We start from the raw sequence: 72,089 nt of genomic DNA, 5'->3' as shown, positions 1-72,089 counted from the left end.
TGTAATAGCTAGCATTAGAAAATGTAGGGTAAAACGAACAAAAACCAGCGGAACCACATGCTAGTTTGCTGATGTGTAATTAAGCATAGAGAACATGAAGCAGTCTGATGGAACCAACAGGTAGCATCAGAACAACACCATTATCATAAATATAGCATGCAAGAAGTAAAATAGTAGGCAGTGATATCTAGGAAGTATAGTAATACTTAGGATAAAACTAAAGCATATTAACTATATGTGCACTGGTATGTAATTTAGCACATGTAACATGTTCACTACCAGAAGTATGGCCCTACTGGTGCAAGCAGAATAACGCGTCTCATGAAAAACTGAATGATGCCGTGAAGAAATTCAAAGGTGCGGTGCTTATGCTAAGAAAGTGAACGTAGGCGCCGGCCATTGGATAATAGTACCTGACTCTCGGCGGCGTATGGGTATCGTTGGCATACTTGATAGCTAAGGATCATCGATGGTGCTCGTGTTGCGGTTGAGTTTGGGCCGGCTGTCGCTGTCGCTGAAGCGGCTCCGGTGCTATGGTTGCGGCGCCTGTCGACATACAAGAAAGCTCATCTGTGGTAAGTGAATAGTTGCACGATAAAGAGAAAAACCGAAGCAGTACAGATCAAAATAACCTGATGAGGCTGCGGCGTCGAAGCAGGGCCGGTGGAGTTGAATATGGCGTCCGTGGAGCGGGTCCAGTGCAGTGGTGAAGGCTTCGGCGGGCGCGTTGTACAGTGCTTTCAGTGAGGCGGATCTGTTGCGGCTGACGAGGGCTTGTATGAAGGGCCATCGAAGGGATGGACGAGGGAGTTAGTGAAGGGACTACACTGTGGTGGACGAGGGTGCCGGTTAAGTAGATCCGGTGCGGTGGACCATGATGGCGGTCAAGGAGATCTGAAGCGGTGGACAAGCCAGTCGCTGAAGCGGCTCCGGTGAAGTGGTGAGTTGGCAGTTGGGGGTTCCAAGGTGCGGAAGGTAGATCTGTCGAGGTGTGAGGTCCACCGCTGCAGCGGAGAACTAGATTCGGCAGTTTGCCATGGTTGGCGGGGGTCGGGGAGGGGCTCTGGGGAAGAATGTTGGGGGCAAAGAGGGGAAAACAATGGAGTTACCAAAGCAGCCCTTTTCCGGTCATGTGGCAAGGGTACAACAGGAATATCGCAGGGCTAAACTTTCGGGCATGATATATTTCGATGTGAGCAGGAAGATTGAAAGCTTTTGGCGCCTGAAATTATATTCTGATCTTGTACGGCCGACTATGATATCATGGCCGAGAATTTGTTTGTTTTGCACGCAAAAAAAAGTGCAAGTTTTGAAAATCAATGTCTCCAACTTGAAACTTAGATTGTTTCAAATATGGATCATTGAGCTACTACAAGCAAATACCATCACACGGTCCAATTCAAATGAAATTCCAAATGTGTTTATCCTAAATATGATGACAAAAGCAAAAATGTGTATGTGTATGAATAAAGTGGATGATTATAAAGTTTGAAGATGCTCGTATGTGTATATCTCTAGGTCTGATATATGAATTTGAAATCACGAAATCCCAGCTTAAAAAATGTACCTCCGTTTAAATGAATTACAAAAGCTAATGATGGAGTCGAATTCCAAAATTCCAATCTGAGGTTTGTAATTCTGGTACATCAAGGTATTACAAGCATGTTCAAAAGTATCGTTATCTCATAGTCCAAACTGTGAAACAAATTGATCAACCATGAGTGCACACACTATTGACCATGTATATCTCAATTACGCTGAAGTCCCTCAAATATAGACACCTCACTCTTTATCTGAAGCCAACCCCCCCCCCCCCTCGTTGCCCACCCCCCACCCCTCGTCGCCCCCCCGCCCCCACACACACACAGAGAGAAGTCGTTCTCTCCCCCAAACACCAACACATGAGCACATTGACACCCCTCTCTCTTTTGAAGTCCGGACCCCAATATAGGTCTCTATCACTTTGTCTCTTGGGCATGCACACATCTCTTCCCCCACTCTCTAGCTAGGTCTCCCGGCATCTCTCTTTCCCAAGCACACGCACTATGTAGAGTGTATCTTTCCCATACACACAAAACATCGCCCCCAAACGTCTATCTCCCTAGTTATGTGGTTCTCGCACACTCACCTCACACACCACCCCCACTTCAAAACAAGCACACTTTGTCTCCTTGTGCACCACTCTCCTCTTTCTATCTCTCCCACATGCGGACCTGCCCCAGCTCCTCCCTGTATACATATATGTCGTGACTCTTTCCATAGCTCCCTAATGTATCATCGTTCTCGATCTCGCACATTTTTCCCTACACCATCTATTCTAGATCTCTCATGAAGTCCCTATCACACACATGATGACTCGCTTCCCTTGTGTCTCCGTACATAGGCCCATTTCAAATAACATCAACATTGTCTCCCTATCTCTACGCCATTTATGGACACAAACGCCCCCTCTCTCGCCCCCTCTCTTCCTCTCTCTCTCTCTCTCTCTCTCCGTCGCTAGCTCTCTCTCTCTCTTGCTCTCACACCCCTCTCCACACACACTCGATGTCTTTTCCAAATAGTCTGCTCCCCCCGCCCGCACCCATGCTATCCCGCTACTACACATGTCACACCATTCGCCCTTCCCTTATACTAGGTTTACATCATTAGTGGTCTCTCTACTCCACATACACACACTCCCTCTCACACACAAACGCGCGCACAAACACACACAGACACGCACAAACACCCATTAATCTGGATCCTCATCTCTCCCCATGTCCGCATGTGTATCTCGCACACTCACTCTCTAATTATGTATAAGTGTCTCCACGTTACACAGCACAAAGCCCCATGTACATGTCTCTCTCTATCCTCCACACACATAGACACAAAGAATCTGTTATCATTGCCTCAGTCTCTAGACATATGACACACGCACACTGTCTCTCTCTCTCGCAAACACGTTCAACAAGGGTTTCCCCATGAATAACTTGCCGTATATTCATCAACGGTCGTGGCAGTACGGCGAACACGAGACATGAAAAAGAATAAATCTACATGTTCTTAGACCACCTAGTATGACTACTAGGACTAGAGCAAGCCGAAAAGCGTGCCACCGCCACCCCCTCCTTATCGGCGACGGGAAAACCTTTGTTGTACACAGTCGAGAAGTCATTGTGCTAAGGCCTCACATGTTGAGGCGTTGAATAGAATGTAGATGCTAGTTTACGGAAACAAGTATCGATAATACGTTTGTATCTCCATACTTATATTTCTTCTCTTATAAAAAACCGAGTTGGTGATGATGGTACACGTGCCATCTTGCAATATAGAATGTCTGATCTATATCTGACTGATGGAAATTAAACTAAAAGATACCCGCACCCCTCTCCACATTTGCAGACAAGGCCTTCTCTCGTTCATCCTTATCTCCAACAACCTCATTGTTGGGCAATTAAGAAAGGAAGCCTCTGTAACAAACTGGCCTGGTGGCCGCTGCCAGCGTCATCAATCCCCATGCCTCCGCTCAGTCTGACCACCAATCACCACCACGCCCCACTCATCTTCACCTTATCTCCTATTTCTCGAGATATCATTAGTTTTTACACATGGGATTACTCCCGTATGGGTCAATCACAATGAGTGTTTTTATAAAAAAATGCATCTTGATGTTCCGTGCAATGCACGGATCTTGCTAGTACTCCTATAGAAGACTAAGTTAGTGATGATGGTGTGTCTGCCATCCGTCGTTTGTGACCATTAGATCTACATCTAACGACTGTGAGGTAAGTTGTTGCGTTTTCTCACCAACATCCCACTTGTCTACCAATTTGCAGAAAAACCCAGAATTAGTATCTTAAAACCAAACACATCCCTCCCTGACCTCACCAAAACAGCCCAATGAATATATTCTAGTTGAAACATAATATATCTCTAGTGATATATGTATATCAAAATTAGAGTGTTTTGTATCAAGTTTGTTAATAAGTATTATTCTAATTATGATTCGTTGCAACGCACATGAACATTGCTAGTATTTCCAACCATGCAATTTTTTCCCTGGTATTCCATAGTTTCGAGTTTTCCATCAAGATATTAGTCACTGATGGTTGATATTTACTTTCAATCATGTACACATATGCACTATGTAACTAGCCTTGCTTATTGGGTTCCAAAGCTTAACTTTCACTCCTACTTACAATATGTAGAGTATTTAACAAAAAACTACCACTTTTAACAAGCCCTAGGAAGAATCTATTGTACAAAAAATAGCAAAAACATACCCAAAATTTCTTAATCCACGCCAAAAACTACTACCTACCGATTAGGTTAGTTTAAACCAATTTATGACAGGGTTGGCCGACATGTCCGTGCTGACGAGGCAGCTTAAACCAACACATTTTGTTTGACCGTTGACACGAGGGACCCACATCTGACCTTCTATCCTATTATTCCCCCTCAAATCATTATTTTTCCTGAACATTACTTCAAACAGTACTGATGTGTGTTCGTCAGTGGCGCCGGTGATGAGCGAATTGGCCGTCGCTCCGCACGGGTTGGCAGGCTGGCCCGAGCGTGACTCACGAGCGAGCAAGCCGCCGTGCTGGCCTTCGCTCAAGCCAGATGGCTGGCCTTAGCGCGGCGCGCGCGAGCAAGTTGCCACGCCGCTGTGCCAATCTAGCTAGCAAACCTTGCAGACAAGCAGCTGGACGGAGCTATCTTGGCTAGCTAGCGGCCACGAGCGTCGGACGGAGCTGGCATCCGGGCTGCCGCAAGATGGGCTCTGCACCACCGGCGGTTTTGACCTCGCCTTCTGCCGGCGGCGGTAGCCGCATCCCATGGCTGACGATGACTAGGTGGACGGGCCGGAGGTAGGAGGTCACTCGGGGATTTTTGTGCAGACTGACATGTAGGTCCCACAAGTCATAACGCCCAGTCGAACAGAAGGCGTTGACTTAATGGGCGACATGGGCCCTGTTTGGATACTCTAAGTCAGAGGTTAGATTCTAACCCTGAATTAACTCTAACCAAAGTGGTGTTTGGATGGCAGGGTTAGATTGACAAAAAATGTATCCAAACAGGGCCATGGGTTGAAACGTGCCTACACTTTGTAGCGTAGTCGTTTCTTGGTAGGGCTGGTTGGTAAGAGCATGTACAATGGTTGATAAGGTAGTCTTATCTTAAGTCTGCCACGTATGCAAGTGGTAGTAGTTTCTTGGCATTATTAGTGGTTTCTTGCATTATTAGGGATTTCTTGTAAGGAACAATGTACTACTAGCGACAAAAGGTGATTCTAGTTTGCGTTGTACTCCAACGAGTACTACTCGTGGTCGCGGGAGTGTATACCTCGTTTTGTGGGTTTGATCCCGGCCGAACGCACGGAGGCCTTTTTTTAAATAGTAACTTTGCTGCGGCCCAATATTTTACACGGGTAGTTTGAGTTTTGAAGTCAAACGGACGTGCGGCACCACAATCTGGGTGCACTGGATAGCCTAGCCACGTGAACGGGTTTTCCTTCCCAGCATCTCGTGGCTCGCGTGCTCGCCCTAGCCGCACCTCGCTTGCAGCTTCCTCATCAGCTAGTAGCATATTTAAACTAGCGCCTCCCAATTAAGCTCGAGGAGCCGGAAAAGCCTGGCGGGGCATTGGGAACTGTGCAATATGGCTCTGTACGTAAAGTGCTCTACTACTACTCTGTAGCTTGTGGCGTTGCACGCATGGACTTCACTCCATTATCGGCTCTACTATAAAAGAAATTCCTCTTGGCGTGTTTTTTTTGAAACGGAGGCAAAAGCTTTGCTTCATCTCATTCATAAAGAAGGAACTACTAACAAAGTTCGACGAGATCCACAAATGGAAGCGAAAAGCCTAGTCTCGTTGTATCAAATAACTCAAATGTTCTGCCCCCGCAGTAACCGTCGCTGATAAACAGGCTGCTAGTGTGTGCGTGAGAGGAGCGGCTGAGTAGGCCAGCTACGTGAGAGGAGTGGCTGAATATAGCACCGAGAGTACCCACTAGGTCACTACGTAGGTGTAATTTCCCTGCATTGATAGTACAGCGGTGGTTCTAGAGAACATTAGTACCCTCCACTTCCAACTGTAGCTCCTTGGCCCTGAGATTTAAGAGTTCAAAACTGGTGCACTATTCTAGAAGTATAGTAGATCGCACTACTAGTTGAGAAAGTAGTACTAGTACTGCTAAAGTACGAGTACGTACTCCTCCGTCACATAATGTAAGACGTTTTTTGACACTAGTTGGCGTGTAGAAAAAATAGCAAAAACATACCAAAAATTTCTTAATCCACGCCAAAAACTACTAGCTAGTGCCAAAAATTTCTTACTAGTGCTATTATTTAAAGTATAATGCAATCCCATAACGTCCCATAATGCTAGTACTAGTAGTAAATAATAGCCTCACCCCTTCGCTAAGGAACGATCTACAGTTGACAGGGACAAGGCCCTGCGGTTACTACGCTCTTATCTCCTCCTCGCCAGTTCCCCTCCCCCCCGAAGAGAAGGCAGTTCGTCGCTGCTCCCACGGATTCGCCAGGCGGTTCTCCTCCTCGTAGGGGCTGGGAGACCTTGGATGACGATCCTCTGGGATAAATCGCACGCCGCTCCGACGTCCTCACCGCCGCAAGACTCGGTGCTTCCTGCACCAAAATTTTCAAGACGGTGCTTAAAATGGCTTGGGAAAAGGCCATGCTTGTTGGTCTTCCATGTGTCCTCAAGGAGAAGGTTCTTCTATGGGACAATCCTTCGAACAGTCCACCACTCCCTGGCCATGGTTGCACGTTGACTCCGCTAGAGTTGCCGACGTTGAGAGGTTGTCGGATTTTGTCCGATGAGCAGGTCGGTAATGGAGTTTGATCATGTAGTACTTAGTTATTCCATTTCCATCCCGTAATTTCTCCGCTGCCCACTGTATTATATATAGGTCTGAGTCAGTGCCAACGAAGATTGGCTTGCATACCTCCGGCCGGATACCACCATCATTTTGCACAACATCCACAGCAGTGCGGCCGTTCTGGTTGACCCCTTCTCCACCATTGGGATCGGCCTTCCGGACTGGCTGGGCTTGAATACGTATGATGATGCCTACATGAGATTGAAGAAGATAGCAATTGCGGACCCGCCGACAAAGCGATGCGGCTACAACGATTACTATCTCATCGCGGTGTTCGACATAAGGATTGCCATCAATGCAAGAGGCAGTAACGGCAGAGCCTGGCGCATGTTGGCGGCGGCAGATTTGTACCCCTACACATTCGAAGACGTGGTGCGCCATCTAGGCCGCATCTTCGCGGTGACAAGCCAGGGGACTTTTTTCATCTGGTTGCCATCCTACGGTACGGGAGATTACAAACGGAATGAACAAACAATCATTTGCATCCCTAACGGTACTCCATTATTTTGCAGGGACCAGTCATCCCGCGATCAAAATAAGATCGCCGATCCTGGATGTGCATTTGCATCCGCGATTTGGTCTAACCTGGAACCTTGTAGCTGACTTTGGCATATTGGGATCAACTATCTTAGCAGTCGTTACCCATGGTACTACTGATGTGCAACATGGTCACATAATCTACCACGATCGGACTGTCACCATCTACCCAGGTATTCCATTTTTAACCCTCTCGCCTTCTCTTTCATTGTTGTACTAGTACTCTACTTATGTACTAGTAGGAGTACTTTTTACCATGGAGGACGCGTATAGCTAGCTAGGCCCTTGAAGACTTGAACCCACTAGCTGCCACCATTTTTGTTTTTCCATGTCTTACTATCTCATCCATGTAGCCAAGAGTGGCTATATATAATAAGCCGGTTATTTTACTTCCTCTATACCGGAGTAGTACTATTTGCTGCACAGTATTACTGACCGCCATATTTGAGCACAACATTATTATGCATGGACCTTGACTATGTACATCACCATGTGTCCAGATCTGAGATGCCATGTGTACCAGATGAACGGCGCCGAGTTCGACCCCCGTGATGCTACGTGGGTGCCGAGGAACACTCTTGGAGAGTACTCGCTTTTCATTGGGGGCAGCTACCCCATTGTGAAGCGGATGCAACCTTCCGTGCATGACACAGAAGGCCTGTCGTTGATGAAGCATGGTTGTGTCTTCAGTGCACACCGCTGGATGAACGACATGCTGGGACACGCTATCCCTGATTTATGCCGCTTCAGCTTGGATGAGTCTCCATTGTGTGGAACCGGACTAGAAAGCTGCGACAATGATTCCCGTTGCCCACTGCTATGGATCGTTCCATCCATGAAGAACACCTGGGACTGGAACCTGGAGGAGGACATGTAGCCCATCTATAACGTGTAAGTGGAGTATGGTAAATTGTGAACGGTAGCGTTGTGAATATATGTAGGCTAGTCATGCACAAATTTATCACATGAATTGGAGATGAACTTGTGTGGCATACTGGCATTTGTCCTTTAGAATTTATTACTAGTAAATGTGTTATGTGTACGTGCAACTTGTGTGGTTGTTGCACGGGATCCAACACGCTCTTTGAGAAAAAAAAAAGGTGGCACAACTTTGGATATACGTGACGTGGCGGCATCATACAGTAGCATCGTTCGCTATAGTTGTAGTAGGCTCCTACTAGGACGTCAACTCCTATAAAACCTTACGCTTGGCTCTTTGCCTCTTCGGGAGGTTCAACAGTTCGTACTCGTCTGAACCTTGCACTTGGCTCTTCGCCTCTTCGGAAGGTCCAACAATGATGATACTACAATACATTATGCTTCTGGCAATCTGACACCAATTGAACTGTTGCACGTCCACCGCGAGGGCGAGGGCGAGGGAGAGGGAGAGGGAGAGGGCGTTGTAGTCAAAACCCTCTCCTCATCGTGTGAACCACAGCGCGCGTGGGCGAGGGAGAGGCGTAGTAAGCAAGCTTCTCCTCGTTCGGCAAGTTGACGGGACACATCAAAGCAGTACTAGTACTAGTCCATACTGCGTCCTTTCCGGTTAATATGGCTTAATTTGAAACGAGAAAAATACACTGGCGGTCAACGTATGTAACAATACGCTCTTTACGGTCACTATATATAGTTTTGCGGTGATTATACGATCACTAGCTCATCGTAGAGCACCGTATTGCACCCTACTGACCGGCCACATAGTCGACGTGGCACTTTGTTGACTGGTTAAATTGTCACCTGGTTTCTGGGTCCCACCTGTCAGTTGGCAGAGCAAAGAAATCAGCTAAAAAACAAAGAGTGTAGTACATCTACACTTCCAATGCATTTGGCCTTTAATCTAAATCGATATTGATTGACTAATGCACCAACTTGTGCTCTAGGTATAGGCTACATGTCTATCCTTAATTACAGCATGCAACGACCTTCATTTAATCTTCTTCTCTCAATGGTCGCAGGCACACATAAGTCTGCTACTTTTGGGCGTTAATTATGCCCTAGTCAATGTGTAAATCTCTAAATGTACAGTCTTTCATGGACGTAGGGAGTAGGTTGAGCACTTGAGCATGAGCGTGTGTGTTGCGTCGTGTGCTGTGTGTCGCATGGGTGCGTGAGTGTTGCGTGCGTCCATGTGTACGTGTGAGTGTTGCATGTTGCATGCATGCATGGGGCTTACTCCCTCCCATTGACATGTTCATATTTCAAGCTTCCTCTGTTCCCTCCATATGGTGATACTCCCTCTGTTCCCAAATACAGAGTAAAATCCTCCCTCTGTTCCCAAATACGGAGTAAAATCCTCCCTCTGTTCCCAAATACGAAGTATTTGTCTTTCTAGAGATTTCAACAAGTGACTACGTACGGAGCAAAATGAGTGAAGTGAGCGTAATGGCATAGGGATAATGTAGAAAGGAAGTCTTCGCGATCCATTATTCCCCATCTCGGTCAGAGAGAACTATTCAACTAGTCTTCGCAGTGAAGTGACAATACACGCTGCAGCAGATGGGACACTTAATTAATAAGCTGAACCAGCGTGTTGGTGTTACTAAATCAACCTTACCCAGTACTGCCATCATGTTTGCCAGTAGAGCACGCTTCTGTCCTCCATTAACTGACATATGGGCCCTCTTGTGGTAGACCCACATGTCATCGGTGTAACTATTTACACTCCGAAGGACGGTATATCCTGGTAGTAGTAGTAGAATTGAGATTTAATGCACTTTCTTCCCCGTCTTCCACTCTTCTTCCTCCTCTCTTCTTCTTCCTCCTCTCTTCCCCATCGTCGGCCGCGCACCATTTCCTCCCGCTCACTGCTCGCCAGCCCACGCTATCTTCCTTGGTAGCTCGCGCGTACCATATCCCCCCGCTCACTGCTCGGCCGCATGATGAGAAGCTTCTTCGCTCGCCCGCCGAATCCACTTCCCCTCTGGCTCGCAGGCACCGAAAACCCCAATGGCAGAACTGACTGACACGCAGAGCCGCGATTGGAATTCCCTCCCCAATGTTCTCTTGGAGCAAATCTGTATTCGTATGGACCTACTCAGCACCGTCCGTCTGGCCGCATGCTCGGTGTCTTTGTACCGTCTACTCGTCTGCAACCGGCTGGCTCTTTTCAAGACACCCTTCTTGCTGATGCCCGATCCTCGCATGTGGCCCAAACATCGACTTGACGATCCTACGGAGGTTGCTGTGGTGCCCCTCGACATGCTACCACTACCCATCCACCTGTCCTTCATGCGCGGCCACTACTCGGCGGGCATGAAGGCCAACTGGATCGTCCTTATCCACCAATCCGGTAGTCCATGGCATCTCGTGGATATCTACACCCAGCGAGAGATCACCCTTCCATCTTTGGATCCCGCCGCCATCGAGCCTCGCAGCCCGCCGGACACTCCTGCCTACTATGCACGAGACGCGTCGAGCTTTTGGCTCGACCTCTGTTTGTTGAAGGTTGTAATCTGCGAAGTGCCCACACCATCAGAAAACTACATGGATTACAAGCTCATTGCCGTGTTCAACATGGGATTAGTCTATCTGGAATCCGGTCGCCATACATGGTTATGGCTCATCGTCGATCCTCTTCACCCAACACTTCTGTCTGATGCTATAGTGCACGATGGCATCGTTTATGCGGTCGACGCACAGATTGGCTACCTATACTTGTGGAATCTATCCTCGTGTAATGGGTCTATCTCATCTCATCTTTACCTTAAGAATACGACTGCCTGTTCATTGTTACAAATTTAGAATATATAGTATGTCTATAACCACATCATTTCTATATGTTCCTCTCATTTCCTAGATTTTTATGACCACACATGTTATTGTTAGAGTTGATATGAGAACAATTGGTATCTAATGATTGTTAGAATAGATATTATGAGTATAACCTCATGATTGCTATATGTTACACTCATTTCTATGATTTTTATAACAACGCATGTTATTGCTTAGAGTTGATATGATAACTGTAGTAAGTGCTATGGTAGAATATGAGTAGGCCCTGTCATATCTATTTTCCTCTCATTGTTACATGATGTTTGAACCATGATATATTGCTAGAATATGAAAGCCATTGGCTTATTTTTTTAACTTGGGGTATGATTATGACCACGGCATTGCAATTCTCTGTCTATGATATGTGTCACTTTTATAATAATCTTAATTCCACACATACTCTGAACATGATTGTTTATTTTTGTCCTTTTGGTATCCAATTTGAATTGTTGCAGCAGACGCAAATGCGCTGGCCTTCATGATTCCAGGACCTGGAATCATACCAGCCGATGGGTGGTGGTTTATCGCTCGTTCAGCTAACGGTGGTCATTTGATGCTCATTTGCACGTACCAAATTGACCAAACCATTTCATCAAACCACATGCAGTACAATGCCTAGAGCGTTCGTGACATTCATGGCTATGGTTGCTTCGTGTTCGAGAAAGATCCCAACTCCGTTGGGCCAGGCGTATTCAACTGGAGGCGGGTTTACAGCCTCAGCAACCACTCCATGTTCCTCGGGCTCAATTATCCGATCATCCAACCAATCATCGATCATATCACCGGCGATGATTACCGTGCTATGCAACTTCCATTCGCCAGGGGGGACTGTGTTTACACATCATACCATGGGTTTCATGAATCACCATATCCAGAGATTCGTCGGCACCGCTTGTTGCCAGATAATCTTCCGTGTGTGAAAGGCATCAAGCTTCCATGCGATGGATGGCTTTTGCAAACCCGACATGCGGCGATGTGGTTCATGCCAACAGCAAATATGCACAACTTGATTCGTACTGATATGTAGACTGAGCCATGTATTCTGCTCCTGTAGCACGACCCTCTTTTGTTGGATATTATGTACTCTTGTTAGTTTGAAGCACTCCTCTGGTTTGAAGGATAGATACCTTTCTGGGATCAAGTGCATCCTAACTCACCTGCGCAGGATGTACTGATAATGATGATGGACATGCTGTGAAGTATATATATATATACAGCCGGTCTATTCTACTAATATTAGCAGAATAGTTATTCTGATAACACTTCCGCACTGCACGCTTAATAGAAGCAAACTGCATCGTCTTTACGTTGGGCACTGCAATGCTTCATGGGAGAACTGCTTCATTTTCTGATGTTCCGCCCGCGTTTTCTGTGTGGAATCGGGTGTTGCAGGATGATATAGTTTGTCTCTGCATCTCATTTTACCTTTATTCTTTCTAATTTACAGGAAAATCTACTAGAGTGCTTGCAAATCGAGGGATTTGGCGGACGAGCTTTCTCTGTTCATTCGTGTTCGCTTCAGATGCGATTTTTTTGTGCTCGCATGTTGTTTTTTAGTAGGAATTCTTTGATTGCGTTCGTTTTAATCGGTCTGTTCACTCTATAATTTGTTAATTTTTAGGAGTTTGTTTTCAATTCTTGTTAATGTGATTGTGCGGGCGGGTGAGCTTCGTCCGCTCCTCTGTTCTTAATGATATTTTGGATTTTGCGCGTCCATGCGTGTTTGAATATTGTAATTAGTGTTGCTATAGGTTTGAGTTCATTGTATTGCGGGTATAAATGTAATTTTTTAATTGCATTTTTTAAATGAGAGCTGATGCTATTCGTCCAGTTGCCGTGTCTTCCATGTAATTTTTTGCGGGGGTATTTTTTAATAATTTAGTGGTTGGACAATTTTTAGGCGAGTTATGGAAGTGCGAATGAAATTGACACCTCTGTTAGTCTACCACATGTTTGGAGTTCTACTGTTTTAATTTTATTTGTTGTAGTTGTGGCATACGTTGTAGTGCACTGCATTTTCGTTAGTAGTGTACTTTGTTGTAGCTATATTACAGTGGTTATGGCAGCTTATGAGATTTCTGTTTTCTTAAACTGAATTCTGTGTTCTAGAGGACTGCATAATATGCACTTCTGTACTGCATTAGCAGTGTGGTTAATGTTCTATTGTGCTATTAGAATGGATGGTCCATTATATGCTTGTGTTAGCTGAATAGTTATTATAAGAATTTTTTTGAACTCCATACTATGAGAATTGTTTTTGAACATCATATGTTAACTGCAAAGTTTCGACCATTCGCATTTCCTTGTTACTGTTCAGAGAACTGCTTTTTTTAATTCTTAGTACCACACTATGTGCTTGAGAGAACTGCATTACTGCCAACAGCAACTTGTCTAAAAAGGATGATAAAATGATGCAGTTGAGGTTGAATGCTTTAAATAGGCATCGTTCAAAGTGTCTGATGGACATAATTTTAAAAGCATACAGCATAAGCAAAGCATTAGAAATATTGGTTGCTTCATATTAGACAGCCTAGAGTGCAAATATTGTAAACTTGAGGGAGTCTTCTTCTTTGTAGAAAAACACCATGGCCACTTCTTCGACCTCAAAGCCATTCTGGGAGACAAAATCTTTCCAACCAGTAGTTATGTTGATGCAGTCTTCACAGTCGATGTGGTAGTCAGCTTGCATGTCTGCATACCCATTCTTGTGTTGTGTCTCCAAAGTAACCTTCCCTGAACTCGGAGCAGGAAATTTTATTGTGGATGGCAGTTTCTGCATATTGGAATGGGTGGAAAAAGAATTTTATAAGTAAACAACAAATGTTTTTCTTTATACTTAGGATGATCTGTTTATGTTGACTTAAATACTTACATATATATGACTGCTATTTTCTAAAGTAGTTGCAATGTATGAACAAACTTATATACGGAATTGATCTCTAGTTTTACTAGGATATATATTATACTACAACATGCTTGTACTGCAAGGTCAGTTATAGTGTACTTCACAGCATGTTAACAGAACTGCAACGCTGATCTACTGACCCTTTTTTTGTTCGTGTGTTGGGGTTCTGATCTAACTAGTGTTGATACCTGGTGTGGTACAGAAGAAAAATAGGTGGAAGCATCTAGTCTTAATAGCTAACAAATCTGAACAACAATACAAATTATGTTTTGTATTTTGTTGACACTACTGAACAAATTGATTGAACTATATATTCAGATGTGGATTTGCAGGCTAGATTATTTCCAAAATTGTGAGGGGAAATACCCAACTTTCCTGCAGATCTGCGGTTGTGAGGCGATGAAGAAATGGCGGCCGAAACCCCCTGTTGGGTATCATCAGGCACCCAAGCATGCTGCGCCACTCTGTGTTGGTGAGCTCTAGACCTTCTGCGTACACGCATGTGTCCGCTACCGGTGCCATCCTTGCCAAACACCCGCACTTACAGTCCATGGCGGGTTCACTGGAATTGCAGAGAAGAGCTGGGATGGGATGAACCCTAGATCTACGATTTGAAGAAAAAGAGGAACGGGGGGACAAGTTGTGTTAGTCTGGAGCACGAATGGATACGTTTTTATGCAACCAATTGAGCAACGAAAGTAATAAATGTTTATTTTTGGTGTTAGGTGGTGGATTGGTTATGATTCAGTGTCCGCGAATGCATTTGAGTAGCAAGAGGACTTCTTACTTGAAAATAGCAAACTGCATTGTCATATCAAGATAAACTGCGGAACGCGTGGTTGGGCCTGCGTTTTTGTATGGTATGTGGGATTTTTTTAATTTTCAGTGGCCTCTCTTTTGTGTGTTGGGCCTGGGTTCGTCGAGTGAAGACGCATTGGGCCCAAGTCGACCTGTGAGCACGGCTGGTTCCCGGTGCGTTGTGTGCGGCCTAATGTTTAGTCCCACCTCGCCCGTAGAAGGCGCGCCCGACCTGTTTATAAGCGTTGGCGAGGCAACCGTGTCGAACTCCTTTGGTTACTTATTTGGGCGCTTATACACGGCGCTCGCTGCTCTATGCTCTCTGACCTGTGGGCCCATGTGCGCCCGGCCCCACGCATCGTGGCTCAGAACGACTCGCCTGCTGAGGGCGTAGGTCTACTATGAGACTGGCTGGGGCAGGCTGCACCTGGGTGGTCAATTTTTTTCTTTGTATTTTCTGTCATGTATTTTTTTAATGTAGGGGCGTGCACTGCTTACCAAATCATCTGTGCACTGCATTGATCAGGGTTCTGTACTGCATGTGCACGCATTCCATACTACATGTACAGTTCTCATTTTTGTTTTCATGCTTTTGCTCTTATGTAATCTTTTTTCCAATGTAGGGGATTGCAGTACTTAGTAAACATACGTGTACTGCATTGATTATGTTTCTGTACTACACGTTCATATATTTCCACACTACATATACAGGTCGCATTTTTCTTTTTGTGTTTTTGCTCTTATGTATTCTTTTTTTCAAATTTAGGGGCGTTCACTGCTTTGTTGGGTATGTGTAAACTTCATTCGACAAAGTCTGTACTGCATTGGTACACAATTTGCACTGCATGCGTTCTATTTGCACACTGCATCTTATTTCGTTTTATGCACTGCTCGAATATAATGATACATAAGCAAACAACAGAAAACAAATTATCACAAGCATTCTGTACGACAAGTTCGTCACCAGCAAACTAAGTTCAACAGAAAGCAATCTAACATAATCAAACTTCATCATTAAAAGCAATTCTGCATGGCAAGCAAACTAAGTTCAGCAAAATCAAATGATCACAAGCAAACTAACGATACATAAGGAAACAACATAAAGAAAATTTGATGATAATACTAAAACGACGCTGGCATTGTTGGCTCTTTGGCCGGCACCATCTTCTTCTTCACCAGTTAGCGTCTCCCCATCCCCAGCTGCTCCTGGCGCGTTTCTTGGGGGGGCTCCTCCTTCTCCAGCTTTGCACGGCGAAGCCCGTCCTGGGTGAGGGTGATGCGGTTCCATATCTCGTATGCTGCGTAGGCGTCCTTTGCCGCGTACTCGATGTGCGGACAGAGGCAGGGTGGCCCAGTGCTTGTGCTCGTCGTCGGTGATCTTCTTCTTCATGTTGTTGTAGTAGTCGTCGATGAGCATGCCGGAGACGTCTCCAAGGGAGTCCAACTCCTTGGTTGCCTCGGGCACCCTCCACTCCTTATGGATGTCGACAAAGTTGGCGACCTCCAGATTGACGCGCTCTAGCTTGGTTTTGTCGTCGTCGATGGAGAAGCCTGCAAAGGTGTACCTGGGGTCGGTGAGGAAGTTGTCGAAGACGGTGCATCTTTCAGTGGCGCTCTGTTGGAAGAGCAGCACTAGGTATTTCTTGCCGATGGAGAGTTGGCAGAGGGCGGGTTTCTGTGTCGCTTCCGGCTCGTTGTTGTACTCGAGATCAATGCCGACGATCTTGTGGCGCTGGAGGATGAGGTGGCGCTCGTACTGCGTGTGGGTGATCGCCATCTGCTTTCTTGTCGTTGGTGTGGATGACGTGCAGCTTGGTGTTGCCGTGGGCCTCCATGCCCTTGTACTCGTCGGCGAACGCCATCGCCGGTAGTAGGGCTTGGTGTTTTGCGTGGAGATGGATGTCATGGAGCGATTTGGTGGCAGCGCAATGGATACTTGTGTTGTTGTGGATGAGAAGGCCTATGGCATGGGTCTGAATTTAAGGGGAGGGCGCGGGGTGGGATGGCCGCATCGAATGAACTACACGATCTCGCTGACGATGCGGTTGTGCAGATCGTGGGTTGGTGTTGCGTCTATGATCGTGGTCTTGTGGCGATGCAACCGCTCCGATTGGGTGGTTGTATGCGAACGTGGTGTTTTTTAACGTGGTTTTATTTTATTTTTGATCAGTAAATATTTTTTAACCACCACTTTCTGTGTGAACAGGCATTTGTCACGTTTATATGTATCCTGCATGATAATGAAACTGCATTGGTTAGAGTTCTGCACTGCATCATGTACAATGGAGAACTGCATTTTGTGTACAGGTGCGTACTTCACAGTTTTTTGCGTGTCCTTGCTGCAGCCCCTGAATAAAGTACAATGTATTCCGCAATTTTATGAGTTTTTCGCTGTGTTCTATACCGTGTATTTATTCATGTAGGTAATCCGGCACTGGATTGCTACACCATACTGCTTCGTGTAACGAATTGCATTGCATTTTTCTAGTGCTGCGTACTGCATCTGTTTTTTTCCTGTACTTACTGCAGTCCCTAGTACGGGAGGGGTAGGGGGGTTGGGCCCCCCTTTTTTGGTGTGGCACTTATTTGAAGGTAGACTTTTTCTTTTCGGATGCATTTTCTTAACGCGCGTGTTGTTTTTTATTTTAACTTTTTTTGCGAACTGCATGTATTTTATTTTGTTTTACCGATTGAACTTCATTGTTCTTCAGAGGGAACCGCATCATGTGCGTTTTGATGTAGTCTTTCTTATTTTAGCTGGGCCGTTTTTGGGCCGGCCCATTTTATGTTGCCCTTTGCCACACGCGGGCCTCCTACGTGTCCGTTCTAGGCGATCCCACCGCTCCGCTGACGAAGAGAGACCGAGAACAATCCCCTCTCCTCTCTTGCAGTTTCTCCCGAGGCATCGCTCCCTCGAGCAAAACCGTCGTCGTCCGCAGCAACCGCCGTCGCCCGAGGAACCGCCGTCCTCAAGAGGTTCTTATTCCTGCATTCCGCGTCGTCGTCCGCTCTGCGAGCCCTTGCCGCTGCGCTCCCGCAGCCCTTTCCTGTCCGTTCCCGTCGCCGCACCCTCCCCCCTCCCCACCGTCGGCGTCGCCGCCACCGCCGTCGCCGCACCTTTTTTGTGGTACGTTCCGCTTGTTCTCGGTCTTGATCGTCCCCTCGTCTTGTTTTGTGATTCTCGTAGTTTCTGTTGCTATTTTTGCTTGTGTAATTTTTTCGTAGGCAGCCGATTTTATCTCAATTTGAAGTCGATACTCGTGTGTAGCAAGGGGGATCTAGGGTTTCGTGAGACTTTCGCCGATTTTGTTGCTTATATCTGTCACTTCGTCGTTGTGCTGCAGACAAACGCCATGTCTTCGCCGAGCAGATTGGGAGGAGGAGTTCAGGGTATGTGGAGTGCTTATTTTAGGCTTTTGTTTATTTTGTTTGATGTTTATCTAGTTTCCTAAATGATCCTGCATATTGGTTTATGCTCTGTTAGTTGTCAGCGTTCGTTTGCATTATTTTGTCACGTGATGTTTTGTAATTTTTGTTTCTGGTTCTTTTTGAATCAAGTAGGTGATTGCGGTTCTCATAATGATACACCAATTGGCTCTAGTTGTCCTGGTGGCAAGGATCATGGTGTCGAGGGAGGACATCAATTGAATTCGCCGATTGAATCTTCTCCCATAAGTGTGGCTCCTCCTTCTGGTATGTGATTGATTTGTTTATTTTGTGTATGTTGGTTACTTGATGTTGTACAAATTGGTGTTGCCTTGCTGTATCTAGTCCGGCATTTTGTTGGGAACAAACGTGAAGTTAGTGTATGGAGCATTGCATTTATTTTGTATATGTGAACTCCACTACATGTATGTGTGAACTGCATTGTTGTTTTATTCAAGTTTTTTGTGCAATGAATTATTTTTTATTTTAGCTTATGGTTGGAGCACTGCATTTATATGTCTAAATATACTGTATTTGTTCTTTTGTGCACTGTTTAACGACCATAGTGAAACTTCATTTTGATGCAGTGTCTGTTTTCCATGCTGGGGCGCCTGGGTTTGAGGAGGTTACTCAATTGATTGACCATTATTTTGCAGAGGGTAATGTTGGTGTGAGCTTTGACCAGAGATGTCCCGTCTTGTCTGAAACACAATCGCAGTCTGTTGATGGTACAGAGGAAGTTACATAGGATTGGATGGTCTCGGAACAGCTTCGTGAATACGAGTTGAAGCAAAGCAAGAAGAAGTTGAGGTTTGAAAGTGACTCAAAAGAGTTTGCGGAGAAGGAGAAGCAAAGGAGAGCTGCAGATGGTGCCAAGGGTGCCAAATTTGCCAAGGTGAAGCAGCCTTCTTTGCAGAAGAAGAGGCTGAGTACTGTTGCTGAGGAAGGTGGTACACCTCGGCGGAGTCCACGTGTTGCTGACATGAACAAGAATCTTGGCAAGAGAACTGCTAAAGCTGGTGGAAAGGATGATCCTCAGCGCAAGCGACTACATGTCACTAAAGGTCCCAACTCTGATGATGACGACTTTGTGCTTGCTGATTTTGTGAGGGATGTTCAAAGTGGTAGACGCAAAGACTGTGGTTCATCTAAGAGTCTACCCAAGCGTGCCCGTGATGATGTCGATGAAGATGTTGGTGGTGACTCTGGCGAGGAGGTGGATGTTGTTCCAAAGGTTTGTTGAAGTGGACTGCATTTGTTTCCTTCATTGTTATTCTATCTGTGTTTTCTCTGTCTCTTTTTGTATGGCTAGTCTTCTAATGTGGATTGCATTTCCCTTTACACAGAGGAAGAAGTCTAGTAAGAGCAATGTAGCTGAAGATGATGCTGAGGGAGATGATTCTCGATTTATCAAGACCGTACATTTGTCGCTTCCCACTATTTGCAAGGCTGCTGCTTTGTTGAAAGAGGCACACTGTAGTCGTGTTCGGGATGCTGGATTCGGTATTGTCTTTGAACTGACAGTAAAGAAAAATGTGTCGCGCATTCTTATGTGCTATCTGATGGGAGTGATTGACCCTACCACCATGATAATGGACTTTGGGAATGGCAGGGTTCTTCGAATCAATCGTGATGCAGTTAATCACATTTTTGATTTACCTATGGGATGTCACACTGCACCCATGCCTGCTGCTAGCGGCCATGATGACTCGTTGACTGCCCTCAAGGATGAGCTTGGTTTTGACCATTAGAAAAGTATAGGTGTCAAGGACTTGCTTGAGAAGTTGAAGGTGTTGGTGGAGGAAGATGACCATGTGACTGTTGACCTTGTTGTGAAGGTGTTCTTCCTGATACTTTACCAGAATTTGCTGTGCCCCGGGCCTGCAGTTCATTTGGGTAGAGTTGCTGCAATGGTAGTATAACGCCCCGGATCCGATGCGCCAGGTGTCTGTCAGTTATTCGCTGTCGTTGCCATGTCTTTTGCTTGCGTGTTGCATTTTTCCATGTCATCATCTGCATTTCATATCATGTCATCATGTGCATTGCATTCGCATACGTGTTCGTCTCATGCATCCAAGCTTTTTCCCCGTTGTCCGTTTTGCAATCCGGCACTCCTATCTCCTCCGGCGCACCCCTCTTGTTTCTTTTCGTGAGCGGGTGTTGAACGTTCTCGGAATGGACCGAGGCTTGTCAAGTGGCCTTGGTATACCACCGGTCAAGTTTCGTTCCATTTGGAGGTCGTTTGGTGCTCCAACGGTTAACCGGGCAACCGCAAAGTCCATTTGTGTGTTGCAGCAAAACAGCCCCAAAACCCCCTCTAAGTCCCCGCCATGCTCTCGGTCGTTCAATCACGATCGCGTGGGCGAAAACCGCACCCCATTTGGACTCTCCTAGCTCCCTCTACCTATAAATATGCCTCTCCCCCCGAAATTCCGGGTCCAAACCCTAGTTCTTCCCCTCTCGCCCGCCGGACATGTCCGTCCCGGACCGGACGAGACCCCGCCGCCGCTCCCAGCCTCTCCCGTCGCGCCACCTGTCGCCTCCGCCGCCTCCCTCCACCGTGGCCCGCGGGGCCCGAAGCAGGCCCGCGCGAGCCCGCGCGAGCCGCCGCCGACCCTCGCCTCCACCTCGCGCCGACCGCCGCCCGTCCCGCGCCCCGCCGCCACTCGCCGCCGGCGACCTCCATGCTAGAGCCCGCGCCGCGCGTCTCCCGCGCCGGCCGCGGCCGCCGCGCTTCGCCGACACCGCCTGCGGCCTCCGCCCCGCACCGCACCGCCCCGACCTCCCGTCGCCGGCCCCCTGTCGCGCTTGCCGCCTCGCTCGCCGGCGCGCGCCGCCGCGGGGAGCACCGCCCGCCGCCGCCTTCGCTCCGGCCAGATCCGGGCGGGTGGACGAGATCCACCCGTCCCGTGATCCAAACGCCCCGCCGTCCCGCTCCGCTCCGTCCCGGGATCTCCCCATCCAACTTTCGCGGAGGTGAAATTCCACCAAGTCCTTTTCTGATGTTATTATCATGCCCTGTTCATCATGCCATATTTCCTCATCCGCTGCTCCGTTTTGCGTGCATATTATATCGAAATGTTTGTCTCGTGATGCTCTATATTTTGTTCCATTGCACCATGTTCATTAGAGTCCATCTTGATGCCCAAATCTCTGGTGCAAGAGTGCAAGTTGCTGTTGTCTGCTGTTACTTAGCAGAACTTGAGGATTTGTTATTTTTGTATCATTTAATTTGTGCATCTTATGGGCATGAGCTCTACATGTGTTTTGTTGTATGCCATGCTATCTTTTCAGAGGTGTATGCCATGTATTTTTGTGATCTCTGTGGTGACTAGCACAAGCATGCAAACTAGGCCCCGTAATGTTTCTGATTTCAGGGACAGTGAATTCTCCAAGTCTTTGTCTGCTGTTATTTTGTTGCCATGTAAACTTGATGCTACAGAGAGATCCATGCATATTTTGGTGATATTCAGTGAGGATGTTTTATAGCTATTGTTGTAATTGATCCATCCCTGCCCTATTTTGCAATTATGGAGTGCCATAGCATGACTCAATCTTGCTCTACTTTTGCTATAAAATATTTCTGGCAGATTGTTTACGTGTTATTCAATTTTGCCAAGCTTATTGTAGTTGATCCATACATGCTATGTATTTTCTATTGCCATGGATAGCTTCATAAACTTGCCATCTTGCTGTAGGTATGCTTGTTTTGTCATGAATTGCCTTGTGGTGAGTGCATCAAGCTCACCAAGATGCCTTCATATTATTGTTTCTGCCATGCTCTGTTTTCTGCTAAGTCTGAAACCTGTTAACGAAACTTGCTATGTTTACATGGTTGCCATCATATCTTCTGGTCCTTTTTGGCTTATGGTCATTAAGGGACTTTTGTCATATGTATTTAGTAGAATACTGCCATGCCTTGTTTTGCCATGTTAAGTTCCTGTAGCATGTTGATTTCGTGCTCTGAACATTGCAACCTGATGCTATTTCTGCCATGTCCAGTAATTCTGCCAAGTCTGTGAATCTGTTATTATTTGCAATCTTGCCATGTCCTTTTGAGCATGCTCTAATGGTTTCTGGAGATAGCTCAGTCTGCATGTTTTTTCATGCTTTACCTGTACATCATGTCCATGCCTTTTGTTTTCATGTTGAGTTTCTGCAGCATATAGTTTTGTTGATTTCTATATGCCTAGTTGCTGTTTTGGACAGATTGTTGCTATGACTTGTTTGGAGTGTATGTGTTGCACCGTAGCTCCGTTTTGAGCATGCTCTATATGAAACTTGCTTAGATTTTCATGTAGTTTCATATTATCATGTTGCATCCTTGTTTTGAGGTGTTTTCTTGATGTTTGTATGCATTTTGCATCAATGCCATGTTTATCTTGTGTTGCTCATATCTTCTAGGTCGTAGCTCCGAATCTAATGAACTTTATATGTAACTTGACTAGAATTTCATGTAGATCATCATGGTGCTCTTTAACTTGCTGCTTAACAACTTCAACTTAATGCTTGTTCAGTTCTGTACCAATTTCGAAATTTGCATATGAGGACTTACCGGAATTGTTATGTGTTGCTTCCGGCCTCATTTAAACTTGCTTTCATGTGTTGCTCTTGTATGCATCATCTCTTGTCATGAGTAGCTTCATATAGCTTTGTCATGCATCATTCTTGGTTGTGCATCATTCCTTGTTCATGTGTGGTTTGTTTACCTTGTTGTGTGCTTCTTCTCGATAGTTCCCGTGTCGTTGCGATCGTGAGGATTCGTTCGTCTTCGTGGCTTCATCTTCTTCATGGATTCGTTCTTCTTCCTAGCGGGATTTCAGGCAAGATGACCGTCACCTTGGATCTCATTACTATCATTGCTATGCTAGTTGCTTCGTTCTATCGCTTTGCTGCGCTACCTATTCACTTGCTCCTCAAGCCTCCCAAATTGCCATGAACCTCTAACCTTTGTCACCCTTCCTAGCAAACCGTTGTTTGGCTATGTTACCGCTTTGCTCAGCCCCTCTTATAGCGTTGCTACGGCGCCGAGAATTTTTGACGTGTCCGGGTCGATCAGAGGTTCGGATGAAGATTGCTCAGTTGGATTATGTTTATGTTGGGATATCACAATATCTCTTATATTATTAATGCATCTATATATTTGGTAAAGGGTGGAAGGCTCGGCCTTATGCCTGGTGTTTTGTTCCACTCTTGCCGCCCTAGTTTCCGTCATACCGGTGTTATGTTCCCGGATTTTGCGTTCCTTACACGGTTGGGTGATTTATGGGACCCCCTTAACAGTTCACTTTGAATAAAACTCTTCCAGCAAGGCCCAACCTTGGTTTTACATTTGCCTCACCTAGCCTTTTTCCCTTGGGAGTCGCGCTCTCGAGGGTCATCTTCATTTTACCCCCCGGGGCCAGTGCTTCTCCAAGTGCTGGTCCAAACCGAGCGATGTCCGGCGCCCCCTGGGCAACCAGGGTCTATGCCAACCCGACGTCTGGCTCATCCGGTGTGCCCTAAGAACGAGATATGTGCAGCTCCTATCGGGATTTGTCGGCACATCCGGGCGGCTTTGCTGGTTTTGTTTTACCATCGTCGAAATGTCTTGTAACCGGGATTCCAAGGCTGATCGGGTCTTCCCGGGAGAAGGAATATCCTTCGTTGACCGTGAGAGCTTATGATGGGCTAAGTTGGGACACCCCTGCAGGGTATTATCTTTCGGAAGCCGTGCCAGCGGTTATGTGGCAGATGGGAATTTGTTAATATCCGGTTGTAGAGAACTTGACACTTGACCTTAATTAAAACGCATCAACCGCGTGTGTAGCCGTGATGGTCTCTTCTCGGCGGAGTCCGAGAAGTGAACACGGTTTATGGGTTATGTTTGCCGTAAGTAGGAGTTCAGGATCACTTCTTGATCATTGCTAGTTTCACGACCGTTCCATTACTTCTCTTCTCGCTCTTGATTGCGTAAGTTAGCCACCATACATGCTTAGTCGCTGCTTCAACCTCACCACTTTACCCCTTCCTTTCCCATTAAGCTTTCCTAGTCTTGATACCCATGGTAATGGGATTGCTGAGTCCTCGTGGCTCACAGATTACTACAACACCAGTTGCTGGTACAGGTTCTGCGATGATCATGACGCGAGAGCGATGTTTCTTGTTTTGGAGTTCTTCTTCTGCTTCTTCTTCGATCAGGGGATAGGTTCCAGGTCGGCAGCCTGGGCTAGCAGGGTGGATGTCGTTCGAGTTTCTGTTTATGTTTCATCCGTAGTCGGATGTTGATCTCATGTATGATGTATTGATGTATTCTTGCGGCATTTGTATGCCTTGTATGTATCCCCAAATATTATGTAATGTTGATGTAATGATATCCACCTTGCAAAAGCGTCTTCAAGATGCGCTTCTATCCTTGGTGGGACCTTCGTGTTCCCTTAGGATAGGGTAGCATCTTGGGCGTGACAGGTAGAGAACATGGATTATGCGGCTATGGCTCAGATGGACTTTTGCCAGCTTGTTGTTGATGAGTTGCAGGCAGCTGTGGTGAGGTGGCAAACAGAAGGCAGCAAGCAGAATTGTGCAGAGGGTTGTGCCATTGTCCCCCTGATTATGTATCTTGATTGTTTGAAACTTCGCAAATTTTCAGTCATGCACACGTTGACGCCACGTGCGTCATACCTGATGACCAAGGACCTGATGAAGTTATACAATGAGGATGTGCTTGTGAAGGGAAAGAATTACTGGAAACTTACAAGTTTGGGAAGCTGCCGGTTAGTGCATCTGAGTTTTTAATATCAGATTTTTTTTTTAAAGGTGCAGCCATTGTAAATCTGAACTATTCTAGTACTCACATGTGTACTTCTCTTTGCCTCTTGTCTTTTTTGCAGTGGAAGGCGTCAGGTGATATTGTGCACAACCGTCATGTTGCAGTTGTATGCGGCAGCTCTGATGCGGGGCCTAGCACTCATGCTAGGTTTTATGAGCCTATCTGTAGCCAGCTTCCTGCATGTGATGATGAGGTGCCGCGTACTCGTGGTTTCATGGCTCGACAGATGTTTGATGATAGAAGCTCTTCTAAACAGACATTTGTTGGCAGAAAAAAACACGAGGAGATTGATGAGCTTCTTCTAAAGGTTTTGAAGTTGACTGAAGATTTGCCAACCTCTAGTGACAGGTTGAGGATAGTTGCTGGTTTTTTCCCTGTTGGCCATGGCCCACGAGATGAAGATATTGTTGGTGCTCACAATTTTGATTGTGGCGTGATTGAAAGCCCGAAGATTGCAGTGACGAATGTTTGGTCTTCGTATGCTCAATTGAGACATTCACAGGAGGAAAAATGTGGTCGGTATGAGAAGGATGCTGGGCATATTTTGGATGAATGAACCGTCAGGACACTGGCGTTGGTGCTGATAATGTATGTTCTAGGTTTTTTGTGGCTTTGAACCTCTTTTGTGTATTATGTGGACAGCTCCTCACTATTTTTGTTTTTTGTGATAGGCTGGAGTGAAATCTTCTGGTGTCCATGGAACTAGGGACGATGGAATTGGTCAGGTACAAGTACTTCTACCATGTCTGTTCTACCATGCGTCCCTCTTCTTAAGCTTGCATTTGTTGCTTTCCATTTTTATTGTATTTTTGTGTACTTCACGGTTGTAAAGTGTGTACGGCTTGTGCATAGTTGAAGTTTTTTCTTTTTTGGTCGTTACCATCTTATTTTCGTTTTTGGTTTGTTCTATGCCCGTAGACTGGTGTTGCTGCTTGTGATGTGCACAAAGAGTCCTACGATGGCTCTGGGAAGGATGAGGTCTTGGCTGATGCATCGTCCCCTCCGGATGTTGTAGCTGATAAGGTATAGTTGTATTACTTGTACTGTTAGTGTGTTGTAATCTAATTTTTTGTTGTTGTTATAAACCTGATGTACGCTGTTATGTTCACTCATATCCATTTTCATTTACATATGTTAGCTGCAATAGTTTTTCATGTGTGAGCTTCAGTCTTTGACAGAAGTGAACTGCATTCCTTTTCTCATGCGTGGTCCATAATGTTTTACATACGTAAGCTTCAGTATTTAACATAACTGAACTGCAGCGTTTGATAAAGTGAACTGCAGTTCTTTTTTACGTATATGTGGGTTGAAGTTGTAGTTGTCTTGATACATGTGGGTTGCAGTTGTTGTTGTGTTAATTATCCCCACGCTCATTTTTTGTGTTTTTGTGTGTTTTTAATCTTTCCACAGCCTGGAGAAGAAAACGTGGAAGTTCACGTTGATTTGAATCAGGACGGTTGTGCTGTTGATGGTGGTGGCAGCGTTGGTGCTTCTGCATCGGTTGCCGTCGACTGTGCAGACCCTTCTATAGCTCAAGAATCCCATGATGTTGTTTCCCCCAGTCGGCATGAAGATTCTGATTTTGGCATTGAAAAGCCGCTGGAGAATGTCGTCCCTGCTGTTAGTGTTGTTGCTTCCCCTGTTTGTCTGGCGGCCAACGATGTTCCTGAAGTATCAAGAGTGGAGCCTCATGTAGCTGAAGTATCTAAGGACGTTGCGGTTGACCAGACTGTTGTAGATCCAGAGAATGCTGATGTTGCTGCAGAAGGGTAGTCCAGTGAGGTTGTGGTGGATTCGTCGCAGCCTATCCAAGAAAATGTTTTGGTCAGCTCTGAAGAACAACAGCATGAAGACTCTGACACTCAAGGCAAGAGTTTTGTTTCGAACAGTGCAGTTGAAGTTTTTCTCATTTCATTTTGTTTAATTACTATGGTATATGTATTAGATGTTTAATGATAAGTGAAACTTGATCTTTTGTTTATGATTTTCAAAATAGCTAGTAGAATTCCTTATCTTAATATTAGAACTTCATTATTTGGATAAGTGAACTTCATCTTTTTATTACAGATGACGAACTTCCTGTTGTGACACCGTCGAGCATTGATCCAGCTCTTCTGAAAAGATACAATGAGTTGTACGCTGCTGTTACGAGGGCTCGAAAGGACAAGAAGAAGAAGTATCGTTTTTTAGAAATTGTTTTGTTCATATGTATTTTCTAATTTTGGTTTTTACCCCTTTTTCCTTGTTGTTATTTTTTTAGTATCTTATGTTTCATTTTTTCATGAAAAATTCAGGGACATGATTGCTTTTAAAACTGAGATGGATGATATTACCATTGGCGAAGTTGGTCAATCCTTTTGGGATAAAGGGATGCTCACTACAAGACTTGTAGATCTTGGGGTTTCTTTGCTGGTAGATAAGTTTAAGGGATCTCCGACAATGCTTGTCCCGTACCATATTTGTGCAAGAATGCAGAAATTTTTGTTTTATTTTTTTGATTTTCTTTTCTGATTTCGTGCGACGACATGTTTTCTTGAGCACTATTTGATTTTTGGTTTTGTATTGGCAGACAAATATTTGGAATGGTGGTACTGTAGGCAGGAGTGTTAAAATGATGTTCTCTTCAAAAGTCGAGGAGCGTGTTGATAAAAAGGATATGGTGAGTAATGTTTTTATGTGTAGAAAACTATATTTTGCGTGTTTGTTTTTATAGTGTTCTGTTTCTTCTTCTTATAATAATTTTATTTATTTATTCGTGCTTCGAACATGTCCTTTTTGCAAATTTTGATCCACCAGAGATGAGGGATGGCGTTGGTCATTATTGTGTAGTTGCGTTAAATGTGAAAGAAAGGCGGTTTGAATTTCTTGACTCGCTCAATAAACCTGGCAGCCCTGATGCGATCAGGGTTTTTAGTAGGATGGTTAAAAATATCAAGCGTGCATGGAAAGAAGGAAGCTCAAGTTCTGATGAGCCGCTAAATCCTCCTACACTTGATGGATTTGTGTTGAAACATGTCATTGTCCCAATACAGCCAAATGGGTGTGTTCCGTACAGCCCCTCTTCACCATACTGCTCAAGTTTTTTTTCATTTTGTGAAACTGATGTTTTTTATTCTTTTATTGCAGGCATGATTGTGGATTCTATATGTTTCAATTCTTGCAGACTTGGGATGGTGTTCGATTTGCTCAGTTTGGGGTGGAGCACATTGGCTACATAAGAAAGGCCATGCTCTATAGTTGGCTCACATCGAGAAAGTGTTCCCTTGATTTAACATCACTTTTAATTTTTGCAGATAAAGGTTGTTTTAGTGAACTTCTTTATCCTTCCTTTATTTACTTTTTGTCTACTTCTTGCTTCCGGTTCTTACGGGCTTTTTTTAACTAGTTTGTTTAGTTAAGTTCGTGATTTATAATGGATGTGTATATTCATTTGTTGTGTTAGTGAGATGCATTTTAGTTTTTGGGCAAGTGAGCTATGTTGTTCTTTATAAGTGGGCTGCATTGGTGTATACATTTTTGTTCTGCATTGGTGTAGACAGGTGGACTGCATTGTTGTAGACAATTGTGTTGCATTCTATTCTTTAGTGAACTGCATTTTTTATTTTAATGAGGTGTATTACATGTTTTTTGGTTTTGTATTTTGTGCTGAGTGTTTCCATGTTTTTCTACACGGTTTTAGGTTTTGATGGGGGGCTTCATGAAGGCTGTACGTCACTGTTCGAGTCCCAGGGTTCTGAGGTGGTAATGGAGGATTGCGCCATTGAAATCTCTCCAGATAATTCTGGTTCTTTGGCTGGAGATGGTTTGAACACAGTTGTGGCGTCTGGACCTGATGGTGGAAGTGTTTCTCGACCTAGCTCTCCACGCGATGTATTTGATGTTGTTGATGATGATTTTGTTACGCCGTGTCCTCGCGTCACTAGGACTAGAAGTGCAGCAATTAATCATCCTCCTCTGGATGACGTTGAAGTTTTTTCGGACAAGAGGGCAGGTGAGAGGGTTTTTAAGTTGAGATGCTCTATAGAGAAATTGAAGCCTCCGAGGTTCAAATATATTGATGAGGCAAGGAAAATAAAGGATCTTGTTCTCAGCAAAGATTTTGTAACCAAATACCACGAGTAAGTTTTATGTGTGTGCCCTTAATCCTTTTTGTGTGTTTTGTTTTTAATTTTATTGATCCCATCTCTGTATGTTTACTGCAGGAATGCGTTCTTTATGGTGAATAGTCCTTTTGGTGATGTTGATACTTACACTGTTGACTACATCTATAATACATTCGGCAAAGGAGCTTTAATGGATTCGTATCTCATGGATTTTGTCATCAAGTACTAGGAGCAAGACCCTGAAATGGGTTTAGTTTATCATTCTGGTGAACGTGTGCTACTTTCACCCTTATTTATCACGGTAAACGTGTGCTGTCATTTTTTTCTATTGTACTAGTTTTTTTATGTCCATGCGTGCATGCATTGTTTAGTCTTTTTTTCATGTCCTTTTTTTGTTCTTTTTTTCTGTGCAGTATGTTCTTCAGATGGAAACCTTTGTAACGAGAGATGATGATTTAAACCTTGTGTTGCCAGTTGTGCATAGCCCGTTTGTTTTACAAGATGCAGTTAACCAGTTCAAGATTTTTGTGAGTGACGACGTAAACCTGTTGGATGCAAAACTGGTAAGTTCATTGTTTCTCGTCATTTATTTTTCTAGTCTGTTGCATTTTCTTTTTATAGTTTTTTTTGGAACAGTGGTTGTAACGCCCCGAGACCGACGCTTCAGAAGACTTCCATTTTTTGTGATCACCGTGTGTTTCTTTTGTGCTTGCTCTTTTTTTTCATTGCATCATGTCATCATGCCATCATGTCATTAATTTTTAAAGAACTCAACTAAGCAAATTGCATGGATCTTCGATCCATTTAAATCGAGGGAAATGCACATGGTGATTTCTCTTTATAACATATATCCTCCCAATATTATTAGGGAGCTATATTAAAATATTCCATTAATTGGAGTTCACCATAACACACTTGCAAATATCCCAATGCATTTGTTATCTTAATTCTTGGTCTCCAATCTTGCCATATATTCTTTCTTCACTTTCCGGAGCTCCACCAAAAATCCGATCATTTTTGGACCTTCCCAACCCTCACTTCCTATTCAAATGCTTTTGAATTTATATTTTTTTTCAATCTGCCTTTTCTATTTTCTCGGAACAAGCACATTTTTATGAGCCTGGGAAAATCAACCGCATGCGCAAATTCTTTCTCTAACCCTCTCTTTCTTTTCCTTTTCTCTAATTCTTTTCTGCCATAGAAATAAGGGAGAGAGAAGGGAGAGACCCCCAGCCGGAAACTTCGGCCTCCTGTTAGCCGCAGCCCGAAGGCCCAGCCGCGCCCCGCTGTTAACCTAGCCCGATCCCCATCTCTCTCGCTCTTCTCTCGGTCTCCACCCTCTCCCCTTCGTCCTCCTGCACCGCCACACGCAGAGGAGCAGGGCCCTCGCGCCACGCGCCTTGCCCGCCCTGCTCCAGGAGCTCCCCTCACTCGTCCTCCTCCAAACCCCGTCGCCTCCGTACCTCCAGCCGGCCACCGGAGCCCGCTCGCTGCCGCCGGGCTTCGCCTCGCCGCGCTGCCCAGGACGTCGCTCCCCTGCCCTCTCCGGCGCCGCAGCACCGGAGCTGCTCCTTCCCCGCGACACCGAGCCCCAAGCGCCGCACCTTGCCTGCGATTACTCCGCGCCGTCGACCTCCATCGCGCCTCCCGGCTTTGTCCGGCCGCCATGCTCCAGCGCCGCCTCGAGCTCATCATCCTCGACCTCCATGCCATCCCGGAGTCCCTCGTCCGCTGCTGCTCTGCTCTGCTCCGCCACCTCTAATCTGTCCAGCAAGCGTGCCGCCGCTGCCCTCCTCTGCTCCGCCTCCGTTGCGCCAAGGCACCCCGGCCACCCCTTCTTCTGTCGCCGTGTCGTCGTTCTGGCCGTCGAGCCATCTCCTCCGTCCATCCCCATCGCCCCGCTGTCGTGCCGTCTTCTTCACCTCCGTGCCTGCTTGCTGCGGTTGCCACGCCCTGCCTCTTGGTGTTCTGCACCACCACCACATCGTGGCCCTTGTTGTTGCTTCACTGTCGGGCACGAGTTGCCTTGCTGCTGCACAAACCAGAGGCCCTTTGTCTTGCTTCGTTTTGGATCGGCCAGTACGAGACGCCAAGTGCCGCACCGGACGCCAAGTACCTCTACGAACGACACTGGATGTAAACGAACATGTACAACTTTCATCCCGTGCATGTCTCCAAGTACCACGACATTGACGGCCCTACAAGTTCAACTACGGTTGCCGCGTACGACTACCGTCGACCCTCGAAGACTCCGTGGACGTCAAGTTCCTCATCGTGACCCCGAACATCTACGGAATGTGTACGACTATGAAACATGTACCACTTCTTCCACTACCGTCGCAAGAACGACTACCTCCCCTACGACACGTGTACAACTACTTCCACTTCGAACGCGTTCCGCCCCGAATGCACGCTTCGAAGGTATAACCCCGAGACGACGTCCGTGGACCGAATGCATGTGTGTATGAGATGCTCGTGTTTGCACCGTTTCCGAGTTGTCTTTGCACGTTCCTCGTTTCCTTGCCACTAACTCGTGGGAACCCGGTAGTCGGGAGCACCCCACCATCATTAGCATGTTCCGCACATCCGCATACTTCCTTTTTGCACCGGTATCTCCATGAGCTACCGGAACCGATATGTTGTCGTGGCATCATTTTCGGATTCGTTGCCATGGCACCCCTTTCTTCTACCACGGTGACAAATGCTTCATAACATGCTCATGTCAACATTTTCATAAAAATTGCTTAAAACTTGCATATGTCAGCTGCATCATGATAACAACATTTAAAATGTCTAAAATTGATGTTTGCATTAAAATTGCTAAATGACATGGGGATTGTTCGGAATTGTTATTTGTTGTTCCGGCCTCATTTAAATTGCCTAGATAGTTAGTTTACTTATGCTTCACCTCTTGCCATGTTAATCAACATTTAATATGGTCGACTACATAATGAGAGAGAAATAAATAATTGATGTGGTGTTTCGTCAATATGCAACTCGTTGCATATTGAGCTCCACTTAACTTGTAGTTTCGTTTGTGCACTTTGTCATGCCATGCATATTTAAACCGGACATGCATCATACTTGTTTGTGCATCATGCCATGTGTATGTGGTGGTTGTTTACTTTGCTGTTTGTTTCTTTCCGGGTTGCTTCTCTCATTAGCTTCGGTTTCATTCCGGAGTTGTGAGGATTCGTTCGACTACATCCGTTTGTCTTCTTCATGGACTCGTTCTTCTTCTTTGCGGGATCTCAGGCAAGATGACCATACGCTCGAAATCACTTCTATCTTTGCTTGCTACTTGTTCGCTCTATTGCTATGCTGACCTACCTATTCACTTGCTCTTCAAGCCTCCCAAACTGCCATGAACCTCTAACCTTTGTCACCCTTCCTAGCAAACCGTTGTTTGGCTATGTTACCGCTTTGCTCAGCCCCTCTTATAGCGTTGCTAGCTGCAGGTGAAGATGAAGATTGCTCCATGTTGGATTATGTTTATGTTGGGATATCACAATATCTCTTATATTATTAATGCATCTATATACTTGGTAAAGGGTGGAAGGCTCGGCCTTATGCCTGGTATTTTGTTCCACTCTTGCCGCCCTAGTTTCCGTCATACCGGTGTTATGTTCCTTGATTTTGCGTCCCTTACGCGGTTGGGTGATTTATGGGACCCCCTTGACAGTTCGCTTTGAATAAAACTCTTCCAGCAAGGCCCAACTTTGGTTTTACATTTGCCTCATCTAGCCTTTTCCCCTTGGGAGTCGCGCATCCCGAGGGTCATCTTATTTTACCCCCCCCCCCCCCCGGGCTAGTGCTCCTCGGATTGTTGGTCCAAACTAGAGCCACTTGCAGCGCCACCTCGGGGAAACTTGAGGGCTGGTTTTAGTTGTACGTAGTGTTCATCCGGTGTGTCCTGAGAACGAGGTACGAGCGACTCCTATCGGGATTGTCGACACATCGGGCGGCTTTGCTGGTTTTTTTTACCATTGTCGAAATGTCTTGTAACCGGGATTCCGAGACTGATCGGGTCTTCCCGGGAGAAGGAATATCCTTCGTTGACCGTGAGAGCTTATAATGGGCTATGTTGGGACACCCCTGCAGGGTATAAACTTTCGAGAGCCGTGCCCGCGGTTATGTGGCAGATGGCAATTTGTTAATATCCGGTTGTAGAGAACTTGACACTTGACCCTAATTAAAACTCATCAACCTTGTGTGAAGCCGTGATGGTCTCTTTCCGGCGGAGTCCGGGAAGTGAACACGGTTTCTAGGTTATGTTTGACGTAAGTAGGAGTTCAGGATCACTTCTTGATCATTACTAGTTGACGACCGTTCCGTTGCTCCTCTTCTCGCTCTTATTTGCGTATGTTAGCCACCATACATGCTAGTGCTTGCTGCAGCTCCACCTCACTACCCTTTCCTTCCTATAAGCTTAAATAGTCTTGATCTCACGGGTGTGAGATTGCTGAGTCCTCGTGACTCACAGATACTTCCAAAACAGTTGCAGGTGCCGACGAAACTAGTGCAGGTGATGCAACCGACCTCAAGTGGGAGTTCGATGAAGCTCTTGTTCGTTGTGTTGTTTCGTTTCCTGTTGATCAGTAGTGGAGCCCAGTTGGGACGATCAGGGATCTAGCAGTTGGGTTGTCTTCTTTTCTTTTGGTTCCGTAGTCGGACCTATGTGTGTACTCTGATTGATGTATGTTTTATTTATGTATTATGTGAAGTGGCGATTGTAAGCCAACTCTTTATCCCATTCTTGTTCATTACATGGGATTGTGTGAAGATGACCCTTCTTGCGACAAAACCACAATGTGGTTATGCCTCTAAGTCGTGCCTCGACACGTGGGAGATATAGCCGCATCGTGGGCGTTACAAGTTGGTATCAGAGCCATCCCCGACTTAGGAGCCCCTGCTTGATCGAATCGCTGGCATTGTTGAGTCTAGAACAAAAATGTTTTGAGTCTTAGGATTATATATATCGGAGAGTAGGATTCTTTTTACTCCTCAGTCCCTTCGTCGCTCTGGTGAGGCCTCCTGACGTAGAAGTTTTGACTCTTCTCTCCTCAAATTTCACTAAAAAAAATTTAGGATCACGCGGGTATCTTGGAATTGTTCCGATGGTTTTGTGACGAGAACATTGTTCTTGGTGCCTCCTGACATTTAGGGGTTGTGGCAGTGTCCCGGGGAGTTGAGCTCCGAGGTGCTGTCGTCACAATTTTATCGTTGCAGTTCTGGAATACCTGAGTTTCGCCGACATCGAAAATCTCTTTTATGCAGTTGTTGGTGAGATCACCTCGACGCCACCCAGTACTAGGGCGGGAGTTCGGGAGTATTGCCATAATTCGTATAACGGATGCTTTTCGAAGGTTGAGGTAAACGATTTCCGAAGGTTTCTTGGTTATGTGTAGAAGGATGGATACAGCTGGATCTAGGTATTGTTAGTTTGGGTGAGATATATTGTGTCCCCTGTATCCCCAACACCTGATTGCATAACCAGAAAGTTTCGGGAGTTTATAAGTGGGAATTCAAGTAGCTCCTAGGATATCTTTCCGACAGATGCATGTTATGAGATTGGGGTTCGACGTCTAGTGGCCCGCCTTTCCACGGTTGGTTTTACAGTGGTCTCGTAGTGTCTTAAAGAGTCCTTGGCTATGCCGACTCGGGGATGCTTCGTATGTCATGTGCACTTCCTTGTACATGATGGTGCTGTACGATCGAGCCCGTGTGGGCCCCACCACGAAAACTTCGGACGAAATCTCTATCATATGTTTGTTCCGGCTTATTTTGCAAGCCAATCCTTTGTTTTGTTTTATTTGTGGTATTCGAGTTGCTTCGAAGTCAAAGGTTGAATCCATACCTTTCCTAAACGGTGTTCTCATATTGCTACGTGGATACTAATCCTTCTTGATCATCGAGTTTGCCATCTTAATTCTATTTTCCAACCGGTGTGTTTCTCTTCGAGATGATCCCATCATTCTTCCCATCCGCAAGATCAATTCTAAGTTCTCTCAATGATGTCTGTTTCATTCATCCCAAATTGTCTTTGTTTTCCCGCCCTCCCACCCTTTTTCTTGAAACACTCAGATTTCTTAATCAAGTATCCATCTTATGGGTGTGAAGTCTCTTCATTCTTATCCTCCATGTTCTTAACCGGTGATTTCTCATGGAGATGCTCACGAAGCTTCAAGTTCATCATCCTTCGTTGTTATTTCTTCTCCGATGGACTCAAGTCAAGCTTTCAGTGTTGATCGTATTCTTTTCCTCGTTTCAAATGCTTTCTCATGTCGGTGCATCTCTTAATCATCCACCTTTTGCTATTCATGTTATCTGGAGTGCTGAAGATATCTCAGAAGATTTGTGTCTCCATTATCAATCTGTTCAAGCTATTTCGAGGTTGTTATCACATTCAAGCCATTTAATTCAACCGGTGCTATCTCCTTTTTCAAGTAATCATTTCAACGGTGTTTCTTTTGAGTGGGCCCTAACCCACAGGTTATTTTCCCAGGATCTTACCTGACTCTTCCAATTTTTCTGGAGTTATTCTCAAATTCATTGCAAAGTTTGACGTAAGAATGAATTATCATCAGTCAAATGTCTTTCTCCAAGATCTTTCAAATTCTCTCATCGTTGGTTCAACCTTCTATTCTTCATTCCGGAGTGCCAACAATTCATGGTGGTGTTTCGCATCATCCTTCTCAACATTTGAAGACCGAAGAAGAGTTCCTCTTAAATCCTTACTCGTTCTCCAAAGATGCGTAGTTCAAGCTTGATGCCGTCCTCTCATAATTGTTTTCGATTGTGAGAATTCTTTTCACCCATCTGGAGCAATTCAAGAGTCTTTTCAGTTTGATTCTTCGGAGCCCATCATCTCAGAATTATTCATTCAAGCTTTCAGCTCTCGTTCTCTAAATCATACCGGTGCATCACTCAAATATCCTCTAGTCAGCTTGTGATCTATTCGTTCTCATGTATCTAATTTCCCTCGAGTATTTTCGCGCGTTCTTTAATTTTTACGGTGTTTCGTCCTCTTTTCTTCAATTGTTTTCAATTCTCGTGGTGGTTCGTTCAAGATTTCTCTTCCTTCATTATCATATCAATTTATTCGTTGTTTCAATCCTACCGGTGGTTCGATGAAGACCTTCCCAAGTTTGCGCAATATCTATCTTAATCCTTTCTACGAGAATAAGTAGTATGCGAAATCCGTTGCTTGTCATCAATCTAAATTGGTGAAGGCTAAGCATAATGTAATTCTTATTCTTGTTTCATCCAAGTGATTAATTCCTTATTCCGGAGATTCATCAAAATTATTGTTTTCATTTGTTCATCTTTCTTTCCGGAGTTCCAAGTTTTATCGGTTATATTATCCCAAAGCTCCACCCAAATCATTGCAAGGCTTCACCTTGTGTTGTCAACTTCTCTTTCTTTTTATCATCCTTTTATTACCGGAGTTCTTCATGGAGGCTCTACATGGTGTTTCGTCAAGGATTCTTTTCATTCTTCAATTGTTCTTCAATATTTCTCTCAAAGTTAAGATCCGCCAAGCTTTACTCAAAAATTAAACAGGGTGCTCAACACATGTTCTATTTTGAGGAGTTCAAGCATTCTTCATCTTGCATTCGGAAGTGCAATTCGTTCTACCTTATCTTTTGAGATGGTGTTATGTCATTCTTGATAATTTTCCCTTCGCGTTTCATGATTCACAAGTTTTCAAGAGTGACATATTTAAATCCATCATTTTCTATTCGTTCAAGAGATCTTTTCAACCAATCAATCTTTTGTTGGAGTTTGATTGGGTTATAATTCACCTAAAGCCTTCCCTAAGGAATGTTGCTATTATGGTGCTTATAAATGATCCAAGTTTTCTCCTATCCTCTTGGTGAAAGAAGTTTTTCATCGCCTTGGTGCTCTCACTCAAACCAATGGCTTCCTTTAGTGGCCGTTTGTCACCTCATAATGTTGAGATGTTTCCATAAGCCCACTACAAGCTTATTCTTTTCGTTGTTGGTTTTCCAACAACTCCGTCCAATCCTACTTCGTAAGGATGCTCTTTAAAATTCATTTATGGTAGGAGATGTTGGTTTCATTCTTCGTTCTATTCACTCCAACTATCTAACTATCATGCTTTGCTTCCGGAGGCTTTGTGATGTTGCTCTCTTCGACCAATCATCTTGTTTTGTCAAGATCATGTAATTTTTTCTTTTTTTTATCCGTTTAGCCGGAGTGTCGTGTTTTCATTCGAGTTCTCTCATCTTATCAAGTTTTGTCTCCTTCCTAAACAGGAGGGCTGCTGTAATCTTTCTTACCCATTGTGCCATTCTTTCATTAGTTCCGGAGCCAGTGTGTTGTTAATTTCATCGAGTATCCTCTCATCTTGTCAAGATCATGTTCATTTCCTTCCATTTACAGTCGGACTGCTGCTCAAATTATATCATTCTTATTCCTTCTTTATCTTGTTTTAACCGGAGTGTTGTGTCTATCATTCCTCTTTTAACCGGAGTCTCATCCAAGTGCTTTCATTTTGCCAAGTCCATATTCTATCCCTTCCATTTTCAACCGGAGTGTTGTCATAATTGTTCTTTATCATGCCTTTTACATCTTGTTTCAACCGGAGTGCTTGCATGTACTTCTTGTCCTTCGTAACCATTTTTGTTTGTCTTTCAACCTACAAGGTTCTTGTAATGTTCCTTGTTCCTCTTGCTGAACGGAGTGTTTTAAATTTTGTTCACCTCCGTCGTGTCATCTCTTCAAGCTTTGCGACCTCTCAAGGTTCAATGGTTGCACTCATTTGTCAAAGAAGCAATTAGTTTTACCTTTTCTCTTCCTCTCCCGTTTTTCTCCAGTGCCATCCTAGATCTCGGGACGAGATCCTCTTGTAGTGGTGGAGTGTTGTAACGCCCCGAGACCGACGCTTCAGAAGACTTCCATTTTTTGTGATCACCGTGTGTTTCTTTTGTGCTTGCTCTTTTTTTTCATTGCATCATGTCATCATGCCATCATGTCATTAATTTTTAAAAAACTCAACTAAGCAAATTGCATGCATCTTCGATCCATTTAAATCGAGCGAAATGCACATGGTGATTTCTCTTTATAACATATATCTTCCCAATATTATTAGGGAGCTATATTAAAATATTCCATTACTTGGAGTTCACCATAACACACTTGCAAATATCCCAATGCCTTTGTTATCTTAATTCTTGGTCTCCAATCTTGCCATATATTCTTTCTTCACTTTCCGGAGCTCCACCAAAAATCCGATCATTTTTGGACCTTCCCAACCCTCACTTCCTATTAAAATGCTTTTGAATTTATATTTTTTTCAATCCGGCCTTTTCTATTTTCTCGGAACAAGCACATTTTTATGAGCCAGGGAAAATTAACCGCATGCGCAAATTCTTTCTCTAACCCTCTCTTTGTTTTCCTTTTCTCTAATTCTTTTCTGCCATAGAAATAAGGGAGAGAGAAGGGAGAGACCCCCAGCCAGCCACTTGGGCCTCCTGTTAGCCACAGCCCGAAGGCCCAGCCGCGCCCCGCTATTAACCTAGCCCGATCCCCATCTCTCTCGCTCTTCTCTCGGTCTCCACCCTCTCCCCTTCGTCCTCCTGCGCCGCCACACGCAGAGGAGCAGGGCCCTCGCGCCGCGCGCCTCGCCCGTCCTACTCCAGGAGCTCCCCTCACTCTTCCTCCTCCAAACCCCGTCGCCTCTGTACCTCCAGCCAGCCACCGGAGCCCGCTCGCTGCCGCCGGGCTTTGTTTCGCTGCGCTGCCCAGGACGTCGCTCCCCTGCCCTCTCTGGCGCCGCAGCACCGGAGCTGCTCCTTCCCCGCGACAGCGAGCCACAAGCGTCGCACCTCGCCTGCGATTACTCCGCGCCGTCGACCTCCATCGCGCCTCCCTGCTTCGTCCGGCCGCCATGGTCCAGCGCCGCCTCGAGCTCATCATCCTCGACCTCCATGCCGTCTTGGAGTCCCTCGTCCGCTGCTGCTCTGCTCCGCTCCGCCGCCTCTGCTCTGTCCAGCAAGTGCGCCGCCGCGGCCCTCCTCTGCTCCGCCTCCGTTGCGCCAAGGCACCCCGGCCACCCCTTCTTCTGTCGCCGTGTCGTTGTTCTGGCTGTCGAGCCATCTCCTTCGTCCATCCCCATCGCCCCGCTGCCGCGCCGTCTTCTTCACCTCCGTGCCTGCTTGCTGCAGCTGCCACGCCCTGCCTCTTGGTGTTCTTCTCCACCACCACATCGTGGCCGTTGTTGTTGCTTCACTGTCGGGCACGAGTTGCCTTGCTTCTGCACAAACCAGAGGCCCTTTGTCTTGCTTCGTTTTGGATCGGCCAGTACGAGACGCCAAGTGCCGCACCGGACGCCAAGTACCTCTACGAACGACACTGGATGTAAACGAACGTGTACAACTTTCATCCCGTGCATGTCTCCAAGTACCACGACATTGACGTCCCTACAAGTTCAACTACGGTTGCCGCGTACGACTACCGTCGACCCTTGAAGACTCCATGGACGTCAAGTTCCTCGCCGTGACCCTGAACATCTACGGAATGTGTACGACTACGAAACATGTACCACTGCTTCCACTACCGTCGCGAGAACGACTACCTCCCCTACGACACGTGTACAACTACTTCCACTTCGAACGCGTTCCGCCCCGAATGCACGCTTCGAAGGTATAAGCCCGAGACGACGTCCGTGGACCGAATGCATGTGTGTATGAGATGCTCGTGTTTGCACCGTTTCTGAGTTGTCTTTGCACGTTCCTCGTTTCCTTGCCACTAACTCGTGGGAACCCGGTAGTCGGGAGCACCCCACCATCTTTAGCATGTTCCGCACATCCGCATACTTCCTTTTTGCACCGGTATCTCCATGAGCTACCGGAACCGATATGTTGCCGTGGCATCATTTTCGGATTCGTTGCCGTGGCACCCCTTTCTTCCACCACGGTGACAAATGCTTCATAACATGCTCATGTCAACATTTTCATAAAAATTGCTTAAAACTTGCATATGCAGCCGCATCATGATAACAACATTTAAAATGTCTAAAATTGATGTTTGCATTAAAATTGCTAAATGACATGGGGATTGTTTGGAATTGTTATTTGTTGTTCCGGCCTCATTTAAATTGCCTAGATAGTTAGTTTACTTATGCTTCACCTCTTGCCATGTTAATCAACATTTAATATGGTCGAGTACATAATGAGAGAGAAATAAATAATTGATGTGGTGTTTCGTCAATATGCAACTCGTTGCATATTGAGCTCCACTTAACTTGTAGTTTCGTTTGTGCACTTTGCCATGCCATGCATATTTAAACCGGACATGCATCATACTTGTTTGTGCATCATGCCATGTGTATGTGGTGGTTGTTTACTTTGCTGTTTGTTTCTTTCCAGGTTGCTTCTCTCGTTACCTTCGGTTTCATTCCGGAGTTGTGAGGATTTGTTCGACTACATCCGTTTGTCTTCTTCATGGACTCGTTCTTCTTCTTTGCGGGATCTCATGCAAGATGACCATACCCTCGAAATCACTTCTATCTTTGCTTGCTAGTTGTTCGCTCTATTGCTATGCTGCGCTACCTATTCACTTGCTCTTCAAGCCTCCCAAACTGCCATGTACCTCTAACCTTTGTCACCCTTCCTAGCAAACCGTTGTTTGGCTATGTTACCGCTTTGCTCAACCCCTCTTATAGCGTTGCTAGCTGCAGGTGAAGATGAAGATTGCTCCATGTTGGATTATGTTTATGTTGGGATATCACAATATCTCTTATATTATTAATGCATCTATATACTTGTTAAAGGGTGGAAGGCTCGGCCTTATGCCTGGTGTTTTGTTCCACTCTTGCCGCCCTAGTTTCCGTCATGCCGGTGTTATGTTCCTTGATTTTGCGTCCCTTACGCGGTTGGGTGATTTATGGGACCCCCTTGACAGTTCGCTTTGAATAAAACTCTTCCAGCAAGGCCCAACCTTGGTTTTACATTTGCCTCACCTAGCCTTTTTCCCTTGGGAGTCGCGCATCCCGAGGGTCATCTTATTTTACCCCCCCCCCCCCCCGGGGCCAGTGCTCCTTGGAGTGTTGGTCCAAACTAGAGCCACTTGCAGCGCCACCTCGGGGAAACTTGAGGGCTGGTTTTAGTTGTACGTAGTGTTCATCCGGTGTGTCCTAAGAACGAGGTACGTGCGACTCCTATCGGGATTGTCGACACATCGGGCGGCTTTGCTGGTTTTGTTTTACCATTGTCGAAATGTCTTGTAACCGGGATTCCGAGACTGATCAGGTCTTCCCGGGAGAAGGAATATCCTTCGTTGACCGTGAGAGCTTATAATGGGCTAAGTTGGGACACCCCTGCAGAGTATAAACTTTCGAGAGCCGTGCCCGCGGTTATGTGGCAGATGGGAATTTGTTAATATCCGGTTGTAGAGAACTTGACACTTGACCCTAATTAAAACTCATCAACCTTGTGTGTAGCCGTGATCGTCTCTTTCCGGTGGAGTCCGGGAAGTGAACACGGTTTCTGGGTTATGTTTGACGTAAGTAGGAGTTCAGGATCACTTCTTGATCATTACTAGTTGACGACCGTTTCGTTGCTCCGCTTCTCGCTCTTATTTGCGTATGTTAGCCACCATACATGCTAGTGCTTGCTGCAGCTCAACCTCACTACCCTTTCCTTCCTATAAGCTTAAATAGTCTTGATCTCGCGGGTGTGAGATTGCTGAGTCCTCGTGACTCACAGATACTTCCAAAACAGTTGCAGGTGCCGACGAAACTAGTGCAGGTGATGCAACCGAGCTCAAGTGGGAGTTCAATGAAGCTCTTGTTCGTTGTGTTGTTTCGTTTCCTGTTGATCAGTAGTGGAGCCCAGTTGGGACGATCAGGGATCTAGCAGTTGGGTTGTCTTCTTTTCTTTTGGTTCCGTAGTCGGACCTATGTGTGTACTCTGATTGATGTATGTTTTATTTATGTATTGTGTGAAGTGGCGATTGTAAGCCAACTCTTTATCCCATTCTTGTTCATTACATGGGATTGTGTGAAGATGACCCTTCTTGCGACAAAACCACAATGCGGTTATGCCTCTAAGTCATGCCTCGACACGTGGGAGATATAGCCGCATCGTGGGCGTTACAGTGGTCCTAGTGCTACGTGTCGAAATAACTTTTCATTTCTTTTTTTGTTTTTTTATGTGAACAGATTATGATGCCGCGCTCCAAGGATGGTCATTATTCCTTATACACGATGAACCAGCATCACCAGACGTTTGATATCCATGACACTAGGAAGTACACTGGCCATCCTGATGTCACGACAAAGTGGCGCAGGACTGGTTACCACTCAGATTGCACTGAAGTGGTATGTCATTTTTTCTTGCCAAGTGCATAGCTTTTTTGTATTTCTCCTACTGCATTTTTTTATAAACTGCACATGCAATGTGAGCACACATAGAACCACACTTGTTTATGTAGTGCACTGCAACATATGCATGACCTCACGTGCATTTAAAAGAGGGACTGTCTAGACGTTGAGAACAACTTTTGTATTTTTTGGTTCGTCTGAATCGTAATTTGATCTGTGGTGTGTGTTATTTTTACATTGTGCTTCCTTTTTTTGCCAGATGAGGAGGATGACTCAGTTGCTGAAGGCGATTTATGGTGAAAAAATGTATAAATCTAAGAACCACCCTGACTGGGTTAAATTGGCAGAGAAGCCCTCTTACCCAGTCGTGCCAGCGCAGGGAGTAAACGAGTGCGGAATCTATGTTCTGAGGTTGAGGCAGTTGTATGACGGCCAACGTCTAGTTGAGAAAATTATCAAAACCGACGTAACACCTTCTCTGTTTTCTTCATTTTCTTGTTACTTTTTTTATTATTTTACTTTTTCACTTTTTGTTCTTCATGACAACCTTTTATTTAATCACTGTCTGCATTTCTTTTTAATTTTCTTTTTCAGCGTGCTGTTGAAGATTGGAAGGCGGAGTACATGTTCCAACTGTTGTTCAATCCTTCGAACATGTTATGTTATGAAGACATGCCGCTTGAGCTATGAGATCTGATTGCGGACCTCGGCCTTACTTCCCTGTCGCAACCGCAGACACAGTCGCAGACGCAGTAACAATCATTTTGGCATTGTTTCTACTTGGTAAAAAGCATGTGTATGGACAAGAACTAGGGTTCATGTTGTGTACTGTGTGCTGTCTAAGGTATATAATTTATGAAAAGACTTTTGTTTTCTGTTGTTGTGTTTTTCGTCTACTTTTTGCAGCCGTGTTTATGGACGAATTTGTATCTGTATGTGTATTTTATATAAATAACTCATACAGTATATATATGTGTATATTTTTATTTTTGTTGACTTACACGTTCTGTGTGAACTGGCATTTTGTCACGCTTATATGTATCGTATGTGTCCCATAAACTGCATTGCATGTGATGCCGAACTTCTTCGTCCAACAAAAAGCACTGCATTTGTCTACAAGTTTGTGTTGCACCTATTTTTTTTGCTGCACTTTTGCCGCAGACCCTGTATTTCATGTGTGTATCCTGGAACTGCATTGCTTTATGATACTGCACTGCTTTGCCTAACCAAATGCACTGCTTTTGCCTAAAGATGCGTCCTGCAGTTGTTTTTTTTTTTCTTGTTTGTACTATAAGGTAGGGGGGTTGCCCCCCCCCCCATTTTTTTGGTTGTCTATAGATTTATATTTGATCTTTGTATTCCCTGTACTTAACGTACTACGTGCGTTAGGGCGAGGCCGAGCAGGGGAGGGAGGGGGGTCGTGACCCCCCTCCCCACCCCCCTGCGAGGCCGAGCCTGGAACGAGCCGGAGCAGGCGGCAACACGGCGTGTCGCGGCGCCGCATGCGCACGCGAGTCCGTCACCACCCCGTCGCATCCCTGTCTATCTTAGGGGTGTGGCTCTGGGGTTGCCTGCGTCCTATTGTTGGAAAAATAGAATGTCCGCATTGCGCCTGTCAACCAAGCGCACTGCATGCGTTAGCGCGAGGCCGAGCAGGGGTGTGGGAAGGGGGGTCGTGACCCCCCTACACACTCCCCTGTGAGGCCGAGCCTGGAACGTGCCAGAGCAGGCGGCGACGCGGCGTGCCGCGGCGCTGCATGCGCAGGCGAGTCCGTCACACCCCGTCGCCTCCCTGTCTATCTTAGGGGTGTGGCTCTGGGGTTGCGTGTGTCCTATTGTTGGAAAAACAGAATGTCCGCACTGAGCCTGTCAACCAAGAGCACTTCGTGCGTTAGCGCGAGGCCGAGCAGGGGTGTGGGAGGGGGTCGTGACCCCCCTCCCCACCCCCTGCGAGGCCGAGCCTGGAACGCGCCGGAGCAGGCGGCGACGCGGCGTGTCGCGGCGCCGCATGCGCAGGCGAGTCCATCACACCCCGTCGCCTCCCTGTCTATCTTACGAGTGTGGCTCTGTGGTTCCGTGCGTCCTATTGTTGGAAAAACAGAATGTCCGCACTGCGCCTGTCAACCAAGCGCACTGTGTGCGTTAGCGCGAGGCCGAGCAGGGGGTGGAAGGGGGGGTCATGACCCACCTACCCACCCCCCTGCGTGGCCGAGCCTGGAACGAGCCGGAGCAGGCGGCGACAAGGCGTGCCACGGCACCGCATGCGCAGGCGAGTCCGTCACACCCCGTCGCCTCCCTGTCTATCTTAGGGGTGTGGCTCTGGGTTGTGTGCGTCCTATTGTTGGAAAAACAGAATGTCCGCACTGCGCCTGTCAACCAAGCGCACTGCATGCGTTAGCGCGAGGCCGAGCAGGAGGTGAGAGGGGGGTCGTGACCCCCCATCCTCACCCCCCTGCGAGGCCAAGCCTGGAACAAGCCGGAGCAGGCGGCGACGCGGCGCCGCATGCGCAGGCGAGTCCGTCACACCCCGTGCGCCTGTCAACCCCGTTGCCATTGTAGCCAAGTGAAAAGATTCGCCGTGGTAGTGTTTTTGATTGGCTGGAAAAAATATTCGTCTAAGCGAACTGCAATGCTTTATTGACAGCACATCTTCCGTCCCATACCGGACTGCACAGCGGACTGCATTTTTTTAGGTGAGGGGGTACTGGAGTTACTTGCTAGTTGTGCGTCGTTGGGCTTTGTTTGTTTTTTGCCTGTGAGAATTTGTTGGGTCTGTTGGGGTGTAAGATGCATTGGGCCCAAGTCGGCCTGTGAGCACGGCTGGTTCCCAGTGTGTTGTGTGTGCGCTCTAATATTTAGTCCCACCTCGCCCGCGGAAGGCGCGCCCGACCTGTTTAGAAGCGTTGGCGAGGCATCTCTGTCGAACTCCTCTGGTTACTTGTTTGGGCGCTTATACACGACACTCGCTGCTCTATGCTCTCTGACCTGTGGGCCCATGTGTGCCCGGCCCCATGCATTGTGGCTCAGAACGGCTCACCTACGGTGGGTGCAGACCTATTACGGGAGTGGTTGGGGCCTAGTTGCAGCTGGGTGGTCAATTTTTTTCCTTATCTGAAGCATTTTTTTGGAGTATATATATTTCGTGGTAGTACAAATGATGTCATCTTTACTGCTTGCACCAATGTAGAGTACTGCACTATGCGTACCAAGTCTGTGTGTTGTGCACTGCATGAAAATTGCTGCAACCCCTCTCGTTCTGCATTTATGCATGTACTGCACTTCATGTATACACTTTGTGAACTGCCTTATATTTGTTATGTGAACTGTATTCATGTTTGTTTATAATGGTCTGCGGATTATATTTTTTATAAATATTAATATTAATGTTCTTTTTCTATAATTACTTTTTGTGGACTGCATGTGTACAAATGTGTAATGCGTATTTTTTACCATTGTGAACTGCATTAATCTTTCTTTTTTAGGTATGAGTTGTTGTCAGATAACTTATTTTTTTAACGTTGTTTTTGAATATTTTTTGTATGTGAATAGTATTTTTTGATATCACACATTAAATTTTTCAAAGTTTTATGTATACTTGTTCTAACACAAACTAATTTCAGCGAAAGCAATTGATCACAACCAAACCAAACTAAGTAAAGTGAAACAATAGAAAGAAAATTTGATGATAATTCTAAAATGACATTGTATCTACAAAAGAAATGTTTGATATGAAGCAACGGACATAATCAAAAGCTTGCATACATGAAACAAAGAACAACACAATGACTAAAGTAAAATGAAACTAAAACATAGCCCTGATTATTTCTAGTTACTGTATTGGATTACAACCTTGTTCTTCTTCTGCTTTGCTTGTTTGTCTCTTTTTGCCCTGTCCAGACCCATTATGACATCATAGATGATTCTCCATGACTCATATGTTGCGAATGCATCTATTGCTGCATACTTGATAAGCTTTTCTGGCAGTGGGCAAAATCCCCACAGAGTATGGTCCTCCTTGCGGTTAATTTTTTTCTTCATGTCATGGTAGTGAATGTCTATCATCCTGCCGGCAACATCAGCCAAAGAGTCAAACTTCTTTTTATTGTATGGGTCTCTCCATTCCACCTGAATATCAATGTAGTTGTCGGAGTTAATCTCCAAACCAGATAGCTTCAGCTTGCTTTTGTCTCCTTCAATTTTGAACCCGACGAAGGTGTACTCACCATTCATGAGGAATTTGTCTAGTTCCATTGGCCTGCAAGATGTTTGTATATAGTGAATATAGTTTATTTTCCTAGAACTACCAATGTTTTTTTGGTTTTTCTGAAACTGAACTGCAATATGAATATCTGAATCTGTTGCATTGAGTAGTTGCTAATACTTTGTTCAGTGTAACTAGTAAATCTGATAATATTTTGCATAAACAATGCATGTTTTGTGCATGATTGTATTCTTGAACTAAATTTTATACATGTTTTGTATAGTAATGTTGCAGTTTTCTATTGTCCAGTCAAATAGTTTGTATTTGGTAAAACAAAATAAAACTGCGTGTATTGCTAGATCATATAATTCAAGAATTGAACACATGAGTGACATACATGGAGCCAGATGAAAAGTGTCAATGAATTCATATGCCATGCTTTTTAAAAATGAGAACCAAAGTTTAAATATTGGCAATTGCAGTGAAGAAAATTTAAAATCAATATTGACAAGCAATAGTACAGATTGATAGTTATTCTGACATGTCTTTAGCTGCAGAGATGTGGTAGACAAGGCATTCCTTTTCTACGCATAGCTGGAGCACTGCTGCCCGCTGTGGCTTCACGTAGTGCGTGTACTCGACATCAACGCCGATTAGTTTGACGGGCATTCCGCCGAGCTTCCTCCTGAGCGTGGACAGTATCTCGTCCATGTCTTCACCCTTGCTTGTGCAAATGACGTTGAGCTTGTGGTTGCCGTGGAGGTCGACATCGTGGAGGTCCCTGGTGTACCTGCGGCGCTGCTTGTACAGAGGTGCATCCGCCATGACTCTGATCTGATCTCGCGTGTTTGTTCTGGAGAGAGAGGTTAGTGAAAGGAAGTGTGGAGAAGAAGAAGCAATGGGGCTTTTTAGGGTACGAAGCAGTTGTGTTTTCTCCTCTGCTCTCCTTGACAGGACGTGGGAGAGGTGGAGCGGGGTGGTAGCGGGGTGGGGCTCTGTTTTTAGTTACGTGGCAACTACAGAGAGGTTCTGCTATGAGGAGGCTCTGTTAGTGCATTGGAAATCCGGAACGTCGTCGCCTCTTTTTTGGTGACTTGTTCAGGTATGCACGCAACTGTCAGAAAATGTGATGATTGTTTTCGGTGAATTTTCCTAGTAAGTGCACTTCTTTGCTATCATAATAGAACTGCGTACGTCCACATAGTGTACTGCATGGAAGTGAAATTTATTCTTCGTACACTGAATTATATCGGATTAGGATTCATACATATGTACGCACATTTAGTTTCTTGATGGAGTTCTTTCATGCAGTTCTTTATTTTATAACGGACTGCTTTGCTTAACTAACAGGGCTGCATTCTTCATTTTAGCCATACTGCAATGCAGTAGAAAGAGAACTGCTTTTCAGAGAAAAAGAATACTTTGTGCTTCCACGTGGAGAACTGCATTATTGTACGTCGCAGACTGCATTTGTACGTTGACTTCGGGCTTCCTGCGCTTTTATTTATTAATAGCGAACTGTAGTTTCTGGCAGTGCCCACGCACATTTTCTTTTGTTGTTGTTATTCATTTAAAAAATGTTTCTCATTTTTCTTTGATGTTTCATTTTGGAAGTTATTGTTTTTTCTTAGTTGGCCTTGTTGGGCCTGTGTTCGGGGAGTGAAGACGCATTGGGCCCAAGTCGGCCTATGAGTACGGCTGGTTCCCGGTGCCTCGTGTGCGGCCTAATGTTTAGTCCCACCTCGCCCGCAGAAGGCGCGCCCGGCCTGTTTATAAGCGCTGGCGAGGCCGCCGTATCGAACTCCTCTGGTTACTTATTTGGGCACTTATACACGGCACTCTATGCTCTATGCTCTATGACCTGTGGGGCCATGTGTGCCCGGACCCATGCATTGTGACTCAGAACGACTCGCTTTCTGTGGGCGTAGACCTACTACGAGACTGGCTGGGGCCGGGCGCACCTGTGGTGGTCAATTTTTTTTTGTATTTTTTATGTTAAGTATTTCTTTCAATGTAGGGGTGTGCACTGCTTAGTAAATCATCCATGCACTGCATTGATCAGGGTTCTGTACTGCATGTGCACGCATTCCGTACTACACATGTTTGCGCTACATTTTTGTGCACTGCATTGGTATCATTTTTCTTTATTGTTTTTCCTCTTACGTATCATTTTTTCTAGTGTACGGGTGTGCACTGCTTTGTTGCCTCTATGTGCACTGCATTCGTCATGGTCCTGTGCTGCAGGTGTACACATTTTGCACTACGTGCATGCTTCTTTGTGCTAAAGTTGTGATTGGTTATGCCAACGCTGCGGACTGCATGACTTACATTTGAGGAGTAGATCAGGTGCACTAATTCTGCTTTTGTGCACTGCGCGAGAGTGTTTCTCTTGTAGAACTTCATTTTGAGCATGTACTGCACTTCATGCCCACATATAATGAACTTCTTGGTAAGACTTTGTAGAACTGCACACATAAAATGGTCTGTGGATTATAATTTTTTAGAGAATTATTATTTAATGATCTACGGTTAGTTCGTGGGAATTTCTGCAGTCAAAGTCTTTGTAGAACTTCCTGGTAAGACTTTTTCTTTGGTAACATAAACCTTTATTGATTGTCCTTCATTCTTGGTAACATAATTTTCATTAACTCCCCTTTAACTTTCAGTTTTGACCTTTTTGCATTCCTCTTCTATAAATGTAGGCCAACTTCCACCCTTCCTTTGCAGTTCATTTCTCCTCTAGCCGCAACTTTTCTCCTTTCTCTAGCCTCTCTTTATTTTTTTCCTTTTCTAGGTTTTTGTTGCGATGGCTCCAGGCCCGTGCGCGAATCTCTCCTGCTGCGGCCATGGTTGTGGTGTGCTGACGCACTGCGATTGCTCAGCTTGCTCGCAGGCCCGTCGTGCTCGTCGTGGGGGGAAGGTATTGTGCCGAGCTAGGCGAGCGGAGCAGCTTTCATATGGCACAGTATTCACAAAAGGATTGGATATGGGCCACATCAACGTTTCTGCGTTCTATTCCGCCCTGCTTCGCCGTGGCCTTGGCCGCACAAGTCCTTTTGTCCATCAGCTTACGCTAACAGATGTGGAGACTCACTACAAGATGGTATTTTTCGCTTGATCTGATTTTTTCTTTGTGTTTTCTATTTTTTTGTGTAATTCCATACTAGTCTGAACTTCTATTTTTTAGGAATGCACTTATTTTGTTTTATTGAAGTGTACTGCACTTTGTACTTACTAGCAAACATGCACGTGCGTTGCAACGGGAGGAAAAAAATAAATCACACGCCCCTACTCCGTCCCTAGTCTGCTCGATTGTGGAATAAAATTCTGCGGCCAACCACATGCGGGTGTGGCCGAGGGTTGGTCGGCTCAGTTTTATTATTTCTAGTGTTCGTTATACTGCCATGGTTGAAAATGATTAAATCGGAAGTTTTTCCCTAAAAATTTAACCAAGTCATTTTAAGAGCATATTCATTTGTTGAGGGAAACAATGTGCCTTCCTAACTTTTCATGTAAAAATATCACTAATCTATTCCATAATCCTGGTGAGGGCATATTAATTATTACTTCTCAAATAAATAAGGTGATGGAATTTTGGAGTTTATTTAGCACTGTGACCAAATTTAGTGTACCTGATTCTGCTCGAAACGGATAGGCAGCATATTATGCTCCCCAAGAATCAATTCATTTTTCTTTCACAAAAAATAATAAAAAGAAATCACTTCAACTTTTCGCCTCTCTATATTAGGTTAGCATTATTGAGCAACATCTAAACTCAATACTGAAACCACAAGGATATATTGCAAAGTTTTAGCCATGCACAACGCAATATGGGCTCATGGACTCCAGGTGTCAGTAGTAGTTGTGTAAGTGGAAGGCACATTACAATTAATCTAAATAAAAGAATAAGACATACTATTCACTTTTATGTACATTAATCCGCATGCATTAGAAAGAAGAAATTAAGACCTAAGAAAAAAATCAGACTTTGTCATTCGAATTTACATGAGAATGATTAAAAAAATTAGTGCCGATTGAAAAAGCACAAAACACTCACTTACCATGTCTTGAAAAAAACACACTTCACCCCCTTTCTTTTTCTTCTCCACAGTCCATCTTCTCGCTGATCCATCTCTATCCTACCTCCTCGCCCGAGTTACATGACTGAAACCAAGTCAGTTTACTTGGCATCTAAAGTGTGTTTGCATTAACTTCTGAATATAAGTGAAAAGTTTCGACGGTTCAGCCGTTCATCAATAGTTATATTTGAAAAAAGTAGCATGCACATGTAAAATTGTTTGCTTCCATTTACCTTGAACACTAAATTCCCAGGCTTTCAAAAACAAATGGAGATACATGGAATTTTTTAGGCGCTAACTCCAATATATATAATACGAGTTTGAGTTAAACCTTAAGACATGTGCATGAACCAAATAATACCACAATAGCTTCAAATCGGAATAGTAAATAACTACAAATTGTCCAGGTGTATGCAATTGATCATCAAATCTGCAAAGCAATATGACATCGTTCCCAAAACATCTGTTTCAGAGACTAAAACGGATCTAGGCGAAAATTACTGGCCTCGTCACGGTCATGGTTGCCGTCACCAAATTCCAGGAAAAGCTGGCTAGATATCGTCTTCCCATAGCCAACATTGAGTAAAGTCATTGATGAAGAGATGCTGGTTAGGCAACAAATGCGACACCATCCTAATCAAATAAGGGCTTAAATTTCCATCATCCGCATATATGCAAGACTCTATACATGTATTCAATTGCCTCCAGGCCAGACGTTTTTGCATACTGGAAGTAGGGATATACTTGATATTCTATACATGTATTCGAGGAAAATGGTGAAGTTTTCGATATCCAAAAGCATCTCGAATGGAGACAACTCGTCAAATCTGTAGGTGCGGCAAACAACCCTCCAACTGCAGCATATTTCTCGTACTTAAATGATGTGACCAGAATAATAGATAGCATAGTTAAAAATAAAATCCCAAAAAAATTTACATCTTCTATAAAAGTGGATATTAATATCGTGGTGCACATTCAGAAAAGGCAAAATTTAAAATTTAAAACAATACACAGTTGAGTACTCACCATCCCGTTTGTCATCCAGCATGTGCTACATATTTACTTACATAAACAAAGCTGCTCAAACGTGCCCACACAGCAGCAGCAGTAGTAGGCTAGACATAAACTCCATTCTCTTATGATAATATATGACTATTCCGTCGAGCCGCATGATGATATACAACTCTGTTCTTAGCTATTTCATGGAAGTGATTAATTTCGACATAAGCATTATGTTCATCAGTTCATGAATATCTAGTTCTGTTCTCAACCAAGACTCTGGTAGCCAGTAGGGCATTCTACTAAATCCTGATCACACAACTAATGTCCAAGAGCAATTAGGAACAACCAGACCACAGAAGCATATAACTGTGTAAGCATAGACACCAGAGATGGAGCATTTTTCAAAAGTAACTCATTAGGCTTCAAATGTTTGTGTGAGGAGTAAATGATGTCACAGATGAACCTAAGGAAATATCATAGTCATATGTTCAAAGAAGACGAACAAATTAAAATCATGTAACTAAAGACATAGAAGAATCTTCTTATAAATAAATCAGGCAACCGATCTTTTGTCATATATTCAAAGAGCTAAGTTTGAATGACTCTTCTATATTATACGATGCTCTGGGCCAACAGATAAATAAGAGCCAAAAATAGAGTATTATTAAAATTGCATGCATGCCTTATATATACCGTGGGTTATTCTTGAGAAAAATCATGGCTCATGCCTCATGACATTTAGAAGAAAATTTTGGATAACATGTAGGTGCTAGCAGCCTAGCACTTTGCAGAAGGTACAACCTTACAGGTTCACTCAAGCAAAACTATAAGTGTGTAAACAGGCTTGACAATACAACACAATAGCCTTCCTTGTGTAAGCGTGGTTCTCATCCCATGGCAATGGTGGAGAACATGTTTGATATTTAAGGCGAACATGAATTTGGAAAATCAAGTAAAATATCTATGAGTTCCTTTTTCTTGTGATGACAAGTATCTATGCATTCCTTTACATACTATCAGAAAAGGCATCGTTTAAATTTTCAAGGATATGACATTAAGATGCTTATTGATCTCTGGAAAATCCTCCATAGGGTCACACACAAGACCTCTGGGTAGACATGAAGGATTGACCAGTGGAGCACACCTTGCTCATCCAACTCGGCTTCTCCAGTCAGTTGATGCTGCTTTCCCAAATCTCGGCCTTCTCTTCTCTATAGCAGCTGAGAGATTCTAACTACATCTAGCCCAGTCAATGACATACATCAGACATTTTTAAAGGAAAATAGATACCCCAAATCACAACGAACATTACCTATGCCGCGGATAGGGCATTTGCATGAGCCAGCGCTGCACGGGACTGCAACGACTGCACCTTCATCCCGGCACCACTGCACCGGCACCACGCCATTCCGAATCTGGTCGACTGGGAATATTTCTACTAAACTTTAAACCCTTAGGTCATCAGTCAGGCAATGAGAAACTGATAGTACATACAACCAGTTTACTAGGTAACATGAACTTCAACAATAGTAGCAGGATATTTGCAGCAGGTACTCATGTGATAGGCCAAAGGTATCGAGCAATAGCGAGAAACTGATAATACATACAACCAATTTACTGGATAACATGAACTTCAACAATAGTAGCAGGATATTTGCAGCAGGTACTCACGTGATAGGCCAAAGGAAACATCAAGCAATAGCTTCCAGCATTAACATCTATAGAGCACAGGGGCAAATTAGAAACGTTATCTCTTCTATATCAGCCCAAATTAAAAACTAACTGCAAGATAGCTCTACCATATCAAGTTCAGTTGACGGAAGCTCTCTTTAGGAAAGCATCAGTTGAGCCTTTGTTTGTTCTCTAGCTTGTCTTGTGTACCAAGAGCAGGCCCTTCCTCCCTTGGTGCACTAGAAATTCCTGCACAAAGAATAGAAACCATCAGTGGGTAAAACCTCAACCAACTCCTAGCTAGTAAACCTTGCTGTAGCCATTTGAGGAAGTTGTGCATAACTCCTTCTGGATTACTCCTATGAATCTCCCTAGAATGAAGAAGGGGCGCCAAAGTGCACACCCGCCAACAAAGCCTGACCAGTACCTCTGATGTAGATTTCTAAGCACACCACCTGCATTGATTAAGGACCAAGCAGAAACTTACTACCTCGGCCACAGTTCATGTGTGTGGTGGACAGAGAATCATAGCAGTCATATAAGATACCTGCTCCAGTTGCAGCAGGGGCCCTGAAAACAGGAACTGAAGGCGCCGCCACCGACGCAGCTACAAGATTCTTTGCAGCCTGTGACACATAAAAATTAACCCGGTCGAATACTGTAATTATATTCAACAACGGCAACAGCAACAGCAATCGCAGCCCCTAATTTAAGTGGCTCAGAATTTAATCAGTAGCACAAGCCAAAAATTAAAGGGGCATCGATCTAAAACACAGTCAGCAGACAGTGCCTTGCAGTTGCAGTTTCAACATCAATAAGCATCAAGTAATAAATGTAAAAAATAAACCTCTGGGTTCCTTTCGAAAGAAATAACCCTGCTAAACCCAGCGAACAAAGCGAAATCATCATATCATAGAGTAAAAGCAACGCAAGCAAATTCAAAAAGACCCCCTGGTTTTCTCTAGCTCATCTTGGGTACCAATCAGCGAAGCAAACCTATGTTTTATAAATGTGTCACTTCTACACCTCTGAACATGAATCATCTAACAACCAAAAGAGTGATGAAACTCGTCAGCCCTAACTACAGATGTGGAAGCTAATCTGACTCCTAAAAGCTCCTGCAACCTACAAACAGTAGCAACACAGAATGTCCAAGAACATCCTCACGTGCGACGGCGAAGACATCCATCATCGTGCGGGCTGACGGGCGACGGGCGGAGCTAGAGGAAGTGATGGGAGCAAAGGGAATTGGCTAGCCGGCCGGTCGCCAAACGGGTCGATGAGATGGCTCCATCTGCTGCTCCCCCGCTTCCGCCAGATCCACCCCCTCCCTCATGTTTCCGAGCTAATACTCCTCGTCCGATGGCTCCACATCTGCTCCCTGCCTCCATCGATGGCTCCACTTTGATCCAAATCAGAGAAGGACGACTGCAGGAGGTTGGAGATCGAGGAGACTGATTGGGGACGGATGGGGAAGGGATGGAGAACAGGGCGGTGATTGGACGGAGAGGACGGCCGGCTGAGCGTGGCGGTGGCGGATGGCCGGAGAGGCCGGCGCGCGTAGCGGCGGCGGCGGTGCCGTACCTGTGCGCATCAAGGAGAGCCCGTGATCGTGGTTTTTTTCGCAAATCTGCTCGCTCGTGCGTTTTTATGACTGCGGGTTGATTACTCAGAACTACATGGGTTTTCTGCAAAAATGAAACGTTTTCTCTGTTCAGCACTTAAAAAGGGACTATGGGTTTAATAAGCAGAACCACAGGGACGTTTTTGCAAAAAGGCCACGACGTTGAGCGGGCGGGCAGAAGCGATAGCCGCTTTATTACTAGGGAAAGATATGTTGTTTTTATTTTTTTGCTTGTGTGTGTGGAGCTCGTGTTTTATTTTGCATGGTTACAATATGTGAACTGCTTAGATACTGATGAGAAGTAATAGTTTCCACAATTTTCCCCGCTTGTACGTTGTGTACTACAGGCAGGTAGTCTCAAGAACTTCATAATAGTTATAAGCGTACTTCTTGTTTGCAAGTTCCGCACTGCACATTAGATTGCGTTTAATCTATACTGCTTTTTTGCAGAAAATTCCCCAACAAGCTGTTAGGTATCTCCGGCTCAAGAAGAAGGGAATTCTCCAAGTTGTTCTTGGTAATGGACACCTTAAACCAGCCAAGTACCATGTAGGCGTTGACGGGCGGTTGTGTCTGCAGAAAGGGTGGAAGGAATTTGTCATTGATAGTGGACTAAAGTCTGAGAAAGTTGTTGTCCTCAACTTCTTTGAACTCGAGAATCGTACGGTTAGAATCACGTTTGATGTGATTGGTTAAGGTTATGAGGTTGATTTTTAATACTTTTGTGTGTCGAATGCTTCATCTTTTTGATGTGTTTTGTAACTGCATTTTTTACATCATTTTTGGATCAAAATGTGTCAAAGTTTTACTCTAGACTGCTATATATATGGTATACTCTATACACCATTTCTCTTTACATGGTTTAGTTGAATAACTCATAATCAGAGGGAAATTTGTGTTTACACAAAATGTAAACTGATACATGAGTCATACAGATAAGCAAATTGCTATGCATATGATTAATTTATTGAAGTTCATCTATTTGGTCGTTAACCTGCTGCTTCTCCGCGGTGACTGGAGCGTGTCTAATGTCGCACTTTCTTTTGTTTTCCGTGGCGGTGTTGCTTGTTCTTGTCTCTGCACCGTTGTGTTTGTAGTCCCTCGCGTGCTGGTTGATGGCGGCTTTTGTTTTTCAGCGCTGTGAACTGCATCCTTCTTTGCTCCCCGCATGCTAGTTGATGGCTGCTTTCGTTTTCCAGTGCTGTGAACTGCATCCTTCTTTGCTCCCCTCGTGCTGGTTGATTGCGGCTTTTGTTTTTGAGTGCTGTGAACTACATCCTTCCTTGCTCCCCGCTTGCTTGTTGATGGTGGCTTTCGTTTTCCAGCGCTGTGAACTGCATCCTTTCGTGCTCCTACCTTGTTTTTTGAAAGTGGTGTCGTTCTCGGTTGTTTCTGTACAGCAGCATTCCCTTGTGGTGGTCTTGTTAGCATTGTTTCTTCATGTTCTTCGTCCTCTTCACTCTCTTCACTCTCTTCTTCCTCTTCCTCATCTTCATCATCTGTTTCTTCATAAGCCACTTCTTCTTCAGTTTCTTCATGTTCTTCGTCCTCTTCACTCTCTTCTTCTTCCTTGTCTTCTTCATCTGCTTCTTCATAAGCCATTTCTTCTTCAGTTGTGTCACCATCTTCTTCTTTGATTTCATCTTGTTCGTCTTCCTCATTTTCTGATCTTGTTCTTTTGGGGAAGGTTCTTGAATTGTGTGTCTTCCTCTTTTTGCAGATGCTACAACGTCTCGGTTTCGTCCATTTCTTAGTGTTGTGAGTGGAATTTCTGTTTGGTTGTGCATCGCCATGTCCTCGTTTTTCTTGTTCATGTCTTTTTGTACATGTCCTGAAATTGTGGCCGCTGATTTCATTACATGTCTTGCACCTTCTTATTCCTAGTGGGTGACCATCACTGTCCAGCTCAGGCTGTGACTTACTGTTTTTGTCATCATTTTTCTCCTTGCATGCAACCTTTTTTTGGGTTGCGTCGCCCCCTTTCTTCCTTCCTCTTGTGTTTGAAACAGGAGGTGGAAGAATTGTTTCTTTTTTTATAGCACCAGTTCTGCTGTGTTCGGTATTTTTTACTTGCTCGGCATTATTGTCATGCTGGGATTTCTCTGCTTGCTTTAGTTTTGCTGCTTCTTCTTCTTCTTCGTTGAGCACATCAACTTCCTTGATCAGTGCCCTCATACCAGACAATGCTCTATGGCACCCAGCGTCGGACCTTGTCGCTCTGTTTGCAAGGTCCATTGCTGTTTCTGTCAGCAATTTTCTACGGCAAAAAAGCGAGGTTCCATATGGTGCTGTTTGTTCATAGTCTCTTTTGTCAAACGTCGCATTTGATCTTGCGTTACGGGTGTATCTTTTCATGATGTACACCTCAGGAATCTTGAGTACTCTCAAATGAGAAAGCATGCATAACACATGGACGCAAAAGAGCCGTGCAGACAACACATGTTTTCTTTGTGTTGTAAGTGAACTGCATGAAATTAATAAACACATATTTTTTCGTTATTTGTTCATTTTAAAGAAGTGAACTTCATTTGGTTTTGTGAATTAGTCATGCATGTGGACTTTTAAAGTTCAGTAAGTGAGCTTTCGTGCATGACTATCAGAAACTAGAATTTTTTTTATAGGAGTCTCGCCTGTGTGTGTCCAGAGTTTGCACTCACATTCGTAGACACCTTTCGTTTCATCGGCGACCACTTGGAAATTATGCCTTGCCCAGTCAAATGCATCCGATCTGTTGTAGTGGTGTACGAGATACTTTGTCGGGTTCTCAGGGCACCGTTCTGCTCTGAATGCAGTGCTACGGTAGAGTGTTTCTTTGAAATCTGGAAACACTGCCCTTATATACACTTTTGATAGCTGAACTTCGCACCCAAACTGGGTTGTTGTCTTTACCTCTGACTGCATGATCAGAAATGCACTGTTACGAACAAGAGAAATGAAAAAATTGTTTGTTTTTGTAGTTATATTTTAGCAGTTTTTGATTGACATTTTGTTTACCTCATTTGCTACTGTCTCTGCGTGCTCTACGGCCTTCTTGGTCTGAATGCACTTGTCCACCTGCTGAGCAAACAGATGGAGATCATTCTTCTCTTTGACAAAGTTTTTCTTCAGTATGCGGTTCATGCTCTCTCTTCTCTGTGTGGAAGTCATCCGAGCACAGAAAAATTCCTTGTAGTAAGCCGAGATCCACTCGTGCCTGTCATCCCACAGCGAATTCATCACTTCGTCGTCTTGCAAGTTGTATCTCTGAATGAGGTCATTCCATGCTCGTTCAAATTCTGACGGCATTAGTGGGTGGTTCAGCACCGCATTGAGGTCATCCTTTGAGTTTCTCGTGTGCCTTATACAGCAAGGCGAGGTGGTCTTTGTACTTCTTCATGATATGCCACCGACACAACTTATGCAGAGTATGTGGGAGGATAGTTTTTAATGTTGCCTTCATCGAAGAACACTGGTCTGGGATGGCACAAATAGTTTTTTATTAAGTTGTTTGTGTGTGTAAGATAGATGGAAGAAATATAAGTGCACCAAAAAAACGTAAGTATGCAGGTGTTTTTTTGTACCTGTGAGCATGCAGATTGGCGGCTTGTTGTTCATACACCTCAGAAATGTTTTGAAAACCCACTCGAACGATGGTATTGTTTCATCTCGCACGAGGGCAATAGCAAATATGGTGCTCTATAGATGAGGGTTCACTCCCACGAAGACTCCCAGCGGCATGTGGAATTTGTTAGTTTTATACGTCGTGTCAAATGTAATGCAGTCTACATACGATCCTTTGCAACTTGCGTTGGCCCAAAAGACGTTTCTTACACGGTTATCTGCATCAACGTCTTAATCATAGAAGAACTTTGGGTTTATCTTCTGCATCTTCTTGAAGAAATCCAGAAGTTTCTTGACATCATCTTGGGACTCTTCTCTGGCAAACTTTTGTTTCCTGCATTTTCAAACGCAATGCAAACTCATCTCATCAAACAGGAAATAATTACTGACAGGATGCTCAAGCGATATGTTCTGTGATGTGCTTACTTGTTTACCCAGTTGCGGCTAGTATGTCCCATGTACTGCAGACCACCGGACATACGCGACAGTGTTGACATCATCTGAGCATGTGTGTGGTTGTCCAGTTGCATGTCTTTCACTAACTGGACTATCAAAGGATCGTCTTTTTTGTGCGATCGCATGTGCAAAAGCATCCCGGGGCTTTCCAGCATCTTGTGATTGTGGTTGAGTTCAACCATTCCTATCACAAATTTCCCGTCCTTCCTCTTTTTGACTCTAATCTTTGCCTTGCAGTCAATCCTTTTTGATGTCTTCTGACGTTTCCGGTGATAATGTGACATAGTCTGCTTGTGCATCCCTTCTCTTGAGCAGACAATGTAGGCATTTGTCCTGTGTTTTGCCCTCTTGCGTATGCCAAACCCTGCACATCTTGCTTAATTGCTGTAAAAGTCCCATGCCTTGTCGTACGTGGTGAACTTCATTCCAGCGGCAGGTATGAGGTTCAGCGGCATGTTTTTATCCTGCATTAAGTGCAATGCTCTATGAGATAATTTGTTCCATTTCTAACTTTTAAATACGAGGAGTGCATACGAGTTTAATAAAGCATTGCAATGTTCCTATGTTTTCAGAAGGATCCAATGTATTAGATGCTAGATCAAACATCACAAGAAATATCAGTGTGCACTGCAATGTTATCTGAATGAACTGCAACTATTATTATTATTTTCAGAACGTAAACTTACATGTGTGTAGAGTCGTTCACCTGATGGTGTTTGCAGCTCGCCGGGTTGTATTGGACATGGCGGGGTTATAGCAGATCTGTGTAGTTAAGGATCTCGCGGCGGCAATAGTGAGGAGGATTTGTACCTGTTGTTGACTTTTGACTGAGGAACCGTTGGTGGTCGCAGTGTCAAAGTTGATGCAGCAGCTCTGCTTGGAGCTATGTTTTTCGGTGAAGCAGGTGGACGCTGAGCTCTGTTTTGGGGTGCAGCAGGTGGACGTGGTGGTAATCCAGTGTTGTGATGATGTCTCAGTGGATTGGTTTGAAAATATTGGAGCGGTGGCACATCATCATAGTCATAATCATCATCTGCTGTAACATCATATTCAACTGCATCATCATTGTGTGTTCAGACATGCTATCCAAACGTAGTGAACTCCTACTTATACTCTGGGTTGAGAACTGTTGTTGGCTCATCTTCATCGTCATCATCTTCATCCTCCTATCGGTGAGTGCCCTCCCACACGAATGTGACGTCGTCGTCATCCTCGACTATCTCTTCTCCCTGGAAAAAATCCTCTTCCGGAGAGTACTGAACCCTGTTTGTTGTCGTGAAGAATCCTCGAGGAATCTCAGGGGTAACCCAGCCAGTTTCTCTTTCAGAAGAAGCTTTACTCTTCTGAAAGTTGTTGTTCCCTGGATTGTCAATTATGCGCGGCATTTTGTATCTGCTGAACGTCATTTCCTGCACACAAATGACCGAGCTGCATTGTCAGGCAAAATTAACTGAATCATGCGAACAGGCCCAGCCCATGACGACAACGGGGCACAAAGGTCCAGCAGGTATCTACTGGCCTCTGGCCCGCCAACGTTTGTTATATTTTGTCTTACAACATCCGCAGGCAGTTTTTTACTAAATCAAACACACAGCCCAATTCTATTTTCCTCTTGAAATGCATGTCCTACATCCGTTTTCTAATCTCTACCTATAGTTTTACTAGTTCTTATACACGTATCATTATATTGAAAATACATAAAATTCCCTTTTCATATTTACATCCTTATTTTTGTTGTTGTTTTCCCTCCCAGCGCTGATTTTTTTTACCACTGGCTTTCCCTTAAACCAACTCAATTGTCCCACGTCTTATTTGCTTACAAAAACAAAACGATTTTTTTGGCAAATCAATAAGTTCTTAAAAAATGTTTATCATTTTGGGATTACAAAAGTTTGGACTCCACCGAAATATGCAAAATAAGGTTGAGCTTTATGACCATGGTCCTGGGCAGAAAATGGGCTATAATAAATTACTTAAGAATTAGCAAATGGGCTGCAAATTATTCAAAAATAGCAAATGGGCTCTATGTTGTCTGCCACAGATTTGGAGGCTGACTTGTGGGCCTACTAAGTTCATGCGTACACAAGGTTTCTCAAAAAAGAAACTTAGTCAACAATCGACTCTACCAGCGTCATACCGTTAGATGTCAATCTAACGGCAATCGTGCTTCTTCAGTCTCTGATCTTCCTGCCCCAGCCGCCCAAACCAGCGCCGTCGGAACCGCCTGCTCCCGCCTCCCGTGGGCGGCTGTGCTGCCGGGCAGGCCTCACGGCCCCATCATATACTCGCATCACTGGCCTGTCTATCCCTCTACTTACCCACACCTCCTGTTATTTTCCGGTGACGACAGCCGAACCAGTCAACCCTCGTACTCTCCACCGCGTGGGCAGCCACTGCCGTGTCTTCCCCGGCTCCGTGTCATTCCCTTCATAGGCCTCGCCGTAGTCCACCTCCCTGGTGCTCTCGGCGCGGCGTGGTCAACGTGGTCAACGAACAACATCTATCGGAAGTGGACTGTACGTGGAGAGGCTGACAGCTGGGTCCACGACCGCACACAAGGAAATGCGTCCTAATTGCGTGCAAAATAATGATTCCTCCACCTGACATCTGGGACCCGCCGGAAGGGCCTCTGTATTTTGTGAAAAAACGTTCCCTATGCTGACAGGTAGGACCCACCAACTATATCTTCGCACGCAAGGAAGTGCCTCCTTATTGCGCACAAAAAAATGAATACCCCCTGCCAGCTAGGACCCACCACAGTGGGAGGCTGACTTGCGGGCCTACTAAGTTGATGGGGACGGAGGGCTTTGTCAACTTAGTCAATATGAACGATTCTAGCTCCAGTGACCGTACGACGTCGATCCAACGGCCTTAGTGCTTCTTCAACCTCTGGTCTTCTTGCTCCCGCCGCCCAAAGCAGCGCCGGTCGTGCCGCCTGCTCCTGCCTCCCGTGGTCGGTTGTGCTGCCGCGGAGGCCTCACCGCCCCCATACTACTCCCACCGCTGGCCAGGACATCCCTCCACTCACCCACACCCCCTGTTATTGTGCGGCGACGACAACCTCACACCATAGCCGAACCAGTGAACCCTCGTACTCCTCTCCGCGTGAGCATCCACTGCCGCGTCTTCCCTGGCTCGGCGTCGTCCCCTTCCTAGGGTCGTCGTCCACCGCCTTGGTGCTCTCGGCACGGCGTGGTCAATGTGGTCAATGACCGACTTCCATCAGAAGAGTACTGTACGTGAAGAGGCTGACAGCTGGGTCCAGGGCCGCAGCTGGGTCCACGGCCACAGCCCAGTTTTTTTGTGATTTGCCAAGTAAGTCGCTTTGTCAGGACTGTTGGGCTGCAAATCTTTCAAGACGAGGAGAGCTTCATTCGGCTGGCCGAGAAAATGGCCTATCAGTAATGAGAAATGGGTTGTACATTTCTAAAACACATCAAACCGGCAATTAGTTTCAATTTTCTTTTCTTCATTTCGAGATTTTAAATTGCATTGATTTTTATGCGTGGACAATTTGTTGGATTTTATATTGATATAAATTTATTTTTAAAATCAGTTTGAATCTGACTCAAAATTTCGGGATTAAAAACAGTTCGGACCGCACCGAAATATGCAAAATTTCGTATAATTTTTTAACCGTGGCCACAATATGGGCTGTAATGCTAACAAAAAGAATATGGGCTCAAAAAAATCTTAAGAATTAGCAAATGGGTTGTAAATTATTAGAAATAATGGCAGATGGGCTGTATGATGTTTTCCACAGATTTGAGGCTTTCCTAAAAAAAGGTTGACGCACAAGCAGTGACTATTGGATGTCCATCCAACGGCCGTCGTGCTTCTTCAATCTCTGCTCTTCCTGCTCCAGCCGCTCAAACAAGCGCCGGCGGGACTGCCTGCTCACTCCTCCCCGCGGCCGGCTGTGCGGCCGCGCAGGCCTCAACGCCCCACCGTACTCCCATCACTGGCCTAGCCATCCCTCTACTCACCCACACCTGTTGTTATTCTCCGGCGAACGACAGGCGAACCAGTAAACCCTCATACAGTCGTACTCCCCTCCGCGTGGGAAACAACTACCGAGTCTTCCCTGCCTCCGTGTCGTTCCCTTCCTAGGCCTCGCCGTCGTCCACCGCCCTGGTGCTCTCGGTGCGGCCTGGTCAACGTGGTCAATGTCAAGACCGGTTTTTCAATAAAACATTTATTGAGAAACCGACCCTTATATCAAACCGGTATAAAAGAATCCTTCTTACTGGTGGACAAATCCTTGATACAGAAATCCAGAAGTACTAAATATTATACAAGGTTGAGCTGAGCTTGCTCAACAATTTATTACAAGCACGCCGATATAATACATAAGGGCGGATATGACACAAGGAGTATGGTGGCATAACTACTGACTCGTAATAAAAGTGGTGGTGGATATGTCACAGCGAAAAGGGTGACAATACTAATAAATGTTACAGCCCATCGAGCGCCGGAGTGAGGCGCGATGATTTTATTGGTGTAGCGGAAGCGTATATAACACAAGTGACCAATTCCAGGATCGCACGGAACTGACTGGGACTCCTCTAGGCGTCGGACTTGCTATCGAACTCTTCATCCATAAGGTCGCCTTCGTCAACATCTGGCCAAATCAACAAGCCAGGTGAGTACTTTGAATGTACTCGCAAGACAGTTTGGACATAGGATATAACAAATGCAAACATGATGCACATGAGCAGATTAGTAATGCGCACTCAGATAATAAATTGCACTGCACGATAAATAAACCGAAATCGCAATAAAATAGCTGAAGACCGATCGGGTGTCTGAAGCGACGCCTCGAAAGGTAAAAATAAATTAACAATGGCGCAGTCGGGCGTCAGAGCGACACCACATAAAGGGCTCATATTGAAATATAAACGACAGTGCATGCCACAGTCGGACGTCTAAGCGACATCTCGAAAAGGGCTTATATCAAAAGTAAATAGCAAGAACGCCACAGTCGGACGTCTGAGCAACATCACATAAAGGGCTTATATCAAAGTAAATAACAAGAGAGCCACAGTCGGACGTCTGAGCGACATCACATAAAGGGCTTATATCAAAAGTAAATAACAAGAGTGCCACAGTCGGACGTCTGAGCGACATCACATAATGGGCTTATATCAAAAGTAAATAACAAGAGTGCCACAGTCGGACGTCTGAGCGACATCACATAAAGGGCTTATATCAAAAGTAAATAACAAGAGTGCCACAGTCGGACGTCTGAGTGACATCACATAAAGGGCTTATATTTCATTATTCGAATTCAAGTAGCTCATGAATTTAAATCATCTCAAGGGAATACTCATGTATGTAATAATAAACTGGTTAGTCCATCCACAGGAATAACATTCAGCCGGGTTTACCATTCATGTTTATTCACCGGGGATTTTCACTGAGACTGACACAGAGACTGACGAAGAGACGGACGTTGAGACTGATACTGATACTGATATGGATATGTTGACCAAGATCCTTGACCATGGACATGGTTACTCGGATGGGTTTTGACTCTGCAGAGTTTGTACTCTTTAACCACAGTCAACAAATTTCAGTAGTCACAAAGGACTAGTTCCGTTTACGGTATTTTAGGAGAAACACATCTAACCAGTACACACCCATTCCACATTCCGCTGCCAGGGATCACCCTAGGCAACGTTCAAGAAGAACTTTAAGACGGGGAGGCCACCACCTCGAGTAGCATGGGATCAAATTTATATCGCGCGCTCTAAGGGGTGCCCCCCTCTCGGTCCCAACCGGAAACACCCATGCCCCCTGACCGGATGATGGGCTTTAATCCAGGGCCATGGAACCCTCATCACGGCCCCTCTATTTGGTGTGTACGAGGAAAGAGGTTTGCAACTTACTAAACCGTATTCTTTGCAGAAAACATGTGGCAGCACGAAAAGGGGACGGACGGTAACGTGGCTTGATCCACGTTAACACTGGAGTTTAACGGTTGACATAAGACTGGCATGCTTCAACAATACCATCTTACCACCTTTCATGTCACCACATGATCATGTTATCTCCCATCAAATGATCACATCAAGTTTCGAAGCATACTGGTAGTTGCCTTGCATGCAATATAACACTCACTGATGCTCATGTAAACATGCCATGAACTAACTATTCAAGCAAACATGCAAAACACTCATCATATCAAAGGTTCAAACATGCTTGCCTGGTTCGGAGTAGTCGGAGTCTAGCTCGGCGAAGTTCGCGGTTCCGTCACCTCCTCCAGTATCTACGGTATAAAGAAATCGCATACTAACATAAATACCGTGTGTGTATAAAAATTATTCCAAAAAAATTTCAAATAAACATGATAAAAAACTAGACAGAAAAACAAAGATGACAGAAAAAGAATCAACTCAAAATCATCTTTTGTTTGAAAGTTATAAGGATTTTAGCCCAGGGACTCATCTGTAATGAAACAGAAAGTTTCCAGGGGTTAGTTTATAAAAACAGAAAACGTACTTTTCCCGAAGGCGCTTTCTTCAGAAAAGATTTCGAATAAAAGAGAGAGGCTGACGAGGGGGTCCCACCCGTCAGGTTTAAAAATCAAAACAGGGCACCCGGCGCCCGAGGGCCGCGGTGGTCGCCGGCGGCGATCCACGGCGAGGTAGGGGGAGTGGATGGTACCTACGGACTCACGGTGCTCTCCCGCGTCTGTGGGTGGTGGAGTTGGTCGTCGGCGAGCACCACGTCGATGGCGGCCTCCACTCCGGCGGATGGTGGTTCGGGCGGTGGTGGATCTCGCCGGGGAGGGCTGCAATCGTCAAATTGAGGCTCGGGTTAGAGGAGTGGGTGTACTAGGAGGCGACTGGCACGGTCTGGGAGGCGGGGGTGGTCTCACCAGAGGGAATCATGCCGGAGCCCGTAGCGGATCGGGGCGGCCGAAGTCGGGGAAGAAGACCTCCCCGAGGTCTCCCTAGTAGCTAGGCGTGGCTCTGGTGAGATGTAGGAGTGGTGTTGGGTCGAAGGCGAGCTCGAGGCTCCTTTTTATAGCCGGTCCGAGGCGGTTGCCGAGAACGGGATAACTCCGGCGATGATTACAGTGAGGCAGTGGTCGAACGGGGGTTTAGGGGTCGGGGCAGCTGCGGATTGGATCACTGGCTTCATCCCGTAGCTAAACTTGGCCAGACTTGGGCGATACTCCAAGTCTTCGACGGAACGGCCTCACGGGCCCGTCTGTGGCACAGAGCATGCTCTGCGCCTCTCAGGCCATGGCGACTGTGCTGCAGCACGCACGGGAAAGAAGACGGCCACGCGTAGGCTTCTGGTGGTGTGGGCGGTGCTGGACGACGCCGTCCCTCGCTGCGCCTCTCTGGCAGCCGCAGCAAGTGCTGCTGCCGCCGCGCACGGGGGCGATGCACCTCTGCCAGCTCACCGCCGACGCTCGCAACCGTCCAGGCGACCGTGCGGCGCGGTGGATAAGAAGGAGGAGCAGGGAGCAAGGCGCCAACGCGTGCACTGGTGAGATTGACGCCGCGGTTCTGAAGAAACGACGCTGTCGTCTGAACTGAAACACTAAATTTCTAAACTTTTCTGAATTTGACAGAAACAGTGCATGCCAGGTGTTCGACGACATGTTTCAAGCACGTGCAAAATTTTTCTGGAGTTGATCTTTGGTGGAGAGGTCTCTTGATGCATCTGGAGGCCGCATGATTTTTCTCAGAATTTTTGGGGAAGAAAGATAATGAGTTTCACCAAAAATGGCAAATTTGGTCCAAACTTGCAGCAAGCAGAATTTGAAAATTTTGAACTGTGGACCAGTGGATCTTGATGGATCTAGGTTGAGGGTACTAAGGACTAGTTAGAGGAGTTTGTTTGGAACCAAAACTCAAAAGGGATCTGGTGGTTCCTTTTTAAATCACTAAGGTTCAAAATAAATGACAGAAATAGTTTTGAGGATAAACTAAATAGAGTAAAAATCAAAAATGGGTTGAACTTGCTGGGATTGGTCATTTGACTTGACCCAAAGTGGAGGGAGGGGTTTTGGAAGAAAAATTTCAACCTAGGTCATGGCAAGAAAATTTTTGAATGAGGAAGAATCAATCCATAAGCCATAGGGTTATTTTAAAAGAAAGGATTTCAAAAACTTTCCCAAAGAAAATATTTGTGTTGAGTCAACACTAAATGAAAAGCCCTCAAGACCAAAGTAAATGTTGAGAAAAACACATAAAATACTTGCCTTAAAGGTTTTGAGAAGGGGAGGTTTTAAAAAAAAATTAAATAACCTCCTTCCCATAAAAAGGAAATTAATAAAACCAAATAAAATTTTTGGGGTGTTACAACACCTACCCCCTTAGGAAAAATCTCGTCCCCGAGATTTCAGCTGATCCTTAAATAGGTGTGGGTACTCTGCCTGAAGAAAATCCTCTCTTTCCCATGTTGCTTCATCCTCGGTGTGATTGCTCCACTTAACCTTGAAAAATTTAATTGTTTTCTGACGGGTCCTCCTTTCAGACTCCTCTAATATTTTTATTGGACGTTCCCTGTAGGTGAGGTCTGGTTGCATGTCAATGCTCTCATGTGGTACATGCTTCTCTGGGTTGCTTACGCATTTCCTCAACTATGAGACATGGAACACGTCGTGGACGTCTGACAGCTCTTTGGGTAGGTCTAGCTGGTAGGCTACTGTGCCTCTTCGTGCAACCACACAGAAGGGTCCAATAAATCTTGGGGCTAGCTTTCCTTTAACTTTGAACCGTTGCAGGCCCCTCATAGGAGATACTCGTAGATACACATATTCACCGGGTTCAAAGCTGACTTCACGATGCTTTCGATCATAATAACTCTTTTGTCGGCTTTGAGCTGTCTTGAGTCGGTCCCTGATTAGTCTAACTTTCTCCACGGCTTCCTTGAGCATGTCTGGGCCGAAGATACGACTGTCTCCTGTTTCTAACCAATTTAATGGAGTACGACATATCCACCCGTACAAGGCTTCAAAAGGTGCCATTTGTAGACTGGCTTGGTAATTGTTGTTGTATGCGAACTCGGCATATGGCAAGCTTTCCTCCCAACTGGTTCCATAGGTGAGAACACATGCTCTCAGCATGTCCTCTAGGATTTGGTTCACGCGTTCAGTTTGTCCATCAGTCTGGGGGTGGTATGCTGTACTGAATGCTAGTTGAGTTCCCAAAGCTTGTTGTAAATGATCCCAAAATCTAGAGACGAATTGAGTGCCTCTGTCGGATATTATAGTCTTTGGAACTCCATGCAGGCAAACTATACGGGAGAGGTAAAGCTTGGCAAGCTTCTGAGTGGTGTGGGTTGTCTTTACGGGAATGAAATGTGCTACCTTGGTTAATCTATCTGTGATGACCCATATGGCATCATTTCCGTGTTGTGACCGAGGTAGTCCGACAATAAAATCCATTCCAATTTCATCCCATTTCCACTCAGGTATCCTGTTTGGCTGTAATAGCCCTGCTGGCTTTTGGTGCTCGGCTTTAATGCGTTGACATGAATCACAACATGCAATGAATGTGGCTATATCCCTCAATTTCAATAACCACACCTTGGCAGTAACTCTGAGTGATTTGCTTAATCCCAGGGGACTTGATGATCATGGATTTTTCCAAGGGAAGCATCGAAAAATCATGTTGCAAAACAAAACTTTTTGAAATGAACGAGTGAGAAGCTCCAAAATCAAACAAAATCGTGGCAGGTATTGTGTTGACAAGGAACGTACGGAGTACGATATCCGGGGCATTCTGTGCTTCCTCCTTGGTCACATGGTTCAAGTGACCCTTCTTGTGATTGTTATTGGGGTTGAAGTTGTTACGCTTGGGAGCTGGATTATTTCCACCGTTGTTCGGCTTGGGGGCCGAGTTCCTTGGTTTTGGGCACTGTTTGGCATAGTGTCCTTCCTCTCCACAAGCATACCAAGTAACACCTGGGCGATACGTAAAATCCTTGTCCCTTGCATGAAATTTTTTGGTTGGGCTTGGAACATTGGTCGTGGATTTGTTCGCTCCATTTTTCTGAAAATCAGTCTTGTTCCGGTTGTTGCGAGCATGAGTAGTCTTGTCCCTTTTGCCCTTGCGAAAATCCTCCAAGCTGCGGTGCTCATTTTCCAATGTAATAGCCTTGTCCACAAGTGTTTTGAAATCTAGAAAGGTGTGTACGACCAGCTGGCATTTAAGTGTTGGTGCCAGACCGTCCAAAAATTTCTCCATCTTTTTATTTTTAGTCATATCCTCTTCGTTGGCATAACGAGATAATTGAGTAAACTGACTATTGTATTCAGTCACTGTCATGCTTCTCTGCTTGAGGTCATCAAACTCCCTTTTCTTGATCTTCATAATGCTTCTGGGAATATGTGCGCCACGAAAACCTTCCTTAAATTCTTCCCAGGTGATGTTATTTTCATTGGGGTGCATGTGTAGAAAATTTTCCCACCATGATGCAGCTGCTCCAGTGAGGTAGTGAGGTGCATAAAGTACCTTCTCACGGTCCGAACATTGTGCAATAATTAATTTCCTTTCAATGTCTCGAAGCCAATCATCGGCCTCGAGAGGTCTATCAGTGTGAGAGAATGTTGGGGGACGTGTATTTTGTAGTTCAGACAATTTGGAATGCTGCTGGTATGGTTCATGATGATTTCCCATATTGATAACATGGTTCATCATTTCTTGATGCTGCTGCTGGCTTTGCTCATAAAGGCGGCATACTTGAGAAAATGCTGCTTCACTGCCTTGCTGACTTGACTGCCCCTGTGTAAAATTGTGGCTTGTCTGGGTACCATAATTTTCTTCCGGCGGACTTGGCATGGAACGAGTCCAGGGATGAGGCATTTTCCACTCTGGGGTATTTTTGCAAAACTCATGAGAAAAAGAAAACCGAGTGGCAAACATAAATAATTTTGCAAAGGCGGAAATTTAAGAATTCCAACATTTTTCAAGAAAAAAAAATACTTGATTGCGCATGGAGAAGGACCGCTCAGTACATATCTTACATGCGAGTCGTAATTATACAATGCATCACTCAGGATGTGCGTACACATTCCTGACATGTTATTTAGGCTAGTGCACTTCTCCGAGTTCCTACATGATGCGCACACAAACTACTTCTCACCAAACCTATATACATATAAACATATCACACAAGCTGGCACATCGCACGGCTGCTAGGCGCACTCAGTCGGAGATGGTAAGAACTTCCCTCGGCCTGCCGAGGGTAAGACCCAGTGATGCTGGAGACTCAACCTCCTCCTCACTAATAGGCTCCAGGCGCGAAGTACTGAGTTGAGGAGCTGGCGCGGGCGCGGTAGGTGGTGCAGCTCTGACTGGAGTAGGAGCAATGACTTGGTCAAACTCCTCAGTGGTAGGCAGGCGGTGAGCGGTGGCTAGGATGGCAGGTGTATAGGATGCTGAGGACGAGACGTAAGTCAGTGGTGGTGCTGTATGGAGGAGCTCCCTCTTGTTGGGCGGAACAACCCTGAACTGAGTCCATACGGGCAGCCACAAGGTCGTCCACGAGGTTATCAAAAGCTGCCTCAAGAGCTTTGAGATACTCAACAAGCATCTCAATAGCCTCATCTCTCTCTCCCCTAGCGCAAGCGAATGCATAGTGACATGTGTAAGGCACGTGTCATGGGAGGTAGCGGTAGCGACGAGTCTTCATCGTAGGAAGAGCATCCCGGAGATGAGCTATCGCCTCACGGGCAGCCATCTGCATGGCATGCCTCTCCGTAGGCATGGCCCTTCCCACAAAACGGAAGCGGCGAGACTCAGAACGTCCTCCCTTGAATTGCACCGCGGCCTGGTGCATAGACACGCTGTCGCTGATCTTGTGCTGGTAGAGTGTGAACTCCGGACGAGCCGATGGCCCGATCGCGAGCTTGGTGATGGAGACGAGAAGCTTGATAAACCCCTCAGGCACATTGGCGAACACCTGTGACTCACAGTCGTTGCCAGCCATCTACAAAAGTAGACAAAAATTCTGGATAGTCAAATCATAAATTTATGATGACCAACAGAAAATTGCTACGTTTGCAAAATGTTGAAAGAGAACTAAAGACGCTAATAACCGATTAGCGATCGCACCTAGTGGCTTCCTACAGTCAGCCTGGCTCTGATACCAAGGTTGTGAGGACCGGCTTTCCAATAAAACATTTATTGAGAAACCGACCCTTATATCAAACCAGTATAAAAGAATCCTTCTTACTGGTGGACAAATCCTTGATACAGAAATCCAGAAGTACTAAATATTATACAAGGTTGAGCTGAGGTTGCTCAACAATTTATGACAAGCACGCCGATATAATACATAAGGGCGGATATGACACAAGGAGTATGGTGGCATAACTACTGACTCGTAATAAAAGTGGTGGTGGATATGTCACAGCGAAAAGGGTGACAAGACTCCTAAATTTTACAGCTCATCGAGCGCCGGAGTGAGGCTCGATGATTTTATTGGTGTAGGGGAAGCGTATATAACACAAGTGACAAATTCCAGGATTGCACGGAACTGACTGGGACTCCTCTAGGCGTCGGACTCGCTATCGAACTCTTCATCCATAAGGTCGCCTTCGTCAACATCTGGCCAAATCAACAAGCCAGGTGAGTACTTTGAATGTACTCGCAAGATAGTTTGGACATAAGATATAACAAATGCAAACATGATGCACATGAGCAGATTAGTAATGCGCACTCAAATAATAAATTGCACTGCACGATGAATAAAAAGGAAGTCAGGCGGTAGTCCTCCCAAAATCCCAATAAAATAGCTGAAGACCGATCGGGTGTCTGAAGCGACGCCTCGAAAGGTAAAAATAAATTAACAATGCCGCAGTCGGGCGTCAGAGCGACACCACATAAAGGGCTCATATTGAAATATA

General features: G+C 45.2%; 1 protein-coding gene and 1 long non-coding RNA gene across 3 annotated transcripts; both read right to left on the bottom strand.

The window, feature by feature from the left end:
- Positions 1-46,410: 46,410 nt before the first annotated feature.
- On the bottom strand, positions 46,411-47,611 carry LOC123493648 (uncharacterized). The gene is made up of 2 exons (XM_045227610.1): positions 47,328-47,611; positions 46,411-46,840 (listed from the first exon to the last, which is right to left on the bottom strand). Exons 1-2 carry the CDS (start codon positions 47,609-47,611, stop codon positions 46,411-46,413), a joined length of 714 nt encoding a protein of 237 aa, XP_045083545.1.
- Positions 47,612-52,765: 5,154 nt separating this feature from the next.
- On the bottom strand, positions 52,766-55,196 carry LOC109775320 (uncharacterized). 2 transcript variants are annotated; one of them, XR_006662339.2, is made up of 7 exons: positions 54,706-55,196; positions 54,086-54,164; positions 53,882-53,993; positions 53,667-53,787; positions 53,539-53,585; positions 53,180-53,305; positions 52,766-53,107 (listed from the first exon to the last, which is right to left on the bottom strand). It is a non-coding gene; the product is annotated as an uncharacterized lncRNA (long non-coding RNA). The 2 variants fall into 2 exon arrangements; XR_012181656.1 differs by having other exon boundaries at positions 53,966-53,993; positions 54,706-54,970.
- Between the last annotated feature and the right edge of the window lie 16,893 nt (positions 55,197-72,089).

This window comes from Aegilops tauschii, chromosome 4 (genome assembly GCF_002575655.3).
Source record: "Aegilops tauschii subsp. strangulata cultivar AL8/78 chromosome 4, Aet v6.0, whole genome shotgun sequence".
Taxonomy (NCBI): Eukaryota; Viridiplantae; Streptophyta; class Magnoliopsida; order Poales; family Poaceae; genus Aegilops; species Aegilops tauschii.
Note: the sequence above shows the minus strand (reverse complement) of the source record. Positions and strands in the feature narration are given on the sequence as shown.

Excerpts from the sequence above, each read along its gene's own strand:
- LOC123493648 (XM_045227610.1), bottom strand. The coding sequence starts at position 47,611 with ATGGCGGATGCACCTCTGTACAAGCAGCGCCGCAGGTACACCAGGGAC. Across the intron at positions 46,841-47,327 it reads ATCTCTGCAGCTAAAGACAT|GCCAATGGAACTAGACAAAT; the intron begins GTCAGAATAACT and ends AACATCTTGCAG.